This window comes from Coloeus monedula (assembly GCF_965178545.1).
Source record: "Coloeus monedula genome assembly, chromosome: 1".
In the NCBI taxonomy this organism is placed as follows: domain Eukaryota; kingdom Metazoa; phylum Chordata; class Aves; order Passeriformes; family Corvidae; genus Coloeus; species Coloeus monedula.
The window spans coordinates 127714862-127786950 of NC_138781.1; the positions used below are offsets into that span (position 1 = coordinate 127714862).

At 39.0% G+C, this 72089-nt stretch overlaps 1 protein-coding gene across 1 annotated transcript; it reads left to right on the plus strand.

The window, feature by feature from the left end:
• Positions 1-23757: 23757 nt before the first annotated feature.
• PI15 (peptidase inhibitor 15) lies at positions 23758-44032 on the plus strand (the record flags this gene model as incomplete). Its single annotated transcript, XM_082295017.1, has 5 exons — positions 23758-24030; positions 39378-39496; positions 39710-39842; positions 40012-40127; positions 43897-44032. 5 exons carry the CDS (start codon positions 23758-23760, stop codon positions 44030-44032), a joined length of 777 nt encoding a protein of 258 aa, XP_082151143.1.
• Positions 44033-72089: the final 28057 nt, after the last annotated feature.

A 72089-nucleotide genomic window follows, 5' to 3' on the forward strand; every position in this document is an offset into this window, starting at 1 on the left:
AATACTCCAGGTGGAGTCTCATGAGACATTTCTTCTGAGGCAGTCAAAATATTCAAACCTCTTGAGTAATCATGATCTACCAGAAGACATATGCTGACAGGTCAGAAAATACTGGGTCCCTGTGCTACCTCACTGCAATGTTTTACCAAAAGATAAAAGGAAAAGCAATGAGGTAGGTAAAGTGTGCATATATGGTATTTATAGACACTGTCCACCTTCAGCTAAACAATGACTAAAAGTTGCAGCACCTAGTAGCCTCACCAGCAGTCTGTGCAGTACCAGTAAAAACTCTCAAGTCACGTTTTGTGCCTTTGGCCTGACTTTGCAGGTGTTTTTCTAAAGAACCCATTTAACTCCCCATCACAAAAATTGGCATGTAGAATATACCCTGAGTTGGAGGAACTGTCTCAAATAACCCTTGTTTGTTTAGGGAGGATTCCTTCTCAAAAAACATTTCTTCCACAAAGGGGGGTGATGTGTATTTTTCTAAACTTTAACCAAAAGATATGTTCTGAAAATACATTTTCAATAAAAATAGTTTATTTTGGACTGATACGGCAGTCATGTTTTTTAGCACATTAACAAAATGATCTAGTATTTATGAGTCCTTGAGCATCCATCTGTTGTTATGTTTTTTCCATTGCAGAGAACATACTCAGTCAAGACCACTGAAAAAGCATCTAAGTGACCTGAATGTGAGAAGAATTCAGCTTTGTGCCCTTATTCTCACTCCCAACTCCTATTTCTTTCTCCTCTCCAAAGGAGACAGGACTCTGACTCCATGTGATGGCCAATCCACTGGGCATCTGCATCTTGTTCCCTTACTCACCCCCCGGTGGTCCTCTTCAGGTTCTCTTCGCTAGTCCTAAGCCAAAAGTCTAGGTCTGGCAATGGCCATCCTTCTTCAGGACCTGGAGAAAAGGAAGAGCTATTTCCACATACAGCACCAAATATAGAATCATAGAATGTTTTGGGTTGGCAAGGACCTTTAAAGATCATCTAGTGCAAACCCCCTGCAATGATCAGGGCCATCTTCAATTAGATCAAGTTGCTCAGAATCCCGTCCAACCTGGCCACAAAAGTTTCCAGGGACAGGGCATCTACCACCTCCTTGGGAAACCAGTTCCAGTGCTTTACCACCCTCACTTAACAAACATCTTTCTTACATCTAATCCATTTTAACCCTCCTTCAATTACCCCTAGTTCTGTTGGAAAAGGTTCTGCTAAAATGTTTGTCCCTATTTTTCTTATAGGCCCCTTCAAGTACCTGAAAGGCTGCTATAAAGTCCTTCCAGAGCCTCTTCTTCTCCAGACTGAATAACCTCAGCTCTCTGAGCTTTTCCTCATAGGAGAGGTGCTTCATCCCTCTAATAATCTCCATGGACCTCCTCCGGATGTGCTCTAACAGGTCAATGTCCTTCCTGTGCAGTATCAGCAATGTAGCACATTTGAGACCTTACCCAGCAATAAAGATGTTAGCAGCTGCTGCTCCAATGTACAGCCAGGGATTGTAAATGTGTGGTCCTCTTGAGGCAAGTGTACCATAGCTAGAGAACCTCTGGTCTGGAACCTCAGCTACACTAAATGCTCTGGACACAGGAATACCAATTGAACTGTAAGGAAGTAAGAATGTGATTGGAATAGCAAATAAATATATACAGTAACCATGATTATTTAATGTTATATTTGAATGGAATTTATTTTCTTCCAAAGCATTTCCTGAAAATAAAATTAAGCTCTGTTGCAACCAGCATATTTCTATAATCTATTTTTATCGCTGTAGACGCTGGGGAAACAGTAAGACTGTTTAACATTCCCTGCTCTATTGATTTAGCCTGAGCCTTTTGGAACCACTTTATAGACTCATGCAATGGGTGATACTTGTTGCTGAACAGCAGGCCAGGTTGTTTTTTGTGTAACTGAGACATGAACAATCTTTATGTAGAGGACATCACATATTTGGCATGTAGGTAGGAACTTACCTATAGTTTAGTCCCCCTTCCTGCAAGGTAAAAAGGGATTTGCTTGATTAATTCTTGGGACTGCTGTATGGCTTAATAAAAGCATTTCAAAATTGCCACATAAGAAGATTCATGCATATGCTATTTTTTTTTTTTAAAGAGCAGCAACAATTAGTTACAAAATGGTATGTGTAACATTTCAGCACTGATTACTCCTGCAACTTAGTAGTTTTTCAAGTGTGGATGTATCAGCAATAAACACTGAAGCCAATGTTTTTTAACATATATCCTATGTAGAATTTTGGCATACACAACCAGCCACCTTCATCATATAAAAGTAGTTGTAAAGTATAAAAGTAGCTCATTAGAGTGTTTATTTTGCGACACATTTTTCCTGGGCTTTTTAATTTTGAGAAATAGCATATTAGATTCATTTTTTTTGCTTTCAAAAAGCACATGAACAAAATGGCAGAGCTGATTCAGCCAGGCTTTGTTTCATCAAACTAAGTCATACATGTGAACTCAAAGAAAGAAGGTGGCTTCTCCCTTTCCCAGTATTGTTGTATGCTTTCACAAGCAAAACTTTGGGAGATGTAATAAAATAAACAGATTGTTTTTAAACAGATGTTCTTGTGCTGGTCTGCATGGGAACAGCTGATATATGAGGGAATAGTCTAAGACCCATTACAAAAATAATATTTAAATTGGAACAAGTGCTCTTGTGATTTACACCTAATGTTGTTCTCACTCTGAAGGACAGCCAAATGTTACAGACAAAACATCCAATGCCTGTTCTCATTTTGAAGCAGCATGGAAGATTTCTAGAGAGAAATGTATGAAGGGTGCATGAAACCTTCCAGAGCAAGTTTTAAGATGAAGTTCAGTGTTGCATTGTATGTAATGGACTTGATTACAGCTACTCTCAAACTTTTAAAAACCATATATATTTTTAGTAACTAGCTTGGCTTTAAGACTAAGTATTTCAGGGGTGTCTAGGAGAGCTAAATATTAAATTCCTTTTGAGTTTGACTCCTGAGCTACCATTCAAAAAACGTGATGCAACAGTGCCCCTGGGAGCTCAGAGCACAGAGCACATCACTGTATCAAATTCTATGTTGGCTTCAAAACGTCTCCCATACTATGCTAACTGCTAAAGCTGCACTCCAATGAGAGATCACCCATCTATTGAAAGCACTCTTTGAGTGCTCAAGGAGGAAAATAAGAATGTACCAGATGGAAAATCAATGTGGGGAATATCCCATACAGTGGTGAACCACTGATAGGGAACACCACAAGCATGAGAAAAGCTTGTCTCACAGAGGATAGAAGTGCAGGTGAGTGCAGGATGTGTATGGACTTTTAGAAGGAAATTAGGATAGCTGTTCCTGTGGATCTCCTGCTAAACTGGAGAAATAAAATGTGCCAGGGCTATGCTAAATGGAGGGACACACCAGTTCCCCACTGGCTCCAGTTCGTAGGGATGTGGGGCTGTCAGTCAGCATGCAGAAAACCTTATTCCTGGCAGAAAGTGTGACGCTCAGATTTAGGGTAGGCTATTTAGACTGGTCCACAGTACAGGGGAGTAGTAGAGAAGAACTAAATTCCCCCAAAGAGTGTTTCAGTAAGGGGCAATTTATAAATTCCCACCTCACAGTTCATCATTAGAGTACTAGTAAATAAAGGTGTAAGCATATAAGTATCTGTAACTTTTTATTACATTTCAAAAAACCCATGCCATGTGGTACACATGCTCTGCTCATATATGGGCTCATAGTTTGATGGGATGGGTGATAGTATAAGAGCCTAGAATAAAAAATCATGAATAAACTAGAAATGGCCTCCATTGAAAAAGCATTTCTCAGATATATTTTATGAACTCAGACATTTCTTAGAGCTCTGCAAGGTGCTTTTGTAGAGGTTGACTTAGAGATCAGGTCTGGTGGCAGGTCCTAGTTGCTGCCAAATACCTCAGTGGGTCATGTCATACAGTGATGGCTAACCTGGACTTTAATGAAGATTTTTGATAATGTGTCTGGGTGGCTAGGGCAGAGAATGAAGAAAATGCTTGTGCCTGTTCGAGTATGGAGCCAAACCAAACATACATAAGCCTGGGATAGCCTAGCGTTGATCTTATGAACAAATTTCTAAATAAAACTCAAAATATAACAACTTCCTTTTCACTTACTTTTTAAAAAAAACTCAACAGAACTTTTTAGAAAAGAGATAGGAAAATTGTTAAATGGAAAGAAAATGTTGCATGATCCCTTAGCTAGATGTCTGGAAATCAGTCAGCCCTTGAGACAGTCCTGGGCTAGAGATCTGATTCCTTTATCTTCTTTATCCACAAGCTATATCTAGTTCATATAAATACAAATCAAAACTCAAACGCTACATTTGAAGACACAGAAGTATATTCCAAATATTTTCAATTGCCTTTCTTGTTTGGCAAGAGACGACAACCTTGGAGGAAATTATCTTTCCAGTCTGGGCCAGTCTGAAGTTTGCAACAAAACTGGTTTTTTTCTGTTTCATTTTTATTTTTAAAGCAGGGATTTTTCAGGAACATAGGTGATTTAAATGGCAAAACACTTGGGCCCCTTTTGCTTCCTTCTTTTGCCTCCTAAACATATAATTCCGTAAGATTGCCACCAGATGGCTCATGCAGGTGCTCTCCAGACACAGTTCTCCAAAGCCCAAAGCCCAACGCCCCCTCAAGAAAACGAGAAGGTAGAATTTGCCATTTGATCTCTGTGTCATTGGCTTTCTCATAACCTAGGATATGATACAGGACGTTTTTCATACTTTTAGCACTCTGGATTTAAATAATTATTCTATCTATGAACAGTGAGGGCAAAAATATTAATAAAGAACTCTATGTCTTTCATGTGTACATAATTTTTCCACATTATCCAGAGGACAAAAAGGTGCTACCAAATTCTTATACTTGTTCACAATTCTTTCTCTGGCCGAACCCAAGTGTTGATTGTCATCTCATGTCAATTAATTTTATGTTATTTAACAAGCTAGGTGCCAAAGAGATATTAAATAACAGCAATATTTTAATGTGAAAATACTTTTGCCTACATTCTCTAAAAAAAATGCAAGGTCCTTTAGATGTTTTTGTACATGCAAATACCTCATCTTTTAGTGCTGGCTAAAATAGACCCTTCAGTGAGAATACAGTAAGAACCTTTATTTTAAAAGGCTCTTTTGGATTAACCTATAATAAAAAAAAGTAGAAGAAATGTGCCAACGAAAGAGGTCTTGGCAGAAATCAGCTCTGCTGATATTCTGATTGTCTTCATTTGGTGCTGTGACCAGACAGAGTGTGAGTACATGACACAACTCACCCTGGGGTCCAGCTCCTGAATCACCCCCACTGGGGACTTGGACCTCAAGTCACTTGCCTGGTGGTCTTGTGGAAACAGAAAAGCAAAGGATAGGGCTAGGGAGGGCTTCTGAGTGTCATCCTCCCCAGGGATCAGCAGAACAGAACAATATGACTGCTGGGTCACCTGTACTACCACTGGGAGAAAAGCCCATTACGTGAAGTTTGAAACATCTACGGTTCTCTATTGAATACCCTGGGAGACTCAGAACACTGAGAAGAAGGTGAATTTTACATAGGTTCCCTGTCATTTCTCATAGGTTCCCTTTCCCTTTCTGAAAGGCTACTGTCCCTTCATTGACTAGGAAGGGAAGACAAGGCAAAGACCCTCACCTTACGTGAATCCTCTTCTAAGCTCCTACATAAAATAAACACTGAAATTGGGTCATGTAACCAGTCCATGTGGACATACTGATACGTTGTTATATGATATCCTTTCCCATTCATCCCTCCCTCATGGTAAAATTATATCTAGACCTCTATGTTTTTAAGGTCAAAGAGATGTGTCTTGTTCTCCAGGCAGAATTTAGTGGGATGAGTAAAAGACAGTGATGATAAGGTTAGTTAGTTAGTTCTCAGGGGTTTTCACTCCCATGGTTTTTTATTCCCCACAGAAATGCTGCATCTGGTGCAGACGAAAATAGCAATGAAGTTTCAATTGTAATAATATCTTTCTTTGAATTTAAAAATGGTGCCTTAGTCATAGGTTTGATTCCTGTGTTTGCATCCTGAATCATTTCTACTTGGATTATTGACAACAATAACATTTTGTTACATTTTATTTTCTCAGAAAAATATGAAAGGTAGAACTGCATATTCAGTTCTATCTTTTCCTTTCCAAATTTGAGATTGTGAGGAATCTATCTTGTGTCATTACAGTAAGCAGCAGTAGTTTTGGCATTATTTAAAAAAATAGAAGATTTTCCCTTGCTTTCCTAAAACAGCTACTAAATTTACCTGAGATGCAGACTTTGACAGTAACAGTATTATCCAGTAGTTTCTTCTGTATGAAGCTAACATTACTTTATGTTAGGATGTGCAAATTTTGGGATGAACTCATGACAGTAAATGAAAAACCAAAAAAATGGACCAGTTAAATATACTCAGATATGGATAAGAGATGTTCTTCCACAATTCCCCAGGGTTCAGTAGCTAATTTTAAATAAAGAACTTCAGACTTCTTTAACCACTCAGTTTCTCAGTGGGCATGGAGTGTGAACAAATCAAATGTCCTTCTAGTTTTCACTTGGCAATGTTAGTATAGTACCATAATTTTCAAATGGTTTACTCTTCTTAATGCTGGTTTAGTTTACATCTGAATATGGCCCTTGGTATTAGTTTGGGATAATTGAGGTTTTTTTCATATTTTAACACATACATCTGCTAACTTCATTACAGAGTGTGTTTAAACTATCTTTTCAAGTAATTTTCAGCTTTTGAAGCAGTGAAGTTGCAATTAAGTACAAAAACAAGAGCAAAAAGACCTCTTTTTTACTAATGCTACCACAGGTGTGAGAGCAACAGCACTGTTCTTCAAAATGGTAAACTGATGAGTTTAGTGAAAGACTCAGGTTTCCTCCAGTTCAAAGAGAGATGAAAGCATGAAAGAACAGAAGAAATAATACTGAGTGCGAAACTTGATGTAACATAAATTACATTTTTTTTTTATCTTGCTTATATCCTTTTATTATTTTAAATTACCTATTTAGAAACATTTTAGAATGAAATGACAGGGGTATTTCCAGTTATCTTAGTAAGAGGGTGTTTGTCCTTAAGACAATTCATGCGTCACACTGTTTTCATTTGTCCAACTGCTAATATAAATGATGATCTGTTGAAGTGATCTCTCTTGGCAAGATATAAAACTGGCAAGGATTTCTGGAGAGTTGAGTACATTTACTTTATGAACAAGTACACTGTTCTGTGTACCAGCACTCACTGCATTGCATTAAATAGTCCTGTGAATATAATGTGACTTTCTGAGAGTTTTAACTAACAAAACTTTTGCTGAAAGAATATAAGATTTATAGTGATTGGGGCTTCTGTTTTGTAAAGGTTGATAAGTTTCTTTAAAAATTCTGAGAGAGAGAAATCAAGCTAATTTGATCATGAAGAAGGGAATGAATATCCTCCATCTTCTTTGCCCTGTACCATATCTAAACTTACCATAATCATCTGGAATGAAATTATGGTTGCATTTAAAGAACAGACATGTTTCAGCTTCAGTGTATCCCAGATGGCATCATTAACATATGGTCTCTGTTCTCAGGGAAAAATTCTGCTAGCTCTGGTTATGTTGAGTTCATAACTACTTTCGGTTTAATGTCTTGTAAATATGGGTGGGTGACAACAATAGTATATTTTTGTGGGAAATCTTTTGGCATTGCTAATTTACCCAGGCTGATAATTTGCCCCACAAGGTAGAGGGGGGTGCAAGATCAGATCCTGACTGACAAGGACTGAGGCCTATGTTAGGAAGAGACTATTTGTCTGTGGGTTGGTGTACCTTGTTTTAACACTGTCTTTTTAATCTTTGTGTTGATTGAAGACTATTCTGAGAAAATTGGACCTTTTTTATGTCTTGGAAAGTAAAACATTACAACATATAAGCAAGAAAATGCAAAAACTGACTATCTTTTTCTGCACCTGTATTGCAGCATTTTTATTTTTATAGCTCTAAAGAATCATACTGAAAATCTAGGAATGCTTTTCTGAATCTGTACATAATTTCAAATGATGTTTTGGAATGGAAAAGCTTGTAAGAAAAATACTCATAAAATCTCATTTTGTATGTCACTATATTTATGACACCACCATTCACTGATGGCAGAGTGCAGTGATTATAAACACAACAGTCAGAGTTTAATCATTCCCATCAGCAGTGATTTCACTCATCCTCAGATGTCCTTAAATGTACCATCTTTAAGCTGACACAGCACAATCTACCAGTATTGTGCCTATTTGAGAAATGAGGCCTTGGACTCTAAATTGGGCTCCTCAGCAACTTGCAACCCTAAATTAAAAATAACGAAAAGAACCTGCATGGTCGCCATATAACTTCCAGTATAATGCTTTTCACTGCTAGAGAAATGCAGAGGCATGAGAAAAGGTCCAAAGTAAGATTAAATGGAACATGAAACGGTGGTTTAATCAGTTGCATTTGCTCTTGCAAGTCATTAAGTATCACTGACCCAGCAGCATTTTGGAGGATCAGATTTTCCTATAGAATTTGTAACTGAGTACCTGACTAAGTATAGTCAGTAAAGATCACACTGGACTCTGCAGGGGAGTGGAGTTATTTTCTTGAATGTTTTAGCTGTATCCTAACTTGGATGGTTGTATTCAGCCTTCTTACATTTCCACTGATAATTGACAGGAAATGCTCTAGTTTTTAATCTATTGGTTTAGGATTTTTCTGTTTTGTTTTGGTTTTTTTTAGGGTTTTTTGTGGTGCTACTTTACTTTTTTTTCCTGCTGTGATCTGCTAGAAGTAGTTTGTACTGCTGGTACAGCTGGATTTGGCACATATTGATGAAAAATCAGTTCAAGATAATTGTGTTGGATTGTCAGATTTACATTTGAATTTAGTAGACCTGAAAACTAGATGCTCATCTTCCTATTTGTATCTGGAATTTGCACCTGCAAGTAACTGTTGGCCAGTAGTTGACTTTCTGGCAGATCTGGTTGCTGTCATTTACTCCTGGGATCTGACTTAGGAATTTTAGTTTCCCTAATTTTTAGTGTGACTCAGGTGATGCGGACATCTGTGGTGGTCAGTTAACTGAAACTGCAAACAAAATTGCTGGTGAAATAACTTGCCTGAAGAGTTAAAACCTTTGGAACACATCCTTTGAGATGACTCTTAAAGACTGAGCAAGATCTCAGTGCTGAGAGATACTATTTGTGTATAAGGCTCGTAAAACACTTGATAATCTTCCTAGTTTAGGGTCATTATACAGTATAAAATAGTTATTAGCAAATTAATAAAGAGAAAACACACAGCAACAATGCAAGCACAGAGTCCAAATGAAACCCCAGTGTAAACAGTGAACCTTAATTGATTTCATATGAGATGTTTCTACCTCCACTTAGTAATTTATGTGAGTGCTTAAAATAATTTCGTGAAATCACTCTGATTAGCACTATACCAAAATGTCTGATAAAACAATGACTTTGTTTTACTAAATTAAAAGGATTTTAACATCAGAATTGATTATATTTTATGAACTTGGACTTTGATGAAGAAAGGAATGTACTTTTCTTACCAAAAGATCAGAATTGTTGTATACAGCTGGAAAAAAAACATTCATAAGGGCATTAAAGAATAATATTGTGCTCTGTCTTTTGTTAATACAGAATGTGGAATTCCAATTTGCATTTGCATCACTTGGCAAACCTGCTGTAAAAACAAACTCAACACCACCATTCCTCTTTTTTAAAATATTTTGTCTAGTTGTATTACCAGAGATCTTTGTCAGAGATCTTTGCTTAAGGTCAAAGGGGCCATTGTATTGCCTGTATTCATAAAAGTGTAAATAATCTAACAGGACACAGAAGATTGACATGAGTTGAAGGTGTCTCCTTCAGTCTTTGCCAGTTCTTCCCAAATTGAACGCAGATGTATTTAGCGAAAAACTACTGATGACTCTCAAAATGAAGGAGTACAAGAGTAGCCCTTCCAGTGACAGTAACTTTAATTCAGGTGATATAAATAATTGAAATGCATCTCTCTTAAACTCTTTCAGCCCCAAGGAATAAGTGCCACAAAATGAGTTGAAACAAATTAACAATAAAACATTTTTGCCCAAGTCCAAGGTTTTAACTCAGCATCAAGATTGCTAAAACCATTGCCACCATTCTATTCAGCAGTAAGAAATGCCTTTTATCCATCCTGTTTGCCTTGTAAGATATGGTTTCCCCAGAATTCTTCCAGTCAGTGCTTCACTGAAAATAAAAAGTGCCATTTATCCTTCTTCCCTAATAAATGTTCACATTAAGATGTTACAAAGTTTTTAAAAGGCAGTGACTCTCACACACTTTGCCTAAAATGGAGGTAGCTCATTGGAGTTTTTAAAGTAGATCACAGGACTGAGCTACATTTCTTTTATCAATTTTAAAAAAGAAACATAGAAACAGATATGAAAGTTCTTTAATATGAAAGAACTCTTACTTCAAGTGCAGCACTATGTATTGTTTGATCTGGTCTATATTGTGTACTTTCCACCTCTGTGTTGAAAGTAAGGCTTTTCTATACTGTTTAAGAAACCATTTGTGAACCACATTTGGTCCAGGGGCTGCATATTTCAGTTTATATAGAAAATGCAAAACAAATGGAAAAAGTTGATCTACCCAAGATCCAATGTGATTGGGGGTATCTGCACCTAAACTGCCAACACTCAAGAACAAACTCATGTGAGGCAAAAATTCCAGAGGTAATCGATGTAAAATATTTGTCTGATGCTAGTGGCTGTCTCTTTGTCTCCATGTCATTAGGGTTAGGCTTGCTAGAAATTTTTATAACAGCACTTCCCAACAGAAGACAATATTTAACCATAACCAGCAAAAGGAAAACATGAATCTCATTTCTTCTGATGTAAATGTGACACCTTCATGAATACTGTTATATTTTCATGTCACAGTGGCTGTTGAACCATGTGAAGCAGATTAAATGAAGGGGGAAAAGTAAATGTAGCACAAGCTGCAGACAGGTATCCTTCACACGTCTACATTCCTCATCTGAAAGGCCTGTGATTGCTTATCCTATCTTTATGTGAGAATGACTAAAGCATGGACAATCCCACCTCAGAACTGGACAAAAAATCGAAAGCTTTTGGATTCCTAATCTCTCCTTTGAATGAGAGAGAGTGAAGAAAAAAAATAGACAATTTACATGAATCTGCTCTTTATCATGGGGCATAAAGTATTCTGCAAAAGGTAAGTGTTCACATTTCTTACCATCTTTAAGCACACCAGGCTAAGCCAGAATCACAGGAGTCAAAGAAACATGCAGAGTTGCTTTTTCCTCTATAAAAAAGTCCTTTAAATGGCAACTTCCCAGAATATAACTGTATCTGGATAAGTACTCTCTATTTTCTCACTGACAATGAGTAAATGGGAGTGGTGTTTTAAATTTAGAGTAGTTCAAATGAATGCTTTTTAATGACATTTGACTACTTTGCCTATGGACAAAACTAAACTATTGTGAGCAAATAATTTTACCATCTAAAGCATAGCCCTGAAAGCACAGCATAGCAGGCTCTTCAAAGGTTTTGCGAAACAAAACATGAAATCATGTCAGAAATCAGAGTAACTCGACCTAAGTACAAAGAGAGTTAACGAGTTCTTCCTAAAATGGGAAGAAGCCTTCTGTAGATAGAGGGTTCTTTCCCCCTCGTTCTAGTGTCATAGGGTTGAGATGAAGTTCAAAGTCAGACAAAGTCAATATCTTTGACCTTTTCTTAGCAAAACAAACACTAATATTCAGTAACAGTTCAATAGCAATGAATGTTTTTCTTAAAGGACAGGGCAGAGTCAGGGACTTTGCTCTCCCTTTCCAAGGGTAAACTTGTTCCACTGCTGGAACACTTTAAGTCAGCTCAGAAACTGAATGATGCCAATGTACTAGCGTGGCAAGAGTAGCTCCATGGACATGGAAAACAAAGAAGGAAGGATTTGGATCTTATCAGTCTTGTAGTTACTGAATACAAAAGCTAAGTTCTTGCCTTATGTCTGTACATCATGAAAGAACAAAAATCTTTTGAGAAGTTATCATCCCATACTAATTCCACATCTACCTTTTCTTTATCATGTGCTTAAACAAGTATTTCTTCATGGTGAGTTTTTCTGAGTTTGTACAAAGGCTTGACATTGACATTTTTGTAGAACTTCTATGCCATATGTCATTTTTGCTTTTCACTTTCTACCTTTGATTAGTTTTACTTGCCTTTAATCACATTTTTGTCCCTATCTCCTTGATTTTTTTATTAGAAACCTTTCATGTAGATATTCTGAAACAATTATAAGCCTTGCCTTTTTAAGATTTTGATTTACCTTTACATTCAGTAAGTAGGAATCATCTTTCTCACAAATGACTAAATTTAAAGTGTGTTCTGCGATTTTGGCATGTTTTTAAGCTTTTTTTCCTGTGGTTCATCTATAGTGATGATCTGTGCCTGTGCATCTCACTTATAATGTATAAAGGCTTCATCAAATGGTTTTTCCACTCTCAGGAGGCAACTCTTTCTGCAATAATTCTTGACAAATGCAGACCAAATGACATTGGTTGCTGCTGCATTCGGTTCTGTCTGGTAGAGCAAATGTTGTCTTCATGTTTAGAGTATTTCTAATCTTACTTCTTTACAGCTGCAGTCTAGACTTTTCTAAAATAAAATGTCTGTTCAACAGCAGGGCACAGTTTAGGGCTGTACTTGCTTTCATACTACATGGTGCCTTTGTAATTTCTGGAAAACAAGAGATGTTTCCTGCTTCACTTTTCTTTTGTCCGACAGTCTCTTTGAAGTGGTGACTTTTTTGACCTCCTGTTGGATATTCCGATGGGGTTATGCTTCACAAGTTCACTACTGTAGGGGTATTGTCTTGCTTTTCTTCCAAGAAATTGATCTGGCTTTGCTCTGCTATCATAGAATAACTCGGGCTGGAAGTCTCAAAGCAGGGTCAGCTCTAAGCTCAGATCACGCTGCTTGGGGATTTGGCCAGTTGGGTCTTATAAGCTTCCAAGAACACAGATTGTCCAAACTCCCTGGGCAACCTGTTTTGTTGCTGTTCTGTCCATGTGAAGTAAAGCTTCTTAATATATTATGGCTGAACTTCTTGTTTCAATTTATGTCCATTTTCTTTTGTTCTCTGTTGAGCACACTGAAGATACTGTCTCCATCTGCTCAGGTACCTCCAGATAGCTTCTTCTAGACTGGCCTCAGGTCTTCCTCAAGCCCATCTCTCTTCCAGGCTGAATAAGGCCTATTCTTAATCTCTTCTCAGGACAAATGCTCCAGCCCCTGATCATCTTGATGGCCCTCTGCTGAAGTCACTCCATCTTACTGGTGTCTTCTTTTATTGCATAGGGTGTGTTGGAGGAAACTGGATGCACTACAGTGTTCTAGATGTGGCCTAAAAACTGTCAAGTAAAAGTGAATAATTGCTTCTGCTAATACATTCCAGGAAGCTGTCAACCTTTGATGTGAGGACATGCTGCTAATTTATATTCATTTGGTCTACCAAGGCCTCAGGTCCTTTTCCACAGAGCTGCTCCCTGCTAATATCCTAGTAGGCCCAGCTTGTATCAAAGGTTTCTTCCCAGCTGAATGATTTGGCATCTGTCCTTGCTGAGATCCCATTGGCTCATTCCTCCACCTGTCTATAATTTTTTCCAACTTTTATCAGCTTCTTCACTTCCAATCAGTCAAACACCATAGAGCTTCTCCACCTTCTATGCAGTTGGGGTTCAGCCTCTGCTGAGTCTGTGTCACCTTCCCAGACACTACGTGTTCCTGATCTTTGTTCCGCATCTCCTTAATGCAGCAACCTGGTTCCTCAACAAACGCACAGCTGCTCCAAGTGAGGACGTGGTCTCCCACAATGTCAGCCTTTAGGCTCCCTCCAGAGCCCTGTTGGGAACAAGGCCTCCTCCTTCCCAGATGCAGCTGCTTGTCATTCCCAAATCAGAAGGCAGCCAAGATAAAAGATGTATGCACTTTTTAGCATAAACAGCTGAAAAAGTATTTAGCAGCTGATAGATTTGGTAGAAGAAAAATTGTGGAATAGCTACCCTTTCCCAGCAACAGTCACTCCAAAGTTTCTAGAATACCGTCTACAGGTCCCCAAAGATGTTAGAATAAGGTCTCAGAAGATACAGAAGAGCCTGGAAAGTACTCTACAAACTATTGTGTCCGTTAGTTCAGTTTTGCATATTTTAGCAGGTTTTGTTTATGTTAAAGTCACATTCTCCTACCAATCTCATTCTCCATTTTGGGTCTCCAATTCTTACTACAATTCAGTCTTGAATTAAGGATTCCATAAAACCTCGAAATTACATATTAAACTTGACAGTCTCAAATCTGTTGTAAATGCTTGAAAAGTTTCATCCTCTCATTTAAGTTTTCATAGGAAAGTGATATCTTTTAAAAGACTCTTTCTCTCTAGGAGTTCTGTTTTCTTAAAATACTGTAGTACAGGCTGATAACTGCTTTATGCCATTTCACTTTTCCAGAATAATAAATGCTTCTCATACCTCTGGCCCAAGAGTACATATATAAAAAAGAAAATACCTTCTGCTTATCTTTTCTTAAAATTATATTTATTCATCCTAATGAAGATATGAAATTCATGCTCAACTTTTCTGCTGTATTTCTGAGGAAATTTTACTGCATTTATTTATTTATCTTATTAGCTATTGGGCATTTAATAATTCACCACTTCAACTTTCATGTTTGAAGAAACTGTTCCTTCATTTCTTTAGACAGTGCTCTGTGGGAAACTTGTGTCAGGTTATATGACAACGTAATACTGTGCAAGTATGCAACATAAAAATAAAAATGTTGTGAAGATGAGAAACAGACATCCAAGCAGACATTGCACAACAAAAAATTTTTTAAAAGTTACAATACTCAGGTATTACTTTATTCTACCACAGATCTAAAAAGGTTACCTGTTTAGTGCCAATAGATGATAGAAAAAGAGACAGAAGGGCATTTAAGGACACAGATTTAGACTCTTGCCTGAAGTTGTAAGCAATAAACTACATAGCCCAGAGTCACAAAGAAGGTGAGCAACTGATCCAGAAACTGATGTGACATTTTCTGCTTTTAATACAGTGAACTGGTCACTAAACCCCATATTCTTTAAATATTTAGAAACTTTTCTCAGCTTTAAATTTAGTTTCCTTAAGCAAAGTTTATGTTCAAACATAATTTAGAAGGTTGTTCTGCTCACAGCATTTGCATATGAAGGAAGAAGGTGAACGGCTTTCCAGATTCCTGGATTGTGAGTACATATATGTTCCTGACACAGCTGGTGACGGAGTCAAGAAGGGAAGGTTCCCCAGTGGACCTGTTGTTTTTGAACAGAGAAGGACTGGTGGGTGATGTTGTGGTCAGAGGCCATCTTGGGCACAGCAATCATGAAATTAGAGTGTTCAGTTCTCAGAGGAATAAGGAGGGGGATCAGCAGCCCTTCCATGTAGGACTTCCACAGGGCAGACTTTGGCCTGTTTAGGAGATTTGTTGACAGACTCCCCTGGGAGGCAGTCCTGAAGGGCTAAGGAGTCCAGGAAAACTGGACATTCTTCAAGAAGGAAATATTAAAATACAGAAGCAGGCCATCCTCATGTACTGAGTGATGAGATAGCAGGGAAGACGACCGGCCTGACTGAACAGAGAGCTCTGGCTGGAACTCAGGAAAATAAGGAGAGTTTGTGACCTTTGAAGGAAGGGGCTGGCAACTCAGGAGGACTACAAGGACATTGTGAGGTTAAGCAAACAGAAAATTAGAAGGGCCAAAGCTCAGCTAGAACTTAATCTGACTAGTGTCATAAAAGACAATAAAAAATGTTTCTATAAATAAAAAGCAACAAAAGAAGGGCTAAGGCAAATCTCCTTGTAATACCTTCTTTGCCTTAGTCTTTAGTAGCAAGGCAGTTGTTTTCTGGGTACCCAGTCCCCTGAGCTGGAAGACAGAGATGAGGAGCAGAATGAAGCCCTCATAAACCAAGAGAAAATGGTCAGTGAACTGCCACAGCACCTTAGATACACACAGGTCTATGGGGCCAGATGGGATCCACCCAAAGATGCTGAGGGAGTTGGGGGAAGTGCTCTTTGAGCCACTTTCCATCATTTACCAGGAGTCCTGGCTAACTGGGAAGGTCCCAGCTAACTGGAATTTGGCAAATGGGACAGGATGCAGTTGTTGTCTATCTAGATATCAGTAAAGGTTTGGACGCCATTTCACACAGCATTCTCCTGAAAAATTGGTAGCTCATGGCTTGGATGCGTAAAAAAACTGGCTTGATGGCTGAGCCCAGAAAGTACTGGTGAATGAAGTTAATATCCAGCTGGTGTGTGGTCACTACTGGTGTTCCCATGGCTCAGTGCTGGGGCCAGTTCTGTCTAATATCTTTATTGATGGCTTGGATGAGGGAATCAAGAGCACCTTCCAACAGTTTGCAGATGACACTAGGCTGGGCAGGAGTGTTGATCTGCTGGAGGGCAAGAAGGCTCTGCAGAGGGATCTAGACAAGCTGAATAGTTGGGCTGAGGAAAATTATGAGGTTAAATATGCTAACAATAACCCCATGCAGTGCTGCAGGCTTGCAACAGAGAGGCCGGAAAGCTGCCCAGAGGAAAAGGACCTGGGGGTGTTGGTCAACATTGGCTGAACATGATCCAGCTATGCCCAGGTGGCCAAGAAGGCCAATGGCATCCTGGCCTGTATCAGCAATGCTGTGGCCTGCAGGACCAGGGCAGTGATCATACCCTGTACTCAGCACTGGTGAGGCTGCACCTCAAATCACGTGTTTAGTTATGGGGCCCTCACTGCACAAAGGATATCGAGGTGCTGGAGTGTGTCCAGAGAAGGGCAACAGAGCTGGGGAAGGGTTTGGAGCGCAAGTCTTATGAGGAGCAGCTGAAGGAGCTGGGGTTTTTTAGCCTGGAGAAAAGGAGACTCAGGGGGAACAGCTACCTGAAATGAGGTTGTAAGGTGGGGTTTGGTCTCCTCCTAAGTAATAAATGACAGGACAAAAGGAAATGGCCTCAAGTTGCACTGGAGGAGGTTTAGATATGATATTGCAAAAATTTTTTCACTGAACGGGCTATGAAGTTTTGGAACAGGCTGCTCAGGGAAGTGGTGGAGTTACCGTCCCTGGAGATATTTAAAGGATGTGTAGATGTGGCACTTACAGACCTGGTTTAGTGGTGGACTTGCCAGCGCTGGTTTAACAGTTGGATTTGATGATCTTAGAGGTTTCCAACCTAAATGATTCTATGATGCTATGTTCCTAGGATGAATACTCTAAAGGTCAGGAGAAATACTGAAGAATATACACACCCATTCTCCAAAATGAGTGCCAAGTTGCTACATATCTTTGCTTTATATAGAAAAAGAAACATTAGAAGTGTTTAAAGTGACATAATGCTAGAGTAAGAACCTGATTGACAGATGACAAATGTTGAACACCCATTAAAATATTATTCTTTTTCATTTCAGTACTCTTCAAAGTTCTAAAAAGGGTGCCTCAATCCAGCAGAAATGAAACATGAACTTCTGCACTTGGGAGTGAGAAATGTTGCTTTTTTTAGTATTGGAATAAACGGGATTTTTCAACTCCATTTTCAATTATAAAGATGCTTAAAACACCATATAAAGAAAGACACTATATCATCAAGGAGCTATGAGAGAACAAAAAAATGCTTATGTTTGGTTATGATGATCCCACAAGACAAGCACTGAAGACACTACTTAGATGCTTAGGGAGACTTTGTTTTATAATTTATCTATCCAAAGAAATTAAGTACTGATGCATTCATCTGTTTTCATTATACTGGTTATGATAAGATTCCTAAGCAATGCCCAGAGTAGTGAAATGTGACACAACAACCAAAGGAAAGTCTGGAAAATGTATGCTTAAAATGACAAGTACACTTAGCCTAGTAAATTCTTAACCCTTCTGTTTCCCTTCTCTGTGACCAGCAAGTTTCTGCTGATGTGTCAGTGAGAAGAATACTGATTTTATCAGTGCCTCAAAGTGTGTTAATTACCTCATTTCTAAGAAATGCTATATTATGACTGGCAGCAGCTCTTTAGCATCCACTCTACTCAGCAGGAACTCCTTGGCAGAGCAGAGTTCTTGATACATGTAATTAGCATTTCCTCTCATTATAAATAATTGTTCCTCATTTTCTACTAATTCTTTTCTAGGCTATTGATATACTTGCAGTAACAATAGACAAACCTGAGCAAACTGGGATTTGGAGCATCTTTCTTATGAGGAGAGACTGTGGGAGCTGGGCCTGTTTAGTCTAGAAGACTGGGAGGAGATCTCATCAATACATATAAATATCTCAAAGGTGGTTTTCAGGATGGTGCCAGACTCTTTTCAGAGGTGGCCAATGACAGGATGAGGAGTAATGGCCATAAACTAAAACACAAGAGTTCCACCTCAGCATGAGGAAGAACTTTGAGGGAGGCAGAGCACTGGAGCAGGCTCCCCAGGTAGGGTGTGGAGTCTCTCTCTCTGCAGACATTCAAAGCCCATGTGGACTGTTCCTGTGCTACCTGCTCCACGTGACCCTTCCTTGTCAGGGGAGTTGGATCAGATGATCTCTAGAGGTTCCTTCCAACCCCAACAATTCTGTGAAATTGTTTCATGAATCTTCCATATGCTGATTTTGTTACTGTGTAGCCAGCTACACAGTATATTAATGATATTAATGTTTGTGTTTGATGAAAGTTATATTTTAAACCTGTTTGGAAAAAATGTATAATGCTGAGAATATGATTGTCCACATAGTATGTGTTCTATCGTCTTTGTTTGAAGCTTTTATCTTTGGTACAATTTGATATACTAGGTAGGATTCAGTTCAAGATGAAGACACCAAAAGTACTGTCTATGTATAATCTGAGTGCTTAAACCTCCAGTGTAATTAACAGTCAGTGATGTGGAGAGTTATTCAAGCAACCTTCCAGGGTGTGTGTCTGATGTGATTTGAGATTTCATCATTTCATCATTTCACCTTCAAAAAGGCACAAATATTCTTAAGTTCCTTGGCTTCTTAAGCCCTTCATATCTGTGAAGCAGACATTTCAAGTGTCTGGGCATCTTAAATGAAGCTAGAAGTTGATGTTTAGGGAATGGAAAATCTGCCTCGGTAAGCTGAAAGGAGTAGGCTCCACTGCTCCTCAGCTGCCATTATTTTTTCAGGAGCTTGGATAGCTCTTTGGCAATTATAGTTAGTTGTTATAATATTAAACTTACAACTACCATTATAGGCCTGGGTGACTCGTGATTTCAAACTCCACCTACAACACTGCTGTAGTTGATGACATTTCTGTCACCATGCTGCCAGAAGGACGCAGATACTCCCAGCGCATTCTTGAATGAATAATTTGTTTCCTATTCTCACTTCATTCTGTGCTGAAAAGGCCTTTTTTGGTTCTTGAAATACAAAACACAGCAGAAAACTTGCATTCTTTCCCAGGAAGATCCAGAGGTAGGAGTAGATTTGTAGTCTGGGACCTGGCAGAGCTCAGGTTAAGGTACTGCTCTCCACATTATTCTTGTCTCTGTATGATGGCTATCAGTATGATGAAGTATCAAAAAAACAAGGGAGAAATATGGATGTGTCAGGTTTTTTTGAACTTTACTGTGCTTGGAGATACAGGACAGGAAAAAAATACGCATTTTAGACTTCAACTGTATGAATTATTGTCTGCCACTATAGATACAATATCAAAAGTATCTCAAATCCCAGGCAGGTATTTTCAAGTTAGTCAGAAGTAAAATAAATTGCAATAAATATTTCAAGCTTAATTGCCTAATATTAGGAATCAGCATAAAATTATTTTGCTGTAAATACACTACTCTTAAATTACAACAATTCAGCTTTTATACAGTCATAATTCATTTACTAAAATAAATGTCACTCAATATGATGAAGTTCATCCTACTTTGTTGAGCAATGGGTAATCACCCATTACTCAGAAGTTCAGAATTTATAGTCTTAATGAAAGGAATACACTGCACAAGAGCCATCCCTACTTTGAATTATCATTTTTATTGGGCAGTGAACATAAAGGTGCTGCATTTCATAAACTTATATCCTGTTCTTTTTGACCCATGCCTTCATACAGCCTATTGCCCAGACAAAATTTAGATCTTATGCTAATATGTTATATTGTCATTTCTCCTTTTTTTTTTCCCTATGCATGAACACTGGTTCTGTGGAAATGTAGATATTTTCTACTGAAACCTTGAAATCTACTCCATGTCCTAGAACTGAATCATTCAGAAGATAAACTGAGTTATTTTTCTTTCTTAGTTTCTTCTGCAATCCTTCTCATTCTTGATTATATAACTTTTCTCACTGGTAACATTTGCCGACATTAAGTACAAGAATTATTGCCCTTTATTTTTTTCCAGGCTGCTCAGTAACCATGTTGTGGCCGTCTCGGCTGGCTCATTCTGTCTTAATTAGGTTTACAGATATTTTGACTCATTCAAAGTCTCACTAATGCTTTGTCTCTGGCCCATAATGGTCTTTTATCACAGGTCTAATTGTTTTCTTTGTCTTTTCTGAGATGGCTGAAGAGTCAGGAAATAGTTCTTTTTGTGTATGTTGCAGATGGTTCCATCCACTTCTTATTTTTCTCCCTGCTGATGTCTTTGATGTGTTTTTTCTTCATTCTCTTCATTTTAGACATTCCTCTCCTTGGCACAGACCTTCATGAGAACTTTAGTGTGGCTTCACTGGTCTTGCTTGCTAAATTTCATTGCATTATCTGGTGATTGACTCTTTCAGAAGAAAACTGAATGCACACGCTCATGTGATTTTCTTTGTTAGCTTACGTGTCAAGCCTGAGAGTAACTATCACTCTTTCACTATTTGCAACTCCTTGACAACTGACCAGTACAACACACTTGGGTTGAGACACTCTCATGCTCTAAGGCCTTTCACATTCACAATATACTTTTTCCAATAATGCTTATTAGCATTGCTCATAACCTTTTTTTTTTACATTTAGGTGAGTAGTTGCACTGACTGCCTGTTGACATGGAATCAAATAATTATAGATGGTAAGGGAAATAAAAGAATTTTCTCATAACTGGTCTGTTTGTAGGAAAGTACAGCTCAGTTTTACAGATGTGAAAGCTATGACTATTTCACATTTGCTTGTATATCCTTGCTGTTCTGTATAGTGCCCTGTATCACAAGAGACTCCAAGTACTGTCGTGAGTATGAGGAAATAATTATAGCAATCGAAAATGTGACTAACTAGTAAAATCTGCCCTCTGAACTTCCTGACATGTTAAGTTGGTGTGTTCCCTTTGATGACTTATTGCAGCTTAGATGAAATCAAAGGACCTGCGGCAATTCAAAGGAGCTCAGAATTCTTATTGTATTCAAACAATGGGAAGACAGTTCCTGAAATTAACACGAACAAATAAGAACTTCATTTCAGAAGAAAGAAAATTGAATGAAACGAATCATCCAACATCTAGTCTTGCAAGGACAAATTATGTGTTCAACTTTCTTGTATAATCATGCAAAGGAATACCTGCAGCTTAAGTAGCAGTTTTGGACAGGCTGGGTATACATATAGTAATATAACTAATTACGACACCTTATACTTAACACCTTTCATCACAAAGTACACTATCAAGCACTAGTCATTTGATTCTTACGACATGTCTGTAGAAGACTATTATACTGTTGTAGAGATTGCACACAGAGATTAAATGGTTTGGGTTAGGCCACACAGCAAGTGAGTAGCAGAGCCAAAAGGAGAGCGTGAGTGTTGGCTTCCAGCCCTGTGCTCCAACTACTGGACTGCACCTCCTTAATACTTAAATCCCATATTGCTCCTCTAACAGAGCTACTGAAACTTTTGAGCACTCCTAAGTTTTGGTGTAATATTAAACCTGTTGTATTTCTCTCTCCTAGCTCCTTTAAGATGTTACAAAATACCGTAATTACACTTTTAAGGGTCTCATTTTACAGGCTGCCCCAGGTCGCCCAGCCCTGCTGGGGGTCAGCCTGACATTGTGTAGCTCCCATACGCTGTCCCCAGTATACAATTGCTGGCTGCTGCTGCTTCTCTGCTCGCTTTCGTCATGGCCTCAGTGTTATGCCCTTAGCACTGCTGTGTGAGTGGCTGGACCATTCTGTGCTTAAATAATTCCAGCTATAGGCTAGCTAATGGGAAGCAGATGTCTCCCTGGCACTGGCGGGAGCTTTCGGTCCTGCCGCTCCCGTACCACTGGCAGACGTTCAGGTAACTGCTCTGGGACAGCCACGACCGCCCGGAGCTCTGCCCGTGCCTCGGAGGGCAGAGGGCGAGGGAGGAGGAGAAGGGGGCGAGCGGAGGGCGGAGCAGCCCTCGGGCAGCTGCCGTGCCGGCGATGGATGGAGCGGGGCCGCTCGCCCGCCCGCTGCCCGGCGGGGCCCGGGGACACCGCGCTGCTGGGACGGGCCGGGGCGGCCCGGGCCGGGGGCACGGCAGTGCACGGGTTCCGTTTCCTGTGGCCGCCACAACAAACTCAGGTTTGCAAACTCTGCGCTTCACGCTGCGCCGTGGGGGCTCGTGGAGCTGCGTGAAACAGCGCTTCCCGGGCCAGCATGATGCTCGGGAAATAAGGAAAAAAATACCCAGCCACGGAGAGAAAAAAAAAAAAAAAAGGTAGGAAATGCCGAAGAGAGAGTCTTGCACGCTGCCTCTTTGTGCTGCAGCAGCCGGGGGTGTAACTGAGTCCCCAAAGCACCCACCCTCCAGGGTGCCACCCAATGGCTGCCGTGGGCTCGGCGCAGCCCCTCCCGCCCGCCTCGGCTGAGAGGGACCCGCCGGGACACTGCCCGGGCTGGCTCGCACAGGCTGTGACATATAAAGGCTGCGAGCAGCTCCTGCTGGCTTCACAACCAGCACAGTTTTGTTCTTTGGGGGGTTGTAATAAGAGACACTTCTTCACAAAGGTTCATATCATCACATAGGAGAGTGCTATATATACTGGGAGAACAATAGACTGTGTTCTTTTTTTCTTGGTATTATCCAGAGGTAAGCCATTCAGCTCCATAAGTTTGCTTTGCATGCAGTTTTATCAGTGCTCATCACATTTTGCTGACCTTAAGATTTGAATGCTATTTCTAAGATGTCCTGCTTTCATGCTGTATATGTTTTCTTTTGCCTACTAGTTTTATCTTTGCCACACTGTGTCAAAACAGTCCACGCCTATGGGATAGGCATAGCCTAGGATGTATTTTTAATTTTCAGTGGAAAACATGATTGAGGTTTCTTGCAGTCTCCCCATATAAGATTTATGGTGTGGTTTATGGACTGATCTGGTGTGATAGCACTGTCACTATTTGAGGAATACTACTAGCTCTGACCATGTAATTAGTGGTATAATGATACTTCATTTTGTGTGTTGTAGTAGTAGGACCATCATCACTTAATACAGTTACTGAAAATTGCTCAGCAACACATGTTCTGTGTGGATTGCTTTTATGATTGAGCTGACAGACAGAATGATTTTTCTGGTCACAGCCTGCCAGTTCACTTTGTCTTGCTGCCCAGATGTACATAATCACATCTTTGATATCTTCTCTTCTACAGATTTGCTTTCTGCTGCCCTGACTTAAAGCAGAGTACCTCTGTGGCCTATCTGTCTCCTTTGGCCCCAGAATGACAGTAATTGCTGCAATCAGTTGTACTCTCTTATTTTCCGTTCTCTGTGAAACAAGTGCATTAGTGTTACCCAACTCCACTGACCTATTCCTGTCAGACAATAATTTCACTGACATCGAGACAGCTCTGGCAGCTCATCTGGACTCTGCAAAAATTCCCAAAGCCAGGCGGAAGCGCTACATTTCGCAGAATGACATGATTGCCATTCTTGATTATCATAATCAAGTCAGAGGCAAAGTCTTCCCACCTGCTTCCAACATGGAATATATGGTAAGTGAACTGTGTTTATTTCAGTGCAAAACAAACTATAAATCAGTGATCTGATTTTCTTAAACAAATTGTCATGATTTAGTTAACTAAATAAATGTTTTTTATCTATTACTGCTCACTAGAATGTTCTGTCCTTACATTTTTCAAGCTGCATTAACTTCAGCAAGCAAAAGCTAAATACTGAACTCTGAACCTCTTACTTACCCTGTTCAATTTTCATTTCCATGTGTAGTCCAAATGAAGTAAATGAAGTGGTGAGTTAACTGCTTGTTGGCCTGAGGAATAGTATGTGATCACCTGTGAACCAAAGTGTTTGAAGTGCTAATCATTAGCCCCTTTGTTTTTGTGGAGTACACTGTAAGTCATTGCCCTGATGTGGGCAAAAAGGTACCCAATGACCATTTCTACTTTCTTTCACACATAATATCTATGGAAGCAATATGGTAAGACTGTGTTTGCAAAGTAATTAATCTGATGCACTGTTTGTGTCCTGTTCATGTGTTTTACTTACTGGATATTGTTTGTGTACATCTAATACCTTTGCCTTTCCATCAAATACAATGCTGCTTTTAAATGTTTCTTTAGTATGCAGGATTTCAGTGTGCTTAAAAAAAGTATGTGGCAGGCATGTTTTCTTCTTATTGGAAAATACTTATAGGAAATATCTGTTCCTGCAGGTATGATAGAAGTTACACATTCACTGTGATCTCATACTGAGCACTACTGGCTAAAGCAGTATTTGCTACTTTGTGTTCCAGCTTTGCATGCATGCATAATGTGGGCCTCTAATATTAAACATAGGTTGTCCAACAATTTTTTTTTATGTTGTAATTAATGTATTCACACTGTTTTGAAAGTACAGACAAGTTGTGTCAGCACCATAATAAATGCTTAAAATCAGAGAGTTTCTCATATGACAATGGATGGTTAATAGGTTTGAGAAACAGGACACCATCAGCTTGACAGAAAGGGGATATCAGTAATAACAGCTCCTTCTTTGTAGCAGCTAATGACTAAAAATTTGGACGTGTTTCTATCACAGATGATACCTAAATCTGGATTTGATCATACAATCTGTTCAACACATCCCGGCAGCACCTCAGAATGATGAGTGCACTCAAAATATTGCAGGATGAAGACCATAGGCTGAGTTTGAAGTCTGGTTGAGTGGAAAGGTCAGAGACAGAAAAACCAGAGAGGTCAGAAGTCAAGCTCAGTCATCATTTTCATTGCTGTGCTCTCCACTGATGTTTCCTTTGATTCTGCATAAATAAACTTTGTTGTAATGTCTGAGGGAATGGCAGCCTACCATGCCCTTCCTTGGCTTGCGTGTTTTAGAAATGTGCTCCTGCAGTTTGCTTAAGTGAAGCCAGCACCCTGTCATATTCCAAGGGTTTTGGAAGTGCAGTGTTCTTAGCCTGATCAGTAAAAAACCATTGAAAATAGAAAGCAAGCTTCCTGGATTAAATCTATTTTAATGAACTCACATACGTAAAGTGCCTAGATTTTATCTATATTGGTGGGTGTGCTGCTGCAGCTTTGCTGCAACATAGATACAAAATCAATATTGAAGTCAAGCTCTTTACAGCTGGCATGCTGTTCTTTTCCTTGCATTTCTCACTATTGCTTTTGCCAGTAACAACCAGCCATAGGATGTCCCTGTGTTCCTGGCAGCATCGGCCCCATCAGTAGTCTCAAGGGCAAGGACCAAAGGCTTTCTTTTACATTTGGTTTTCCAGTCTGAAAGTACTTTTTGACTTCATGCTGCAGAATTTGGATCAGCAACTCAAGCTATGTAGGTAATGATCCAAAATGCAACTTGAGCTTGAATCCCCAAGTAGCAGCCACTGCTCTGCCACCAATTCTCTTTCAAAATTGTGTAAGTCTGTGTGTATCCCATCTAACTACAGAACAAAAAATGTTCAGTGAGCAGCATCACAGATGGTGTGCTCTGCCATCTGCGCTGTGGTCATGGCACCATCTATTGAACTTCTTACCTCTGTGACTACAGAAGGGTTTTGGTAGGGAGGCCTTGAAGATGACCCGGTGCTGTAAGCCATACCAAGACTTGAAAAACCATTATCAGTAACTGAGTTTGCTTTGTCCATTCTTTGGTCTCTGAATAATTTCAGTGTGTGGCACAGATCTGTTGTATCTTACAGGGACATGAGGTTGCTGCTGCTATATAAAAAAGATGTTCTGTTTCTCAATACTTATTTTCATAAATAAGGCAACAAACACATTGTAATTACCAGCAGACAATGTGCATTTGTACTTGAAAGGACCTTACAGAGTGTGTGTTCCTTTCCTGACTGGAAAGTGCTGGGGTAGTGAAGAAAATGGCCTATCCCATTTTCCCTAACAACGACTAAAACGGATGTCACATGTTAGAGAGTTGGAGTTGCTTACAGATGCAGTGAATTGTGGAAATCTTTTGTAAGTGTGTTGAAGTAGAGAAAAAACTAAGCAGTTTTGAAGCACAAGAAAAAGATATTTTTTCTTCTTTTCTCTGTTCACAGTTATAGTAAATTGTGTTTTGTTGTTTTTTCCTAATTCTGTTAGGAGCCGTTCTTCTCATTAATTACTGTACCCCATTCTCACTTCTGTACAGTTCCATTTGCTTTTATTTCCACTTCCCCGGTAAGAACTCAGTGTTTGGCTGCATGGTTTGGTTCTTGTGATTCCAGTTCTCCACATCCAACTTTTTTTGGGGTTTTCTATTTGACACATTCTGTTCCTCTCCCTGATACAGTCTGCTTCTCACATGTTCAATGCTGTTATAGATACTTCACACTCCTTGGGCATTATTCTCTCTGACCTTACTGTGTGGAAGATTTATGTGCTGTGGGACTTCAGATGAGAGGTCTTGAAGAACAGCTTTGAATGCACATGGGTTAGGCAGGGGAAGTTTATATAAGCACAGCTGCGTAGTGTTTTAATTCCCTTTGGTACAGGTGGGTCTGGGTGCTGCTCCAGCCTGTTGTATGCAGCTCCCCATGAAAGCAGACAGCTGGGGAGTCAAACATGGTGGGAGGCATTGTATCAGTCCCCAGTGAAAGAAACTGGTGTGTCTTATGCCAGTTACACTTTAGTAAATCTTTCTGTTGGGACATTGGCACACCCAATGTGTTAGGCTTTAAAGTAGTTCTCCTTTTGGTTCTGGTTCTGGAGTTGCTGATGCCTTCAGTTGGAAGTTTTTCTGCAGGTACAAATCTAGTCAGTGTATATGTGAAGCAAAATGAAAGAGAAAGAAAACAAGAACTTCCACGCCTATAATGCAGAATTAATGAGTCCTTATTTTGATTTGGACCTTTTTTTTATCCTAAGACAATCTTTGCTTGCGCTCTAAAAGCTGAGGGCATACCTGCAGAAAGAAAGATGACACCATACTTTTCGCTTCACAAAAGGTGAAAATAATCTACTTGTCTTTGCATATTTTTTGTGGAGAAAGCAGAAAGATTCCATAAAATTCATGATTCAGAAAAAGTGAGACATAGAGTTGCCAGCAGCTCTCTAGTGTGAAAAGCATGTACATCTGTAGATCCAGTGGAAGCATGTGAACAAAGAAATCCCTTTTTCTGAATGCTAATTCTGTACTATAGAGACCTGTGTTGCCTTTCTGGAACATCTCAGCTACTTGGTAGGCCAATAAATATTTGCAGTATGTTGCCAGCTGAAATTTGAGTCTCATAAAACCTCTTTTAGTGTGCATTGGTACTATCCTTAGACTTCCAAAAGACTTCCAAAACATTCATTCATGAAATATCTGTTCCTATGAGAATCAGAAGCTATTTTTACCTTCCCTACAGTCATCCCCACTTGAGGCCAGTTTCTTCAAAGTCTGTATGGCCTTTTTTGTATCCCACATCACTGTGTTTTTGCAAAAGCTGGTAGAGCAGGTGCTTACATACAGACATGCCCTTTACAGCTTTGTATGCAGAAGCAGTAACTGATATAAGTGGGCCTTGATGAGCACTGAACACCATCCTCTGTGGCATTCCCATGCAAAATGGGAAAATCTGTTTTATTTAAGAGTACTCTGAGGTGATCTGAATAACTTGTTGAAGAGCCATAGCAAAAGACAAGCTGTAGTAGTTTCACTGCTGGCTCTGCAAGGATGAGTCCAGAGCCCAGAATGGATCAACATAGTTATTAGTGGACTGGCAGTAGCATGTCTGAAGTATAATAGTGGGGGCAGGATTGCACACTCAAAAACGCGTTTGTGGAATGCAGTCTGAAGATTTTAAGTGCAAAAAGTGCTCCAAATAAACTTGAGCCTGCTAATGTACCAAAGATGTTCAGACACAGTTTCAGTTCTTTTTTGTTCAGTGATATGTAACTGCACTTTTATATTTGGGAAAATCTGCCCCTTGTTGAACTTTGTCACTTTGAGTCTCTTTGTAGGACTCAAAGTAGTAAAAGATTTCCAGACTAGCCTGAAATGAGTTAGTTTAGCTACCTAGGAGTTATTTCATATTTCTCATGAGCTGATGGCACAGGAACTGGAAGAGAGTGGAGAATCTCCGCGTATTAATTTCTAGTAAATCCATATAAAAGACCATGATAGATTGAACAAAGGACCTACAACAACCTATTGTTGTAGAATAAAAGTAATTGTGTTCTAAAAGAAGCTGCTGTAGTCCTGTGAAGGAGTCCAAGTGTGTCATGCTGGAAATCTGTGCACTCTGTGTGGCCCAGGAATGACTCTCTTTGCTGAGGTGATGTATTTGGATACTTCCAGTCCCAGAAAATTTGCAGGTAACTTCCAAAGTCAGGTCAGAGAAGCAAGGTATAACCCAGTTAGTGGGTTATACCTTAATAACTGCCTTACTATTTCACTTCTAAATTTGAAAGTCTTGATAAAATTCTTTTGCTGTGAAGGTGGTCTTAAAAATGTTTTGTGAATATGCAGTAAGTGACAGGTAAGACAAAGTCCAAAAAACCCCAACAAACCTACTTCAAGTTTTCCAAAGTCTTGCTTAATACCTAAAGCCTTTTGTATGGACATGGAAAGAGTGAGTTAGGTTTTCTCTCCAATTCAATAGCATTTCTGATAAATAAACTTCTCAACCTGTTTACCTATTTTTTTTTTTCCTGTTTTCAGTGTGGTTTCTTACAGACCATTCTAAATCTTTAAGGACATTTTGTTCTTGAGTCATTTGCCCTGGCTTATTTACATGGTCCCACTGAACTCATACATGTCTGTGAGTAAGGATTGCAGGGCTAGTTCCTTCAAGATTTATGTCTAATGAGTTGGATAGAGTCTCTTAATTCATGTACTTTATCCCTGGCCTGTTGCAGGACTTCCTTCTGCATTACATACATATGGTTTTCATCTTGTCTGCTCCTGAACACATATAGTGATGCTGTCTCAGTCACATCTCTTGGCAAATATTTTACCTTAGGAATAGAAATTACTTCCAAATGTCTAACCTAAATATTTCCCACTAAACCTCAGATAATTAATCTTTATATGCATTTTTTAACTGCAAATAGAATTTCTATCCTTTTTCATTGTGAAAATTACCCTTGTCATATTTACTGACAATTTTCTTGGCATTAAAATGCATATTATCTTTCCTAAATTTGCATGTGCATATCATTACAATACTTCTGCATATTGGATCAAATTACAGTTGCACTCCGTTTACAGTTCCTTTGTTAAATTAGTGAGCAGGACCCTTAGATGTCAAAGAAGATTAGGCCCATCATTTTAACTATGGATGTCTAAAGACCCAACTGCCATAATGCAATGAAGAATTTACTGTAGAAGTTACTGGCAGCCTACTTTTTCCATTTAGCAGCCCTGTTCCCTTAAATCCTGTATACATGGTGAAGTTTGAAATAAAGTAATCAGATGACGGGTGAGGGTACAAAGTTCTTAATATGCTTTTCATCATGCCAGAGCACAAAATAAATGTAAGTATAGTCTTCTGGCAGATGAGAGCTCAAGGTGCTTGGAGGTTCCCCAGTGTGGGCCTCCTATCCTAGTCTGCCATAGCTTTTAGCTTGCTCTATGCTGGTAATTCACAAGTGAGGTAAGAACAAATGAGAAGGGTTATAATGGTGGAATGTGTTCACTGGTTCCAGTTTCTGCCTCCTACCACTTGTTTTTCTGTTTAGCCAGTTGAGTATGTCCCTTCTGCGTAGTACCATAACCCAGCACTAGGAATGTCTGAAGATCATGGGCAAATGAATTCTGGAATACTGATCCTCTCAGAAAATTGGAATAATATGGGAGGAACTGATGTGGTTCACATGGTTACAGTTAATTGTGTCAGTCTTCATCACAGTCTGGAAAGGAAGCAGTTGTTTCACAGCATACTCAACCTTTTTCTGCAGTGGAGGCACAACATGGCAACTGACAGTGAAGTGAGAGAGAAAGCAGGAGTAAATGTAGCTTACTTTCTGCTGATTTTGGCAAAATAGAGTTACCTAGCTCTCTTTTGCCTCACAGGTGAATTTAGCCACTTACATGTTTCCTAGTGCACCACTGTCAATAGTGCAGCACTGTACTCCTTGGCTATCATTGAGATCTCAGATGTTGCCCATTTTTCCAGCAGTTTCATTGATAGAATGCAAGGAGAGCCTGTTCAGTCTCAGTAAATGGTGTTCATTTAGGGTCAAATCCAGGTGGATGCTGCTGATAAGAAGTACAAAGGCCATCTGTTATGTGCAGAGTGAATGATAGATCTGTTCAAGAGTTGAACGTAAAAGACCCTTCCTGGAAAGCGCTCCTTGAAAAATCTGAAAAACTTCCCCAGAAATGCTGCAGTTGATAAATTTTGTGGAAGAGAATGACTGTGTTAAACTTGCTTTGGTACTAGAGCTCTGTTCCAATGTTTTATGCATAACAATTTTAAAACATCCATCTTGATGGTGTTTTAGAAAAGAATATTTACATTATTTAAATTTAGTATTAGCAGAAAGCCTTCTAGGAGTTTAAACAAACAAAAAACAACTTAGTAAAGTCTCAGATAGAAAAGCAGCCTGCCCAGAGCACTCAGAATTAGACATTCCTTTATTATTAAATGTAGCACCTCTTGAACTTCGTGGCTAAAAACACAGACAGGGCATTTTTCATGAGAATCTTGATCCAAAGTACACAGTACTTTGTTTCATACATGAATGGAGATGGTAGTAACCTTAAACCTCACAGCATTTTTATCCTCTTTCTATACCTGAAACAATAAATACTCTATCACAGGTCTGTTAAAATGTGTATCCTAAAGGCAGAAAAAGATGGAAGCCCCAGGATAGCCCCTTGCTTGCGTATTGTACACAGAATCCTGCCTTCAGCTCAGGCCCCTTCATGTATGAATGCATCTGAATGTGCCCTGGGATGGGGTTTGAGGTCTGTTTTATGAACTGGTTTTGCACATCTATCTATCTGTCAGTGGTATCTGTTAATCTGTATCAAGAGAAAGAATCTTAAATTGAGCTTTCTTCTTCTGAGAATAAAGAACTATTGTTCTTATTCTTTATTCTGTGGAAAGAAGAAGCTGCTATGTGTTTTCTTTTATGTCATGCTGCCATATCTTTCAGCTAGAGCTACTTAGAAAATAGTAAGTATTTTCTTTGAAAATTTCTAAAGAAATAAGAACATTTTTTTCTTTTAATGAAAAACTTCAGTGGTTAGTAACAAAGAAAAGTAAAAGGTAGATTTTTTTCTGTATATAAGAGAAATGAAACACCACAAAACAAATACATTTTCATTCACATTTTGTGTTTCTAAGAAAATACAATTTTTTCTGATCATATTTAAAATGAGGTCAGACATGCTCCTTTTCAGACTTCTGACCAATTGTCAGGGTGACATGGAGCTAGACAGAGTTTGGTCCTTTTTGTTACCACTTCTAAGATAAGCTCTTGCCAATTAAAATAAGTCTTGCAGTAGGTTAGAAAAGCACTGAATATTTTAAGATATATAGCTGTGATATTTAGCTTTTCCAAAAGCTAAACAAATAATAGCATGTCAGAGAAGCTTATTGTTATTAAATCTGACAGTGTACCAATTTTCTTTATTTCTTGTTGTTTAAAAGCCTGATGCCAAACATGAAAGGAAATGCAGACAACCTTTAGAAGAAAAAAATTGACTACTAACAGTGGTAAAGCTTCAAGTGATAGCACTTTGTGTTTGCACCACATAGACACCCAGGAATAGAAACTCCTATGTAAAACACAGACTTGAATTTTCATAAGAAAAGTATTTCTGGCAATGAGGTTTCTTTGGAATATGTCTGGTGATGCCCTGATTAAGCCAGACCTTCTATTACTGAGCTTTTCAGAAGTGTGACTCAGATGTTTGGAGGTTTGGATATATGAGAGTAAATTTACTATAAAACATTACACAGTTTTACTTTGAGTTGCAGTGGATTGTTGGACAAGCAGCTTGATGTATTAACCCTCTATTTATTTGCAAAAGAATGACATACAGAACTGCAATTCCTGTCAAGATGTTTTTCTCTAGAGGGTAGACTGGGAATTTTCTGTGTAAACTTTTTAATTATTACCTAATGGATGTGACAAAGTACCTGCATGCGTGGTAGGCACCAATTACAATATGCATAGAAAAATTTCTAAGAAGTGGCTGTTGCGATCAAAACAAAAAAATTCATATTCTTAGAGAGAGGGAGAGTGAGTCTAGAGTCCAAATGATCTCAGAGCCCAAGTAAATATATAAAGTTTGCCACATCTCTCTGTAAGTTCCAATGAGCTCATATGTTTTCATCACACAGTATGCATTGAAAGAAGTGAGGGCAAAAAGATGAGGCTCTTTGAGTCATTCTGCTGTAAAAGCATGCAGGCAGAAGGGCTGTTGGGTTGTTTTATTAAGCTTTCTGCCAGATTTGGGGTAGTGGACATGGTGGGGGGTCCTACAGAAAGTTTCTAAACCTGAAAATGCTACAGGTCTGACTATATGAAAGAGAAGGGGAGCAAAGGACTCCTGTGTGCCCTTGCACACTGCTGAGGGATTTGAGAGAGCCACCGCGCACGCAAGTGGTGTGAGCGGTGCAAGGGTGAGTGACCGGGAGGACAAGACCTGTGTGTTGGAGGGTAGCAGCCTCCATCTGCTAATCCGCTCTGGGACTTGCACGAGCAGCTGCGGAATGCAGCTGCACAGATGGACTGGACATGTTGGATTTCATCCCTTGGCTTCACAGTGTTTTTCTCAGAAGAAGAAATTGTTCAAGTCAAGGTTTTCTTCTTTCTCGCTTGCTGCTTGGAAGTAAGAGCTTTTGATCTTCAACTAAGCAAACAAGGAGAAACAGGGGGCTACTGGAGACAAAAATAATATGTTTGAAGTGGAAGGGCTAATTTTTTAACTAATCATTGCTAAAAGAAGGTTGTACAGGCCATCTTTTGAGATGCCTAAGAATCACTGTAGATTTTTTTGTGTGAAATAACAATCTGAATATCACTGAGTCCAGAGTAAACATATATAAATGACAAGATGCCAAGACTGGCAAACAAATTGCCACTTTTTCTTCAAAATGTAGCAGTGTTGCCATGCAGCTCTCCTCAAATTGCGTATCCCAGTGTTTCATTTGCCATCTCTTCATGTAACTGCACTTGTGTGAAGACGCTGTTTCAGAAGGGAGTGGTTAAAACAATGAACTTCACCTATTTGCTCTGGATTTGTGTTCACACCTCACCTCACCCGGTGTTTGTCAGCTGTACAGTTGGTGGCAGCCAGCTGAGGGTCTGGTCACACCACAGCTGTCCTGGCATGATGGGCAGCAGCCCTGACTCAGGGAATTCCTAGGAAGGTAGTGAGTGACCAGGGTGTGTATGCTTTGCTTAAAGTACTCGTTTTACCATTGAAAAATATGTAGAATATTATTTTAGCTGATATGTCACATCAAAAAAAACCACAACAAACAAACCAAATGCAAGCAGTGAGGTACTGAGGGCTGCTGCTGGTATTTAATGTCCAGAGCAATGCTCTGCTGAGGTTCTCTTGTGCTCTTTTGCAAGTGAGGACAGCTTCCCTATTACTGGCAATAAAAATGAGCTGGGAAAAATTAAAGATCATGATGGCAAAAGAAGAGTGAAAGCACAGATTTGGATTCCTTGAGTGTTTTACAATGATCATTAGCACAATCCTTAGGCTACCAGGTAAAAAACATATCTTTATGGACTCCACAATTAGCCCACATCTTCTGTCTCACAATCTCTCTGCTGGTGCTGTCATGGAAGGAGCACTCTTACTTACCACATTTCCTTCATATTTTCTTTTTGTCAATGAGGGCTATAAATTTAAGTGCTTCTAAAAACATCCAGTTTACACACAGATATCCACACAGAATGAGAAAATAATTAATACAGTGTATGACTGTGTATTCTGTTCCCTTTGTATTTAGATCACAAATTCTTGCTATCTGTTGCCATTAATAATAATTTCAGAGTACTTGCAGAGTAGAGGAGAGGTCATTTGAGTGATTAGGTTTGCCTCCTAAGACCTGTGTTGAGCAGAGTGTCAAGAAAAAGCTACTCCATTTAAATGATTTATATGATTTATATTTATACAGTTCTGTCTGCAATGAAAATGAGCAGAACCATGTTTCTAAATCCAAGTTATAGTTAAAAATTGTTATGTATGCAGTTCCTCAAATTAAAACATAGGTATCAAAATAGAAAGGGAACAGCCAATTATTTTTCAACAAATATCATGGACAGATCTTTGCAATATTGTAGTTGTTTCTTTTCTTTTTCATCATCAGAATGTTTATTTAGCTTCACCCTTGTTTTAATACCTGAGAGCATAGTTGTGACCAGGATCTTCTGTTCCTCACAAGCACAAAAGGACAACTTCATCCTTTCTACATGAAAATTATCTAAGACCAACTGAGAGACAGCTATAAAAAGGGAATGTATGAAAGAACTGTGTCCCACAACATTAAAAGGCTTTCCTTGGTGAAGGAAGCCCACTTTTTGGACTTCAAGAAATTTCATTGAACATGAAAGAGATTTTGTTTTACACTCTACTGCTTATTACACATTTTGGAGATTAAATATTTTGCTATTTGTTTACAGAGGGAAACAAACAAAATCTAGGATGAAATTCTCTCTCACTGGCAAAATTCCTGCTGACTTTATTAATGCTAAGATTTTACTCCTAACTCTCAATAAGCATGTGCTGTGTGAGTGCAGAGAACACCCCAGAGCTGCTTCATAAAGTGGTCTCTGGTGTTGAAACTCCCCATGTAGAAGCACTGTCCTGTTCCTTGTGTTCAGTCCTCTTGACAATTTTCAAGTGAGATGTAGTTTGGAAGTGTTGTTTTTCAGGGAGCAGTACAGAGAGCACAGTCAGACAGCTTTCTAGGAAAATAATGTTTGGCTCAAGAAAGAAAAATAAATTGGCCAAAGAATGTTCATTTCAGGTTGTCAGTGGAAGCATGGTGGCACGCTTTAACTCTGTTGTGGCTCAGTTAGACCCAGTTGAGAAGTAGGAAGGTTTCCATGCTGGACCAAACCAGTGATCTGGAGTTTGGGGGGGGATCTTTATACTGGATAGAAGGTGACTTCTTCCTCAACTACTTGCAACCTAGCAAATGAGGATTAGCTGTCCCCAGGGAGTGGATGATCATAGTTTGGCACTGGGAATTTGCACAATCAGCATTCAGGATGAGTCACCTTCTTAGATCTTAACCCACTGAGTATGGACATCTTTCTCCTTTTTTCCTTTTACAATTTTGCATTCATGTCAGGCAGCTTTCTCAGATGTTTAATAGGAGCACTGGATTGCCCATCATTTCAGAGTTTATCACTCTGTTTTTTTTCAATTCTTTGCTAATTAGCTTGAGCTTTTTCATTTCTCCTCATACAGAAACTGTCCCTTTTACTTTCAAGTTACTTCAGTTTCTCTTTTTAGGATATATTTGTATTTCTTGATATGGTGTTTGTCTATGTACAACAATGAATCCACATGGCTTCAAAAGTCAAAATGTCTTTGCTCTGTTCTCTTATAGGCCCAAAACAGGGGACTGAACTGAGATAAAAATTAGTACAAGTGTGGACTCAGGATGAGACTTTTTTGAAAGAGTGAACTAATGGCACAGTCTCTTACAATATTTTGGGTCATTATGAGATAATATTTTTCACCTTCAGCCTATATTAGTCATTTGCCTTTTTATAGAATCATAGAATGTTTTGTGTTGAAAGGTATCTTAAAGATCATCCAGTTCCAACCCTCCTGCCGTGGGCAGGGACATCTTCTGCTCATAGCTCATAGCTCCATCCAGCCTGGCCTTGAACACTTCCAGGGATGGGGCATCCACAACTTCTCTGGACAACCTATTCCAGTGCCTCCCCACTCTTCAAACTAAAGAATTTCTTCCTAATATCTAATCTAAACCTACCCTCCTTCAGCTTTGAGCCTTGTCCTATCACTTGATCCCAGTGCAAAAAGTCCCTTTCCATCTATCTTGTAGGCTCACTTCAGGTACTGAAAGACTCTGTAAGGTCTCTCTTATGCACTCTCTTCTTCTGGTGATCATCTGCTCATCCTATAAGGACTGAGACCACCTTTTCTTCTGAGAATATGAAGTAAATAAAATAAAGAAGGTGAGGCAATCAACTTCTCCCCTGAAATACAAATTATTTACAAAGCAGTAGGGGACTCTGTATAGAGGCTTTTCACCAGCCTGCTAATGGATGAAGGGAGGAAATTTAAAGATGCTGCATATGCTCCCCCCTCCCCCTTATTCATTAGTCAGTAGTTATTTTCCTTCTCTTTGTTGTTTTTTTTTTTTATGTTTGCCAAAAATTTAATCTGTCCAGAGAGGGATCAAGAGTGAATAGATAATGGAAAGCAGAGTGTACTATACATGACAAACTCACAACATTTTAACTGAGTTTGAAACAACTTGCCAAAACTTTACCAATCCAATGCTGCAGATGATTCCTGATAAGCAGAAATGGAGCTGGGAAGTGAAAGTGAACTAGAAATGCCCTCACTGTCGAAGGCAGGGGCTGTGCCTTGTTAGAGAGTGTTAACAGTGAAAACCTAATCCATTCTTCACATTTCTTTCAAACACCTAACATGCTGTTTTGTGAGGCAGTTTAGTACACAAAAATGTGCAGTGTGGAAATCAGGATCTCGGTGCTATTTGTGCGAATACAGTACACATTTAGATTACTGTGGGAGTGCAGCCAGGTCACTTGGGAGCAAGCACGCAAACCTCATGTTCAGCCTCCTGGCAGGAGCACTCGTGCCAGAAGCATGATTAATCCCAGCAAAGGAGGGTGTTTATGGGGTGTCACAGTCCTGGCAGAGCAGCCCCTTATGGATGCACACCAGGCAGCTGTGTTTGGACCCACATGCTGGATCCATGAGCTCCTCTGCTCCCCTGGGCCTGGGCAGGCTCCAAACACCGGCTGTGGCCCCAGCCTCTCAGGCACACTCCCCAGGCACACTTTTGTGTTTGTACCTACTCTTTAAGCCCTCTTTTTGGGACCACTTCAGCACCACAGGGATTATAAAGGGGTTTTTATACACAGGCCACATGCAGCTAGTAAACTTAATGGCAGAGATACAAAGCGGAAGAAATGTCTGTGCACAGTTTTCTTCGCCTTGGGCCCTAGAGCATATCCTGGATTTTGGATTTTTTATCTCTAACTCCTCCAAGAAACTCCCATGATTTTTCAGAGCTGAGGTCTAAGTGTTCCCTGGCTTGAAGACTATTCCTTTGTAGCATGCTTCTTTTTAAGACGTCTGTCTTTTGTCCTTGTACTAGCAATTTGCTTTGGCTTTGTTCTGGAAGATTTGCTGAACAGGCATAAAATAAATCTTCTCTGCTTTGAGCACCACCCATTTTACCATCCCTAAGGTGGTTCCTCTTGAATGGAAGATGATTTGTGTTAAGGAGTCTTACTGGTCTCTGTTGTGCTTCTTCACCTTTAATCTAGGGTGTACCTTACCCACTCCATATTCTCAAAAGCTTGGTTCAGTGGCTTAGCAACTTCATAAAATTTACTAAATTTTGTCCTTCTCACTAAGAGAAATTGCACAAAGTACTAGTCAGGGCATGAATTACCGTCCTAGTCAAAGATCAGTCTTTTGACTCTGCAGGGTTGTGAAATTAAAACTGAATTCTGAACTCATCATGCATATTTTCTGTACTATGAGCTACTAATAATTTCTGAACTAGAAATTATTAGTAGCTCATAGTACAGAAAATATGTGTGATGAGGGCCACTTCATTCTTTGATAAGTTAATTTCTGACTTTGCCTCTTATTTCATGCCTCAGAGAGCATATTCTTTATTTCGTAGCCACTCAAGATTTATGAGTTTGTGTTTGTGTTTAAAAAGCACTAATGGTCTGCATAGGCAATTTTACCACATTCTGTTCCTGCCTTTCTACTTGCAGTTCATTACAACTGTTCTGCACCTGAGCACTCCACTCAGGGAGTTCCAAATATACATGTAATTCCAGAATCTACAGCCTACTTGGGTATCCCTTAAACACTAAGATATACTAGGATTTGTGTGCACTTGTAATGTAACAGTGAGATATTCTTTATCAGGAGCTCCAGTGGTGCAGTAGGTTCTGTTGCCAATATCTCTGTTATTCATGAGACAAACCCGTTTCGCTGTGGAGGAAACAGTAGAGTTACAAATCAGGAATGTAATTGAGCAGGCAAAGCATATAAAGGAGACAGTGTTTAAGTTCACTTGTCATGTTCCAAACATTGGAGAACTTAAGAAGTCAAATTGTCTGTCCTTACAGAGCTGTTATCTTTTTATATCAGGCAGTGAGCAATGCCAGTTCCTGTGCAGAATAAAGTAGTGAAATCCATACTGCACCTGGAAACTATCCATAGTCTTTGCCTTTGTGGAATCCCTTTTCTTGACCTTGTGACCTCAAATATGAAGAGCTGCCACACACATTGTCTCTGGCTATAGATATTCCTGAGGTCCTATTTCAAATGTGTTGGGGTTTTGTGGGGTATGTAATACCTATGCTGAATTGTTCTTCCCTGTGTTCCTCTCCTTCAATTTCTGAGTCCCTGCCAAAATTTAACTCCTGTCCACACATGGATCTCATCAACACAGAAGGGAAAATGGTAGGAGAATGCCTGTTTGGTGAAGGGCTTTTCCAGAAAAAAGGGAGAGTTTGGAATACATGGCTTCCTCTAATGATGTGGACAGGAATTCTGTCCAGCAATAGGGCAAATCCCACTGGATTCTGTCCATGCTGCCCCACAGTTCTCTTCTTAGTTCCAGATCTGACATGTTACAATAGTATATTTGTGGGTTAAGATACTTCCTTCTTTTGTTCTAGCACTATGATCATTATCTGCTTTTTTCTGTTCTGCTGCTAAGCATACTTTATTTTGTCAGGTTTGGGATGAAACTCTTGCCAAATCTGCTGAAGCTTGGGCTGCTACATGCATTTGGGACCATGGACCTTCCTATCTTCTGAGATTTTTGGGCCAGAACTTGTCTGTAAGAACTGGAAGGTAAGAGGATACCCTACAAAACAATTATTTTGTCAGCCTTTGAACAACCTTTGAGATTCAGATCTTGGACTGATGCAAGTGTCATCCAGTAGTCTGTGTTCTATATCTGTCAGTGTTCATTTGGCTTAAGAATATTATAATACTGTGCCCCAGTGATGTGAGGAGAGATCTAAAATGACATATTTGTCTTACTGTATTTTTAAAAAAACCCAGGTATCGGTCTATTCTGCAGCTGGTAAAGCCATGGTATGATGAAGTGAAGGATTATGCTTTCCCTTATCCTCAAGACTGCAACCCAAGGTGCCCGATGCGATGTTATGGACCCATGTGCACCCATTACACACAGGTTATATAAATTACTTTCCTCTATTCGAAATCTCATGTCCAGAGCCGGACTTTCCTATGATGTATCTATACCCCTCTCTCTCAAATAAATGTATGTGTATATGTATAAATATATGTATATGTATATTCCTTTTCAATTTGGACTTCACCAATAATAAATATTTATGCAGATGGTTTGGGCCACTTCCAATCGCATTGGCTGTGCAATCCACACGTGCCACAATATGAACGTCTGGGGATCTGTTTGGCGGCGAGCTGTTTACTTGGTATGCAACTATGCCCCAAAGTGAGTTGCTCTCTTTTATTTTTGTTTATTTTTATACTTTGTGCATGTTTTGGTCCTCTCATAGGACTGCTTACTCCTTTTTCTGCAGCATGAGCTCTATTTGTGCTTTTTCTGTGGGCTGCTCCTTTGTTCAAGCTTTCCATCTGAACATGCAGAAATGTATGACTTCAGTACACAAGGAAGAAAAGGAATGAACTTGATGTGTGTGGAACAAAACAAAAAACTTGTTTTCTGTTATTGCTGTTATTATTAATTTTTTTCTTCCTTCTTTGTGCTTACTTCACTTTACTTGTAATTCCTTATTTCTTCACTCTTTTATACATAGGCATGGTGAACTAGACTTCCTCAGGTAAGCAATCCCACTGTAGATCAGGCTCTTGATTTACTGAGAGGTGGGCCTGTGCAAACCTTATAAAGTTCAGTAAGGCCAAACACACCTGGATTGGGTTAATCCAAGCACAGGTACTGGGTGGGTACAGAATGTATTGATAGCAGCCCTGAGGAGAAGGACTTGTGGGTGTTTGTAGATGAAAAGCTCAATATGACTTACCATGGCATGCTTGCAGCCCAGAAAGCTAACCCCATATCCTGGGCTGCATCAAAAGAAATGTGCCCAGCAGGTGATTTTCCTCCTCTACTTTGCTCTCCACCTGGAGAGCTGCATCCAGTTCTGGGGTCCTTAGCACAAGAAAGACATGGACCTGTTAGAGCGGGTCCAGAGGAGAGCCACTAAGCTGATCAGGGCTGGAATACCTCTCCTGGGAAGACAGGCTGAGACAGTTGGAGCTGTTTGGCTTGGAAAAGAGAAGGCGCCAGGGAGACCTTTTATCAACCTTCCAGTACCTAAAGGGGTCTTACAAAAAGCTGGAGAGGGACTTTTCACAAGGACATGTAGTGATAGGACAAGAGGGAATGGCCTTATCTTAAGGCAGGTAGGTTTAGATTAGACATTAGGAAGAAATTCTTTACTGTGAGGGTGGTGAGGCACTAGAACAATTTACCCAGAGAGGTTGTGGACTCCCCATCCCTGGGGGTATTTGAGACCAGACAGGAGGGGGTTCTGAGCATTGCCTGTGGCAAAGGGGTTGGAACTAGTTTATCTTTAAGGTTCCTTCCAACCCCAATCATTCTGTGATTCGTTCTATGATACATGTTGTTGCCCACAGGATACCTTTGCTTATGACCATGGTACATAAATTGCTTTCATATAAAGTCCATCAGCCTAAGCTCCGTGTCTGCAAATCTACCTCATCTTGCCTGCCATGTTAGGGTCTGTTAAAATACAGGTCATAGACACCCATAGGTGGCCCTATATCCCATAACTTGCAGAGGTCTGTGTTGGGTTGAAATGCAGAAACTAGTTTTCTGCCAGCATTTCCTAGACATCATCCCGAGCTCACATTTGGGTGCAGAATGAGTCAGTGAAGTGTGGCTCTGGGAGAGCTTCAGTTTGCGGTCTGGTTTGGACCATTGTTGCAAAAGCCCCAGGGACAGTGTGAGTGGCTGGTTTCTCTGACTGTACATTCAGCAAAGACGTAGCTCTGTATAGGAATCTAAGTGTAATCAATTGAGCATGTTTTCCATAAACTCTTGGTGGCACAGGTCCATTTGTGGTAAAGAATATGCAAGAATATGTCATTACTCTAGCTGTTACATGAGTAAAAGAATTTTTAAAGGTTTTGCAACTTAAAAAAAGATAGGATTTCTTAAGAAAATTTACTTGGGGGAAAAAAAACACCTTTGGAAATCAAGATTTCTCTGTCCTTTTGTCTTTAATATTTACTGGAAAAGGATGGTAAGAAATGAATGTGAGGGAACAAAGATAAGGCAGCAAAAACTGTATCTGACTTAAAGCTCAACAACATGGAGAAGATGAAATCAAAGTTTCTAAGAGAATGTTTTTATATATCTTCATTTGAAAACAAATATTAAAATTTACAAAATTTCCAGAATACTTCTCTCATTTTCATATGTAGGAAGAAAATAGATTTATAAATCAGGCATTTTTGGAAACTGACTTAGTGTTTGTGTATCAGTTACACAAACAATTGAAGTTACAATTGTATTATTGACATTTTATATTTTCTGAGCCTAAAAGTCCCACTGCTTCTCAAACAGCAAACTAAAGCCTGAAGTTACAAGCTCTTTCTCTGTGTGAGATTTTGTGTAGACCTTTCAGTCATAGGAAGTGGAATCATGATTTTTGCATTTACTTCTTGCAGGGTCACAAAAATTATATTGAGTGGTCTTCCCTGGATTAAGTTTGTATTTCTAAGATTTAATTGAGTTATGGACATTGGGCGTAGAGTCCTTGGGCACACACACAGAAATCTCTTTGCCACTCAGTAAAGTCTGTGCCTTTCTGAGTAACCAGCACATCAGAAACTCCTCTAAAGAGGAAGGGAGTTAAAAAAACCCCCAGTCTGAGTTATTAAGATTGGAACTTGGCAAAGATTTAGGATTTAGAACTCCAGTAATTTTCACTCATGCCATGCTGTAACACTGAAAAATATTTATGCTTCTGAACTGAGGGAAAAAACCCTGAAGTTAAGGAGGATAATTGCAAAGTTTAGAAAGGCCCCAGATTATCTAGCAGTCTTACACAAATCTGCCATGTGCTGCGTAGAAAATGAAGCAGAAATCAGTTTTCAGCAAACTCTGAATTTCCATATCAGTTATCAGACTAAATATGTTTCCTGAGCACTTAGTCTGCTGTACCCATTTGGAAGAGAAGTAGGAATGAGCAAATTATCTGAGATTTCTACTTTCTTCCAAGGCACAACTGAGACCAGGGCTTTTGATCCAGCGTTACTGGCTGGGAGGTGGGGGATGACAAAATGTTTCATAAATAATTGCATTACTCACTGCTATTCCACGTCACATGCAAACTAAAGGAAAGTTCTCTGCTCTGTGAGACATAACATTTAAATAAAAATCTAATTTTAACTTTCTGCCTACATCATGAGTGTTACATGATTCTCTAAAAGCCTGTGGTTTATATAAACTCCTAAAAGTCAGGATGCATTTTTCAGATGTTCCTAGATGTTTCGGAGTTACCTCTTTTCATATGATCACTCCCCAGACTTTGTACCCCTTTCCCCCTAGGGTCTATTGCACACCTCTATTCACCAGACAAGAGCCCATCTTCTCCTCTCATTCACATCTATGAGACCTCTGGAAATGCCCCAATCCAGTTCCATTTAATACATTACTGGTGGAAATAGTTTTTATCTTCCCTTTTCTCAAATAATGAATTCAGCCTCAGAGCTTCACAATGCGAACCTAGGGTAGTGCAACCTAAGAATAAGGTTTCACTCAGTTTGTTTTTCTGTCTTCCAAGTACAAGCTTTTAAGAAAACTGCCAGACAAAAGGGTGCTCAAGGAAAACCTTGCACCAATGCTTATTTTGCTATTTTTCATAAATATAGACCTCCAGTAAAAAATAGTCTGTCACAGGATCAGAGCATCAAAAATCACTTGGTTGTAGCAAAAGCAAGAAAGCTGGGACATCACCACTGAGACTAAAGGATATGGAATGGATATTACTGGCCTGGATTGATATAGTCATTCTCCTGCTCATTTTTGGGAATTGCTAGATCAGTGCTTATCAGTAAACTACAGAAATATACTAATGTCATGTTTTTAGTAACAGCATTTATGGGATATCAGTGGAGACGTTAACTTTAATCACTAAGAACAAGTATGGTTAATGATTTTTTTTCTTCCATTCTGAAATTATTAAGCATTCTTTTTAATTTTTTATTTTCAGGGGCAATTGGATTGGAGAAGCACCATATAAAGTAGGAGTCCCATGTTCAGCTTGTCCTCCAAGCTATGGAGGTTCTTGTACTGACAATCTTTGTTTCCCAGGAGTAACATCAAACTACTTATACTGGTTTAAATAAGTTAAGGTTTACATTATTTTGAAGAAAACCCACAGATGAGTAACAAGAAGCTTGTGTATTGAATTTTGCACATATTATATATAGAGAGATATTGTAATAATACTCTGATGTTTTCTTTTTGTATGCTTTTGTATAATTAGCTTTCAAAGTACAGTATAATTTTGTTTTAACACTTTGGGATTTAAGACTCACATTATCCCTTTTAGATTAACATTTTGTTAATGAGTTAAAACTCATTTTAATCTTATCAAGTGTAGCTTCCTGAAGATTAGATTATATTAAAAGCACATCAAAAGATAAAATATTTCTTCCTTTTAAAAATAATAGCTCCAGAAAGAGAAGGGTCATTGTTTAATACTGTGCTTTAAAAATGGAGTGTGACATGCAAAGCAACAAGTTGTCCTCACACTCCCAATGGTTCCTCCCGTTTACACCTGTGCTTTCACCTGCAATGTCAATGGGACACTGAGCAGAGGAAGACATATGTGCAAGAGAAACTGCAGGATATTACCTACCTCATGCGCAGCGTCAATTCATGTATGGTGTTCCAAGAGTTCAGCACACGGCTGCTGCTATCACATGTCTGTGTGCAGACAGGAATATTAGAGAGAATGAGGAACCACACTGGCCAAGCTGCAGTGGCTGTTAACTCACATGCCTAAAGTCTTGTCTAGATAGAAAGCTACACCACTTTAAAAATACTGGTAAAACAGCATAGCTTGACTGTACCTTCCTGTATTTCTGAACACAGTCATAGTTCTGTAATGGGGCTTTGCAGGAGTATATTTATTCTTTTTCAGGAAGAAATATATTGCTGCAAAGCAATATACATCAATACATTACATCCATAGTGTTTTTTACACTATAAGTTTACCAGTATATATGTTATCCCTCTGACTGAAACTCAGTTGAGGATCAGGAGAGGTCAGACCTAAAAGTAGGTAAGAATTCCAAATAAAAGACATTAGGAAGCTTTAAAAGTTCATATAGATTTGTTGCAAAAATTCCAAATTTCTAAAGCAATATATATCCTATAATATATATTGTGCTGTTTCCTGAAAATACCTGTCTGCATTATTAAAAACCAAATCTTCCAAAAACCTTCCTGCCAAAACCTGAATGCCTTATGGGTGCTTAATAGAGATACTAAAACTAAAATATTATACAGGTACTTTTCTTGAAAAACAGATTATGAAAAGGAAGAAATCAGCTGTCTGTCTCAACTACTAGGTCATTGAAAGAGCCTTGAGTTTTGGCTTTATCTTGCAGGGCAGAATGTAGTCCACTTTAAATATAAGTGTTTAGTCTGCTTGCATTGCTACATTTAGACCTCTGAAATTTATGAACTTTGAAAAGCAATACTGAGTAGAGCAAGTGGAACAACAGAGGATAATTTCACTAGAACTACATATGTAGAGCTGCATATGTATCTTTAAGTCACTAATTCAGTCTTTTGAGGGTATTTAAAACAGTCTGTCACCAGAATATGAAGTAACATATTGGTGATATAAAAAGAAAGATGAGAGTTTGAATTCTTCACATTAGTTACTCTTTTTCTCCAGCAAGATATCTGGAACAGGATCTATAATGTGTGAAATGTAGCAGCTCCTCTCTATCTACCCAAAACCTGATCCCTCAGAGAACATCAGCAGCTGATCTATGGCTCTTCAGATATTTTCTGGTTAGTGACACTTCTGTATCTGACAGGACAAGACCTAGACAGGCACATTACCTTTAGATGTGTCCATGTTGTAAAAGGATAATACTTTGCAGTATTCTACTAACTTTTATTTTAACAGGTACAATATAAACATTTTTCCTTTTGTTTTCAAAGGAGTTTGGACTTGAACAGTACTCAGTCAGTCAAATACTTTGGTGGAGTAAAATCCAGTCCTGTTTTGGGAGTGAAAGACAACCTCTTTGCATTATCTATGTACACACTGAAACAAATGAGTGAGACAATACTACTTGGTGGGTCACTAGCCCCTCAGCCAGCACAGTTTTTTGACAAAGATGCAGGTGAAAAATGCATTTTCGTTCTGCATAAGAAATCTTCTGTAGAGGTAAAGACAGCACAGTTATAGCAGTGCATCTAGCCATTTTGAGTATTTTTATTTTTAAAATATAAGATAGGAAGCAGAGCATAAGAAAAAATTCAGGTTAAGCCATGGAGCCTACAACAGTAGGTCTAACAATAAATGACTATGCACTTTGAAACTTGCAACTTGTATGTTGTATGGTACACTTTCCAAACAGGACTAGACATTGTAAATTAATTTATAATTCTGTCATTCAGCTGAAATTGTTATCACGGGTATATATGTTATCATATCTGTTACTTTTTAAGTTGCTACAAATACCTTGATTTTGTGGAATATTTTGTTTTCTGTGAATATAGAAAACTTTGCTTTGAACAAACAGGTATGCAGGTTTTTTCACAACATCCCATAATGGTGCTAGGTATTAACTATTGTAATCACACTGTAATTGACAGCAGCAAAAAATGATCTGGATATAAGCTACTTCATACAAGCAGCTCCTGATAAAAGCAGCCACAAGCACTCAAGCATTAGCTGAATATTTTTCGTTTAACAGAGAGGATTACAGATCATCTGATATGTGATTGCCACATGAAATTTCCCCTTCCACTTTAAAGTAGAAGGCCTTTCTGTATTGCCTATTTGAATTGCCCCCATTTCTATTATCATTTTTTCTCTTGGGCCAGGCAATAACAATGCCAGTAAAGCTCTACTTTGATTGCCAGTGCCAGTGCTTCCTGATTGACTACCTGACACCAAGTGCTGCTACAAAAAAAAGCACTGAAATGTGCAGAAGATTTCAGATGTCTTTGGCAGCTCTGATACATGCTGAGGAAAGTTCTTGATGAGTTCAAGGCCATGCTGAGGCAAACTACCTCCAGTTGCTATTCTGATGGCCTTGAAGTACTAATTTCTTCTCAGCAGAGAGGTGTGCCTTTAAAGACGGAGAAATTAGCTCAGACTTCTGCTCTAAATATAAAATTGTAAAAGTATGCACAAGCTAAATTAAGGCAAAAAATATTTTTGGTCAAAATACTGTGAGAGGCATAAAAGTAAAAAATATATATAACAAAATTGATATAATTAATTATTGAGTGCAGCTGTTTATAATATCTTCTTGTGACTTTTTGCCTCATTAAACATCTAACATGATAGGTAGCAATTGATACCTTTTGGTGCTAACCTCTATGTTCTGGTGCTGAAGTTACAGATGATTTTTTGTGGAAATATTACCATATACACTCCAGTGTTTGTGAGATCTTTTTCAGCTAAGCATATAACTTACCACTAGGTCAGATTTGCTTTCAAGGTTCCTTTTTATAGTTATTTCAGGCTCTAATAAGAGTTTTATGTGCATCAGAGAGGCAAATGTATTCCAAAACCAAAACAAACAGCACCCTCCCCTCATCACAGCAGGCAAGTGCCTGTGGAACAAGCTATGGGGGGAGTAAGACCTCTGAGATTCATGACTTCAGATTAATGCTGAGCAAGTTTTAGTGATTCCAGATCCTCTCTCTGAAAAATAAATGACTTCAGAAAATCTGGGCTTGACCTTGCAGACGTATCTTTGGGATCTACTCTTTGAGATCAGTTTGTTTCCCTCTGAATTTGAGGTGAGTTGGATCAGGTCTCAGTGAAAACCATAGGAGGTTTAATATAACTTCTGCAGGAATGAAAGAATTGGATTCCATGAGGGCTTTATGAACAGCAAAATTAGACTTCATGTGCCATCCCTTATCAGCACTGGGAAATACCATGGGGCTCTGAAAGAGGAAACCTCCCAGAGCAAAAGTACTGTGACTGCATGGAAAGAAATATATCTGTGTCTATATCCATATCTATATCTGTAGGTAGATGGATCGGTAGGTGGATATATGTGTTCAAGTATTCTCCCCGAGGATCAGGTTGCAAGCATGGATGCCCTCTCGTGGTTGAGAATGCTGCTACTCATTACATAGGAATCCAAGAGGTTTTAGGATTTTTTGAAAACAAATGCAAATCTGAAGTTTTCGGCCTTGATTTTAAAGACACATGACTTTGTTTCCTTTGAGAAAAGAGGTGCAGTGCACAACTCTTCCGTTTCTTAGTTTTACATGATTTGTAAGTACAGAACTCAATTGAAGTTTTATTAGCTGATGGCTACCTAACATACAAAGTTTTATGAGTATGCGGTAAAACAGAGTTATTCAGATGTCAGAAGAATTTTTAGAAGTGTTAAGACAAATATAGTTCTTAAAAACCAGGGTGTGGGAAGCCTCATTACTCAGATACTAAATTATGATGATTGCTAATAAAGTTTTAAAGGCCCAAATTACTGTTACAATCTGCCCATTATTGCTAAGTTTTCAAGACAAAACTCTTGCTTTCCTATTCTAGAATGAGACGGTCTTGGAATCCAAGCACACAAAATTTTTGTGGTGCTTTTTTAAACTGCAGAATTGAAAATTTGTGTACTCTAGTTCTCAGATCATACATAATTGGTCTGACTGTCTCAATGTGCACAAACCTTCTTGTTTAAATTTACAAGACGAATGTTGAAATTCTGTCAATAGAAGCCTGAAATAGCAATAACCTTCTCAAACTGCTTTCTTTCAATAGAAAATAATTTTAAAAATCAAGAAAAAATAGCAATTACCCATCTGATTGGTTGAACAGATAGGCAACAGCCTATCTGGTTAATTCAAGAAATGATAAATAAAATTTATTACTATTGGTAATTTCAATACTTTCTTTCTGCTTAACCTTCATTTACCAACTTGCCCTCAGGACAGAGTTATTTTATGTTAGAAAGTAATTAGAAGGTGATGCATTTTTAAATTCACACAATTCAGTGGAACACGTAGAAGGTTTTGATTGTTATCCACATTCTGCAGAGTTCCCCTGAATGTGATCTGTGAGAAATCCAGACTGAAATGGTTGCAATTCATTATCTCTTTGTCTTCTGCCAAAAGACAAAATTCAGAGTGGAAGAAGATTTTGGCACGTTATCTTTGGGTAATCAGGTTGTAAATTCTTTAAAATTCCTCATACTGAAAATGCATATGAATTATACTTAGGGTTATTTTGGCCAGCAGGAAAGAGGGGGAATATCTCTCAGGTTATATGTTTAGCTTACAACAGCAATTGTCATTCAAATTACTGGCTGTTCATCATGCTGCTAACTCACTACAGCTTCAATAGATCATCATAGGTCAGGAAGTATATTAGATGTGACGTTTAAAGTAACAAAATTCTTCCTTAAGAGTGAATGGTAATATTGGAATCAACAGCTCTTAGGAGTTAAACAGCTTTGTTTCATGTAGGGTGCTCTAATGTAATTGAAACGGTGCTTAAAGGCAGGGTTCATTTAAGAAGCAAGCCATCTACAGATGCTTTTTTCCATATGCAACAAGGAAAGATTTTTCTGAGGCTTAAAAATCCTGGGGGTTGGAAAATAAGTGTATTTCTGTGCTTTTTTATCTGAACCCATGTCAAAAAAAATGTTCAGTGTTTATAGAGTGAAATCCTCTTTCCCCCCCTCTCATTATATATTTTCATTTTTCTTGTTTAGATTTTTTGATAATTGTGTGGGTGGGGTTGTATCTGGTTTTTTGGAGAAGAAAGCTTGTTGTCTAACACGTGTTGCAGTGAACTTACCAATGTATCATTTCTTTCATGTTGTCATACGACGCTATATATATGTTATACCTGAGATATAAATTTGTATCCCTGTTTTAACTTCTAATGCTATGAAACTGTGCATCATTTTGATCTATTTTGCAACATCTATGCATTTAAATAAAAAAGTAAAATTATCAATATTTACAATTTATGTTCTTTTGAGAATTTTTTGTTGTTTCTTTTCTCTATTTGTACCCTGAAGAAGACAAGTTTTCAAGGAGATGGTAAAAAACAGATCTAAACTGAATTTTTGTTCAGTTTGAATATATTTGTATAAGTGCATATGCTTTACACCTGAGCTCCATTATGTACTTGAAATCTGTCTTCATGTATCCAGCTATGTGGATAGGAGCCTGTCTTTTGGTGTTGAGAGATGGAACTCTTCATCAGAATTAGTGTTCAGGGTATGTTTTCTTACTTGCATCTGGCCAAGAAGAAAAATCAGAATTGTGACCAAAGGAGATATCCACAGAAAATCACAGAGGAATGATGGTCAATTGGCCATGTATTTTCCACAGAAAGAATCATGCTACAGTCAGAAAAAGAGTAGGTCTTCGTTCCTGAATAATTATTCTTCCTCCCAAGGTGGTACCAAAGCTGTAAAAGCTGCATTTGAAAGCAAAAACCAGAAATTTGTAAAAGAAAAAGGAACCTATATTGTGAGGACAAGGGAGAACAGAGGAAGGAAGAAAAGGCATTTTTAAAATGTTAAGACTTAGCATCACAAAAGCTATTCAAAACTCATTGTGTAAATCCTTGGCTCTCTTTGATTCATCCATCACAAGCTGGACACAAAAGAACTACTTTTCTTAAAATTCACAGTGACACAGTTATTTTATATATCATTTAGGGTTTCAGCAAGGAGGACACACTCTTACAGAATATAGGAAAGAACAGAAGGAAGAGCAGATTCTTTCAGAATGCCTCCATGCATTTTCCCTAGTATATTATTTTTTTGTGTAATGACATTGTATGATTTTCATCACACCTGTTTCTGATGTAGAAGTTTAAGGAAATTTAGGATTAATATTATGAACAAATGAATAAACACAGCACAATCTGTTGGCAGTGTCTGGCAATTGTAATAGGATTATGTCAAATGTCAGTATCTGAACAACAATATTCAGCATTGTTGCTAGTCTCTTCCTGATCTGAGCCTAGTTTTGTTTGGACCATGACAAAAAGAATGTGATTTTGCCTAATTTCTTATTTCTTAATGGACTTGTTTCTTTTTCTCTCTATGTTGCTCCTCTTCCACTTTTCTCATGATCTATGAATTGGTCTGCAGTTTTTGGAAAGACACATCAATCCTCTATACTATTTTTCATTTTCTCTGTATTTTATCCTTTTATTTATTTATTCCTCTGTGTTTGTGTCCTTTTATCCGAATCTGAGAATGAAATAGAACTGATAACTGAAGATCTCCAGTTAGTGCCATGTCTGTCTTCCAGTTTCCTAATCATGCTTTCCATCAGGCCTTTGCACTTTGATTTTTCACCAACAGGAACTGGAACATGGAGAAGCTGATGTGTATGTAGCTTTCACACCGATATGGAGAGTAGATGTAGTTGGAATGTGGGAGCTTGAAAGCAGTTGTTGAATCCACAGTTCAGATGTAACATGAGCTGCTCTAAACTGTGATTACAGCAGGAGGAATGACATCATTCTTGTCAGGAGGCATCAAGTCCACATGTTATTGTGGTGCCATGGTTTGGTGTACCTTTATGTCATTGCACAATGATTATGGCCAGGCTGAGAACCTCTCATGTAAACTAGGAGATTGCGTTCTCTTTCAGTTTTTTGAGGAAGTGTCTACCATGCCAACAGGGTTTATGTCCACAGGGTAATAACCCCGTGTATCCACAGATAGTCACTGTGGCATCCTAGCCATTTACAGCCTAGGAGAGAGGCAGACAACTTCCTTCTTGTGCAATCACACAGTGCCTGAGAGCCCACTTAAAACAAGTTTTGCCTTAATCTCTAATTCCCAAAATCCCCAGTGACTTTGACAACAAAGATGTTAATATTATTATAATTTGGTGATTTTTTTTCCTGTTAGGTTGTTTTTTTTTCATATTAGTAACACAATAACCTGAACATTTTCTTCCTCCAGACGAATTTTTCTTATATCTTTGACATATTGCTTTGTGTTTCAGTGGGGGACCATTGTAGTAGTTGCATTCCTTACACATATGACAGGCCTTTACAGAAACATCATGAAAACATGCAATGAAAAACAACATAAAGAGCTCTTAACATATAATAGCAATTGAGAGTGTGTTTTCTGATCTTGGCAGTGCTTACAACTTTTATCATTTTCTGTGGGATTTCATCCTGAGCTCTAACTCCATCATTTTGAATCCTCTTTTCATTCGACGCAGGACAGGTTTATTTGATTTGGTCTGTGAAGTCTAGCACTGGACTTGCTCCACTGCATTTTTTTTGTCAAAAAAGTTTGAAAGTATGTCTGTAAGCCCAAAACTCTCTGAGGTTTTGGTCAATTTGCAGTCCATACATCTGCAGCTACAGCTTTGGAGTGCTGTTTTACAGTATTTTGTAGACATTGGCAACACTAAGGTGATGGTATTTTCAGCCAACAAGGACCCTGAATAATGACGGGAGATTTTTTTCACCCGGGTAACATCCAAAGCCTCCTCTTTAACTGAATGTATTTAAATTCACTTTCATTAGCAGCCATGGCAGCTGAGTCTGTACTTGATCATATGGCTGTATTAGAACGTAGAACAGAACACACAGAGGCATGTGCTAAAATATATGTAGAAGGCGACTAAATAATTTGCGTTATTTAAGTAACATTCTGTGTTCTGTAAACTTTTGACATCTCTGCGTCTGTTCAGGCACTGTAGGACCCTTGGCTGGCTGCTTTAAGTTGGATTTTATTTTGGCCCCATTTTTTCTGCACCATTCTTCAAAGAGTCTATGTATTTCCTCCTTGTTTGCACGATCAGATGTGCTGATAAATTCTTCATACTTAGTGTGATCTACCTGCAGATCTTGCCATGTAAACTTCTCCCCATGTTTGCTATTTTTATTACACAGAAGTGGTTTTTACTTTTTTAGCTTTACTCAAAAGCTCCAGCTTTTCCCACAGCTACATGATCTGGTTGTCATTCTCATCTCATTCTCCTCCCAGTAGAAATTGTACTGTTTAGTGTGTTGTATACCACCAACATTTTCTATATTTCAATGAAAAACATATGTGCCAAACATAACTGAGATTGCAGTCTGCAAAAAACCAGTGTCTTCCTATGGGTGTGTTGAATGTGCACAGACATGTGGGGTTTTTTCCTATGGGCAATGCCAGAATCCTGCTGATATATCAGACATGGAAAAATGTTTGTCATTAGCCATCTCCTGAAGGATTGTTCCCCTCACAGGTAGTGGAAAATATTCCTCTTCTACATATCTGTTTGATTATTTTGGGTATGTCCAAAAGCAAAAATAAACACACTGGTTTTAAGTGGGTGTATCTGTTTTATCCATTCTTCTAATCCCAGTGTAGTCACCTGGAGCTGTATACCAAAATCTAATGCCTGAGAACAGTACAGAGCAGTGAGCTGAGGGCAAGGAATACTCCAAGAGTGACGCAGGAACAGAAGATGTCTTTGGCAGTCATTGAATACTTTTATTTCCTTACTAAACAAGTCTACATGGGCCCCACAGCTGGATTTCATGATGACATTGTGACATTTCCATCTCCAGAGTCTGTTCACTGCCCTCCATAAGCCATATCATGAAACCATCGCACCAAAGTAGCCTTGTTTGTATGATAAAGCTCCAGCTAAAGGTCCCAATGTAATTCCTATGGCAACTCTGGAGTCATAGGTGGGAAGCATCTGTTATATTGCTGGGACAGCCTGATGGGAATGCACAGCAGTGAAAGATCCTCCCCTCTTTGAAAGTGTCAAATTCCTTACTTGCTTGGCTTCTTTTCTTTCTAAAGCATGAAGTTTCTTCATAAGACCAATGGGGTGACATACTTTTAATTTAAAAAAAGGACATGTTTTACTCAGTTTTTATTAAAGTTTCTGTAATTGCCATAATTTAGTCACCCAGGCATGTAATGCTTTTGTGGGAATAAACTCAGCCTGAATTGTGTCCACTCATCTTCTATTGCTTGAAGCTCCTCTGAGAAAAATGTGAGGAATGTTTGAGGAAAAATGGAAGCTAATTTTTAAAATTATCTTTCCTTCATTTTTATCCATTTATTATCTTTCTGTGACAGAAAAATGTTTTAACTATGGTCTGGAGTCACTGATATATGCATAGGTTTTCAACTTTGTTGGCTCTTTTCAGCTTTTTATTCCTCCATAAAAGGTATTTTAATACCTTGTCTTTATGCCACTCTCTTCTTCAGGTGTTTTCCAGAGGTTTATGGTGGCCAATACAGCTTTTGAGGCAGATAATTCCCCACTCTCACAACTGGCTTACCAATTTGCCCTCAAACATCCTCTCTTTTTTGAGTCATCTTTACAGCTTGTTGCTCATGCACTGTGGATGGTGATATTATTGAACCTTGCTGATATTATTGGATAACTTTCTCCCTGCTGCTTGAAAGAGATCATGTTATCTGATTTTTTTCTCTTTTTCTTCTTCTGAGCTAGTATGCTAGTATCTATGGATGCTAATAACTTTTTCACAGAGACCCATGTAGTGATACTTTCTAAGGAACTCTCCTCCAAGATAGTGCCATTTAGGTGCACATACTGCTATACAGATATAGAGCTATGGACTCTAACAGCAATCTTTTGAAGCCAAGAGCTACGGAATAGGCAAGGTTGGAAGAGACCACAGTAGGTCATCTGGTTTGACCTCTCTGCTCTAGCACAATCATCCTAGAGCACATCACACAGGATTGTATCCAGATGGTCCTAGAATATCTCCAGTGAGGGAGACTCCACAACCATCCCCAGGAAAGCAGGGCTCCATCGTACATAACAGGGATTTGGAAAGACAAACACCATCACTCCCAACATCTGCCCTTACTCCTTCCCCCAGCTATAAATGCTCATCATGACACCAAACAGTATAGAATATCCCTTTGGTGAGTTGTGGTCAGCTGTCCAAGCTGTGTTCCCATCCAACTCCTTGTACACACCCAACTGCTTGCTGGAGGGATGGGGTGAGAAGCAGAGAAGGCCTTGATGCTGTGTAATCACTGATTAACAATAATAAAAATGACCATATATTATCAACACCATTTCCTGCACAAATCCAAAACATAGCCCCATACCAGCTACTATGAAGGAATTATTCCAGCCAAAACCAGCACATAGACAATCCTAAGAAGTGTCACTTCCCCTCAGCAGTGAAGAAACTTTAAAAATACCTGCAAGCTTTAACCTCTTCTCCAAAAGGTGCATGAGCATATAACAGAGAGGTCAGGGTTAGAAAAAGGAGAAAATCCATCAGAAGGAGTAAAACCCCAGCTGAATGAAACAAGGTAAATGGAAAAGATAATTTAAACTCAGAGTGTTTGAAAATTTCTACTTTAGCACGTGCTGGTTTTGTGCATTGAAGATGTCATACTGTGGAACTCACTTTAAATGTAAATAGTTTTATTTCTGACAGCTGCATTTTCAGAAGAAACAGAACCAATAAAAGTCCTTAAACTAAAAAGGATGATGTAAATAAAATATCTGATTTGGGTAAAAAATTAACTTCTTCTTCAAGGGCCCTTATTTTCTAAAGATAAACAGTGCTGGTTATTTACTGTAAACCCAGTGATATCAGAAATTACTTTCTATTCTAAATTCTTACAATTGTGCTGTATTTATTCAACAAATTTTCCCAATTACATTTTAACTTTACTTTAAAATATTTTCTTCTACTTTAACTAGTGTTATGGTATGTCCTTTTCAATGTTAAAACAGTCTTTGGAGTCTGCCAATCAGAAAATACTGGTCCTTAAAACTGCAGTACATGTTTTGCTCTCTATTTTCATAGAAATTATGTGCTTTCAAAACAATGTATTAAATTAGTTTTAACCAGAAGTTCAGAATGCTGTTGATATGATATATATGTTCAAAATTTCTCACCATTATATTAAGAAAAATCTCATACTTCCTCACAAAGAGTGAGAGGTACTGAAACAATAGTCTATGCACCACATGGTACAACAGCTGGGTAAAAAAGGCAAAATTCCAGAAAGTCATGTGTTTATTTAAAGAGCTACTTAGACAGAATATAATCTCTACATCTAAGAAAGTGATTACTAATTCTTTCTTTCTACCAACAATGTCATAATATAGAGGACATTGCATAGAAGCAGAGCATGTTCACCTGTTTTCAGTGGTAAAAGGAAAACTGGATTTTGACATCCTAAGTATTGAAGGCTAGTGCCTTCTTCCTGGGAAGAAACAGAGGGCTGAGAAGAGATACAGAGCATGGAGTTTGTTCCTTTTGCTCTCTAGGAAGAAGAAAAGAGGATAAAATTTTGGAAGCAAGTGCTGCTTATATAAATGTTTAGGTTTTTTACATACTGTCTATTATTTTTTTAGATAACCCATACGAGAAGTAGGAGCCTCAGAGTTACTTTCATCCTTGACCAGAGGGGATTCAAGCCCTTTCTCACACTTCCAGTAGACTCCCAAATAAAACCTTGTTTAAGTGCAGAAGAGCATTGTCAAAAAGTAGGTAGGCAAGGATCTACTGCTGCACAGCCAGGTGTACAAGAGTCATGTAAGAGTCCCAAGGGAAAACAAAAGTGGTGGTTTGGACACCTAACTAGAGGAGTTACAAATCTCAGCCCCCGCTCACAGGACTGTGGCTGCTGAAGACAGTGATTTTGGCATGCAAAATGTCTAACACTATGCAATGCAAAAATGTCTAATATTATGCACTTATTTTCAAACACAGAATGTCAAATGCATCACTTCAAGGAACACAGACTAGAATCCACCACCTGCTATGGAATAGTATATGTCTTACCTGAGGATAGGGCTATCACTTTATCTCTAAGCCTTACATAGGCTGGGCAAGTCCCCAAAATCACTAGGTAGAAGCAAACTCTGAAGTGTGTGTTATTTCATGCAGAAAAAATTCAAAAAAGGAAGTAGACATAAATCCAAATGATTTTTAAACATATTGAGTGCACTCCCTTGGATGTTTTCTAAATTTAATGTGAAGGAAAGCCTCATCTGATAAGCGTGGATCTTACTCTACAGATAGGGTGGGGGAAGGAGGGATGTTAGCTAGGTAGTGCTAGGGTCCCAGAAGGTCAGATTTTGCTACTTTTAGTCCAGCTGTGTAGTTGAAAGGGTTACTGACTTTATGTAGTGGGATTAATGGCAAAGTAAGATAATACAATGGTAAAGTCATTGTACAAAAACAAAGACTATGCTATTTATCTGTGTGTGTAAAAGTATAGTCAGATCTGCATATATTCCTAAGCTTTCACATTCCTCATCCATGAAAAGTTTGGCAAACCTGACCATTACTACAAAGAGTATATATTAATCCATACAATTTACTTAATAACTTTTTTCCCCTGCACCTTAGCCAAGCTTCACCACGTGCGTGCATTAGAAATCCTTGACAAAAGCCAGCTAAGGGCTGAAATGTTGGGAATTTGCCCTCTTCACCCTTATGAATAAATCTTTCTTTAAAAGCAAGGAAAAAATCCTCTTGGCTTGGAATACCTCAGCATGCTGACTGTGCACAAACCAAGGCTGGAATAATTGTGCATTACTGTGATTTGTTTTTGTATTGCCTCCATGTCATGTTTTAAAAAAAGAACACAAGTATTATAATTTCTTATTGCTGTGAACCAGGTGATTGCCAGATAGCTAAGGAGGTCCAGCTGTTAGCTTTCAGGAGATGCCAGGAGAGGACTGATAAACTTTTTCAAACCAGCCATTCAGAAACCTGTAACATTCCAGCAAGTAGTACAGCATTTTCTTGCCCTGAGAAGGAGTGCTAGCAAAGCACCGAATCCAACTTTAGCTGCCTTTTTAGAAAGGAGAAGAAATGAAAAGAAAGGCAGCAAAATGTGCATTATGTGATGAGCTAATTCTTTGTGGACCACCAGTGAGTGTTCTGCATGCTACACTTTGAGAACCATTTCTGTAAATGACGGCAGATGAAAGCACGGTCTGATAAACCCGAAGAAAATAATTCTGTCTGTCTCTACCTACCCATAAGCTGTCCAATGAAAGCACTGAAGCTTGTTCCATTGTTACTCTTGACACCTAGGTTTATGAAAGCTGCAGACACATGACGAGGGTTTATGTTGAAGAGAACGTGCCGTCAGAAAATCTAAGTGCAAGTGCTATCAGCGTTGTTCTTAAAACAGCTATTGGGACAGGATGATTTTAGTTTTCCTGCAGTTAAAACACAAATTCTCATTATTTGCCATTTGATTTATAGCACCAGCTGAGTTTTCCTCTGTTTGTGCTTTAATAACCAGAGGTGTTCTTTCTTGTTCCATCCCATCCTTTAAATTAAATGGCTTTCAATTAAGCTCGGCTCCATAGATCTGATCTGGCACTTTCCCAGGCAGCAAAGTTTGCCAGTGATTCCAGTAGAAGTCAGTTCAGCTCTGCCCAACAGTTTGTGTGGTGGGAGCAGCACTGCAGACTTCTCCTTTTCCTGTCATGTCATGCCACCATGGCTGCGGCATGTGAAAGCTGATAAGAAGACAGAGCATAGTTGGAGAAGGCCAAAATTTCATTAATGAAACACTAACGATATCTGAGGAGGTCCAGAGCAAGGCCACCATCTTGCTACTGTGTAGTCACAAAGTACCTTTTTCAGTCTCTAACACTTCTTTCCTGCCCATATTCCATTGCTTTTTGCTTATAGTAAGTAAACTGTTGTCTCAACCCATAATCACTCCTTTTTGTCCCTCCATTATCGCAAGGGGTGGGGGTATGGGAGTGGCTGATTTGGTGTTTCATTTCCTGCTGGTAATAAAACCAGCACATCTGACATTGTGAAGAAGATGAAAAATTTGCCAGTTTATCTCTGACAGCAAAAATAACTGCTGGCCACCAGAATTAATCATTAGGCAGAATCAAAATTTTTGAAAACTATTTTGTACAAAAAGCCAGGGGGTCTATATCCTGAGGAAACAATTATATTCAGGGGTAATGAAGAAAGAAAGTTACCCTCTACTAAACTGTGTGAGACAGAGAGAAAGGCAGGCTAGAAGAGACAGGATCCAAACCCAATTCTCTGTCTTGTGCTCTTACTCTTCCTTCTAGTCATAACCATGGGACGGTATATTTGCTCGACTTAAAAAATCAATTTTGTATCAGTCATTTCCCTTTGAATTAGGGTAGAAGCTGACTGTAGCTACAGTTAATGACATAATGGCAGTATTAGCAGCTGAAATAGTTTGCAAAGAAGAACATTCATTAAGAAAGCATTAAAAAAACCAACCTTGGTGAAATACTGTTGGATAAATAACTTACATAGATAAAGAGGTAATAGATGACAGGTCCTAGCATCTGGCTGGACTCATTCTTGACATGGTCCGCTGAAAATTAAACAGACAAAGCTCTACCAAAAAATCTTCAGGTCAGATTTTTTCATAACTGGTTTCCTGCTCCTTCACCAAGATAGAAATATCTTTTTGAGTTGTGCATCATTTGGGAAGAGAAACTAGCTCACTTAGTAGAAGGAATCTTATTGTTCATATTTTTGTATCAGTTCTGAGACTTTACATGTGCATGCTCAGATATGTATCAAAAACTCACCTGCCGCTTCCTTCAGCAAGTAGCTTCCCTTTATATTTCAGAAGCTTAAGATCTGCATATGTCATCATATATCATACATATTCTGAAAAAGGGAAAGCAAGATTCTACTGATTTTTTTCTGTGATTTCTCTTACTTGGTCCCTGAGCCAGAAGGTGTTTTTAAAGGCAAAATAAAAGGTATAAACCTGACTGGATATAGGGATTAGAATCCGAGGAAGAAATAAAAAAAATATGGTTTGGGAATTGTTTGTACATAGATGAAATTGCTGATAGATTCTGCATAAAAAATGAATCTGGTAGGTCAATATGAGTAAGGAGAAGTAAGAAGTAAAGATTTGCAGGAATTGATCAACAAAGAAGGATGAGAATGAAGAAGATATATAGCCAGAAAGTCAAGAGAAGGCAGAAATCAGAGAAAGTGAGAGAAGGAGGAATGTCAGAAAAAGTAAGAGGCAGAATAAACACAAAGATGATAGAAACATGCACATTAGATTTAACTGGAGTGACAGTTAAAAGAAACCTCTAGCTTATATTATCTTCTGGCAAAGATAAACCATTTTTGGTAAAATCATTTTTAATCCCTGTAACTTGTAATTCTATGGCCCACTTTTGCATACCAAAATAAACTTTCTCCCACATTCTATATCACTCTGTCATTACAACTGTTATTTCAACTTTTCCTTTCGAAAAACATTCAGCCCTCTAATAGCCAGTCAGGGAAAGGAGATTTATTTCATCCTTTTTTAAAAAAAAAAGTGATCATAGAAGCCAAACTGCACTGAAGAAAAGTGCAGCAGAGTAGTTCCAACACACAAGACTTTTTCCAAATGTAGTGAAGGTACAAGACAAGTTGGTCACATGAAGCACATGACAGTACTGAACAAAAGAAAAAAAGTTATATAGTGTTTAGACTGGTCCTGCCTGGGCTGGGAGAGATTTCTAACTTCTACTCTACATACCTCTTCTAGGAGTGAGAAAAAAAATCTAAGGGTGAAAATGAAGACAAAGTAGGACTGCAATGTATACCCACTCCCCCTAGGGAAAAGGACAAGGCATTGCTTCTGCTTCCCTCAACATGCATGTTGGACAACAGGTATTGCTGCTTAATTTTATCTTTAAGACATCTCACCTTTTTCCCAGGCAGTTGGCATGCGTCCTTCCCCTAAAACCAGCTCCTCTTAAAGGGAATGTGGGGGAACTTTGGCATTCTCATTTCACATTTTTCTCATCTTACACTACTTTTATACCACTAATTGCTCCTCTCCTCCTTTCAGCACAAAGGTCCCTGGTTTCCATACCTGTAGGAGAAGAAAATGAGAAGATCTAGATAGTTTGTCTGCATCTCTGCTTACTGATCTTCTTGCTGCAGAATTCAATGTCAGCACATATTTCTGGGGCCTGAGGATATTCAGCATCTTGGTCAAGCCTCATACACCCATTTTTCCTGCTGCAGGAAGTAGTTGCCACTCATTCCCACAGCTGGAACATTGCCTCAAGTATACATGTATCCTGCCCCTGGTCCTGACTGATTCTCTCCTGCCTCATGGGCATGGAGAATGCCACTCTGTCCTTACTCATTATTGAAAAATTAATACCTTAAAATAACAAAAGCACTATGTTTTTTATAGTCTGGGATATCTTGCTCATCCCAGTACTTCTCATTATTATCCTCCTACATTTTTTATTTCTCACCTCTTTATCAGTACTGGAGTGGGCTTTGTCAATGTCCTTGGTAGGACAAAGAAACTCCTTATGGCCAACCTTCAGAAATTGACAGTGGTAAATAGAAACAATTTCCAGCTTTTGTTCAACATCTTATGTGAGTTACAGCAATTAGCAGTCAAAGGAGTTTTATTGAGGAGATGATTGATTCATTCTCTCAAGCACTATTTCAGTGAATCAATGGATCCTTATTTTAGAAAACAAAAGATAGGTCAAACTTGAACTTTCAGATGTTTAGGCTACCAAAGAAGATTTTCAGGGAAGAAGGAAAATTCATAATCCTACAGTTTCACCATGTGATGTTCCTGTGCTTTGTTTGAAGCAGAGGGCAGAAGCTGACAGCTTTGTCATCAATATTACAGTGACATCCAGACATGGTCTGCTACATATAACCTTCCCTCCACTGTCTGCATTCATGTAGAGAAAAGCGAAAGCAAAAAGATCCATTTTGTATAGACAGAAGGAGCTATATCTGAAGCACGGAGAGTTAGTCCCTGTAAACCACTGCAATCTGAATTCAGTCAATCGACTTAAAAAGCCAGATTCAAGTTTTTGGGGGAACTATAGGAATGGGAAGAAGAGAGCCATAATGTTGGAGAAGTGGACATGGACACGTTTGAAACAAGTGTCACTAAAATCTGTGTGGCATACATTGATATCTTATTTTATATACATGTGCTGCTTTTAAACAAAAGAGCTATTTATTGAAAGGTTTTAAAGTCCATTTTTGTGCATTCTGGCCACTATTCTCGTGCTGTATCTCTAGTGAACAGTGTTTATCACATGAGTTGAAAATGTGAAGACAATAATCCCAAAGTATCTAAACTAAGGTTTCACCACATAATGAGCCTTCTTGTTCTCAACTTAATGAGAGGTGAGTATCTTGAAGATCATGTGGAAATCAGTATGACTAAACAAAGGTAATTTCACCACCCACTCTTCTTCCTTAAAACAAGGTGTTCTAGACAACTATGTGTAAATAGAGTACTACAGCTGTCATCACATCAAGTCAGACAATATATGAATTATCTTTTCAGAAGCTGTATTAGCCAAGATATATATTATTTATTTTTTATTGCTGTGTAATTGTGCGATATTTGTTTTGGACTAACAAAAGGTTGAGATTATGCAATGTATTTTACTTTGTGCTACTCCTGCAGTGTTAATGATTGAGTATCTTCTGACTATGTCACTGTAGTTTTGCAATTTTCAAATTTCACTAGTTTAAATTTCCTCTCATTATTTATTAACATATCTTATAATCAAGTATTGCAAAATCCTATAAAACAGCAGACTGTAAAACTCCTAAGACTTATTCTGTAAGAACAATATCATTCTTCATGAAATAAATCCAGAATTTCTGTTAACAGGGAGGAAGAGTAAAGAGATATGAGAGTAGCTTTAGCAGTCTGGTTTGAAATTCCCTGCCAACACCTTACAGGAACAATTTATCTGCCAGCCCTTTGTGAAAGTCCAGGTGATCCTTCTGACAGAAGCAGTCAAACAGAAGTCAAGAATCACAGAATGAATAAGTTTGAAAGGGACCACAGTGGGTCGTCTGGTCCAACCTCCCTGCTCAAGCAGGATCATCCTAGAGCATGCAGCACAGGACTGGTATCCAGATGCTTCTTGAATATCTTCACTGAGGGACCCTCTACAACCTCTCTGGGCAGCCTGTTCCAGTGCTCAGTCACCCATACAGTAAAGAAGTTCTTCCTCACATTCAGGGGGAACTTCCTGTGCATCAGTCTGCCCACTGCCTCTTGTCCTGTTGCCTGGAACCACTGAGCAGAGTCTGGTTCCATCCTCTTGACACCTTCCCTTCAGATACTCACAGACGTTGATGGAGTCCTCTCTCAGTCAATCCTTCTCAAGACTGAACAGGCCCAACTCTCTCAGCCTTTCATTATAACAGTCCCTTGGTCATATTTGTTGCTCTTTGCTGAACCCACTCCAGAAGCTCCATGTCTCTCTTGTCCTGAGGAGCCAGAACTAGACACAGCACTCCAGATGTGGCCTCACTAGGGCTAAGTAGAGGGCAGGATCACCTGCCTTGAGCACTAGGGAGTGCTCTTCCTAATGTACCCCAGGATATCATTGTCCTTCTTGGCCACAAGGACACACTGCTGGCTCATGGAGAGGTTATGGTCCACCAGGACCCCCAGGTCCCTCCTGGCAGAGCTGGTTTTCAGCAGATCAGCCCCCAGCCTGTGCTGGTGCCTGGGGTTATTCCTCCCCAGGGGCAGGACCCTACATTTGGCTTTGTTGAATTTGTGACAGTATTTCTCTGCCCATCTCTCCAATCTGTCAAAGTCCTTCTACTCTGCAGCAGAGAAGACAGCCACAGTCTGTTAGCATGTGGGAACTCTTGCTTCCCCTGTCTACCCTGCAGCTGTAACACTGTTAGCTGTCAGGCTTTCACCTGCCAAGGGCCATATGTGAGTGAAAATACAAAGCTGTGCTATTCTCAAAGAGGGCAGTGTGGCCTCCTTGAAGCAGCAGGACCTTGGCTCCAACTCCCTTCTGCAGTGTAGAAGCACGTTGAGGTTGGCAGTGAGGAAGTAGGAGAAGTGCAACAGTGTAATGATTGCTGCTGCCCACTACTAGACCTATCTGTGTGCCACCAGAGATGGGTAGAGGGATGGAGTTTTCTGGTTGTTTCTCTACTCTCTTCCCACATAATATGGGAATTACTGCTGGAATATTTCACATCCTTGGACTCTTGACCCTGTGCTCCCATTTACTGAGAACCCACTAGAACAGTTGAGTTGTATTGATTATGGGCACTGCAGCGTTTTTAACGTCCTGCCTGAAAAATTTTTGGCCTTGGTTTCAGTCAGTTGAGGAGCTGCATGGAGAGTGTGAAACGGCTTGTACTGGGTGAGGAACCAAAATATTCATTGAGAAGAGAATCACAGAATCTCTAAGGTTGGAAAAGACCTCTAAGATCATCAAATCTAACTATTGTTCCAAAACTACCATGTTACTGCTACACCATGTCCTCCAGAAATGTTAACATAAGAGGCAAAAAACCCATCCTAGAACATTAAGGAACAGAAGAGCTTAGTCAGGGTTGAAATTCCTTAAGCAGGCAGTGTAAATGAAATTCTCACCCATCACATTCCATCCGACTAATTATAGGACCTTTGAGAAAAAATGAGCAAGGATAATTCCTTCTTTGACACCAGTGTTCTACACTAAACTTTATCCTGAAAGTTTGCTCTCATGGTTGCTTGTTACATGAGTGGCTTGTTGAAGTCACAAGGGACAGAATTAGGAAATCACTATAAAAGCATCATAAGGACATTTTAGCATCAGCTCAGCTCTGTCAAGAAGTCATTGCATCTGAGCACACGTGGATTTGTAGGGAAAATTTGTCGTACCATAGCAGTTGCAGTAGGAATCCGAAACCGCATGTTTTTGGTGTAGCTCGTAAAGTGCTCCATTTTTTGAGGATCAAGCTGCAGGCAGAGAAAGCTTGGACCTGAGGCACTCTGAAGGAATAGTTTGAAAACCATGAGTAAGTTCAAAGCAAGACTCCTACTGAGAAATGCAAAGAGATGTTTATTTTCAACAGAAAATAGCAGTTGGTTTCAAAACAGTCTTGTATTTCCAACCGAGTTATTTGTAGGAAAAAAAGTATGAAAATATTGGAATGAAGTGCCATCACAAGAATGTAGGGTGAAGTTAACAACAGCAAGGTTGTCATTATGAAAAATTCTAGGATTCAGTCTCTCTTGCCAAAACATACATAAATATATATAATGCTGTTAATGAGACACGTATGTCTATCACCAGGCAGTATAATTATGTCTGAGAATTATTATAAAAGCTAAATAGGTGTTAATTCAACACTTCCTTTTATTTTTTTTTTTATTTTTTTTTTTTTTTACTGGCCCTTCCCCTTGTATTCGAGATCATTAGCTCCTTGGCAATTGCCTTATACCCTCACCACAAGACTGAAGAGAACTCCAGGAAGTCAAGATATGGAAAAGTCCCAGCAGTTCTACCATGTAACTTCATTTATAGTGGTGAATAGGAGACAGCTTCTTTTAATATTACTCCAGCACCTCTCTTGGAGAACATGATATTAATTTGTAGCTGTTTCATTCCCTGGAGCTAGCAGAAGGACATCATAAACATGATGTTCATTAAAGGGGAAAAAACTTCCATCAACTGAAAAAACTCTAAACCTTTTTGTAGGGGCAGGAAACCATCAGTGGTATCAAACCTTCCATGGCATTGAACTACTGTGTCTCATTACAGCGGCATTAGTGAAGAGTTTTATGGTCATGTTTTTGTGGCTTAACAGGTGGAAAAGCAGAATTTAGCACAATTATTAGCCTTTTAAGACTAGGCAGTGACCATTCCTGAGGGAGAAAGACTTTTGATCTCGGAGTTATGTTACTAATTTCTTTCAGAAGATACTGAATGTATTTGATAGCAAATTCCTGGAACTTCTCAGGTATCATTCAAAACTTCCAAAGGAATGTTTTTGTTGTTATTTCCTCTGCTAACCCAGAAGCAAAGTATGGCCCAAACTATTTCAGTAGGAAAACTTATGTTTCTATGTAAAAATAATTCTGCCTTTGCTCCTCCTGTGTCTAATGTTTAGAGAACTATTTTGTTACAATATACACACATTAAGTATATTACTCTATGTATATAAAATATTAGTGCATATTTTTCAGTGATTGATTTAGAAGCTTTTATTCAAAAACAAAATCCAAAATAAATTAATAAGTTGACTATTTTTATAAAGGTTCAAATCAGTAAAAAATAGCCTTTTTTAACTCCATAAGCCAGAAAAAAAATTATTATTACTGGAATAAATTACTTGACTCTAAATATAAACTGGAGGCAAAGTTATAAATTCTCAAGACTTTTCTGGTTGATATTTAATCCATGTGGATAATGTGAACAGATCAGTCCTTTCCAAAACACCAGATCAGGATATGGTTTTAGTAATAGATATCTATGTCACTTCTCAGTATCCTTGTTTTGTGACTGGCTTCAAAGTCTAGTCCCTGCCCCTGCCTGAATGGCAATTAAAACCTCAGCTCCAGGATGCTGTGGTAATGCAAGAATTTCATGCAAGGCTCTGCCATAGTGACACACAGATAACCCTAGAATATACCACAGCCTGGCTGTTTATAGACTGGGAAGAAACTTCTGGTGAAGGAGGGATGAAAAATGTTAAAATCACTCCGAACCTTTATGACTGGCCTCTTGAGTAAAACAGGAATTACTCTTTCAGCTAGCTTGGGAATGTGTGGGAAGGGGGGACATGGGCAAGTGTTGATAAGTATGATCATCTACCAAATCAAATGGTATTTTGGGAGAAGTGGAGGAATGTGCATTTTATGAGCCCTGAAGGAGTTGAGCTATGAGAGAAGAACTCAAGTTTACTGCTGTCAGATTGCAGGCAGATATGTACATACCAAGTAGAAAGGGGTTTGGTACCATAGCAACATTAGCAATGGAAATACAGGCTCCAAATAAGAAAGTTTTGGTAGTCCTAGGTTTGTGATTGCCAGAATTGACTTGAAATAAAGTTTTTCTAGAACTTAGATGCTTAAGTAGCCATTGAATGTCTAATGGTCAGATAACAATTTAACAGGCAGTCAAAAGACTGGGATGAGTGGAGAAAAAACAACTAGAGTTGTTTATATTTTTTTAATAGTAGTTCTGCCTGATCCAGAATGACAAGATCAATGGAGTTCTGATCTTATACCATTGAAGATCTGGCTATTACTTGTTGATTTTATATGTTTTTCACTGAAATTACTTGAAAGCTTTCTGAAATAATGTGTCTAAGGAACACAGATGTCTCAATAAAACTAAGCACAGAGCTAATTGAACAAGATGAACAGACTCATTGCAAATCCTTTGGGATTAGAGCTTTTAATGTAAATATCAAGGGAGAATGTGAGTACATTTTTCATATTTTTAAATTTCCAGCCAGTCACATTTCTGCAATATCATGGCATAATTTACTTTTAGTCTTTCAAAGTTTCCAAAAAAGAGGATTTGTTTCTCACCTTCGTTCTCACTTCATATTTAAGGTTGATGTTGAATATTTGTAAATATTGTCTTTGGGTAACTTGATTATAATAGTTCCAGAAGTGAGTTAAGTCTGACAAAGGCTCTTGATGAAGGCTGCCCAGATGAAGCATTTTGCTTTCTCCAGTTTTAATATGCTCTTATGGAAACCTGTCAGGGGAGGAGTTCTTTGTTGGAGCTGATAATGTTGTACAACATACTGAAAATTATAACCTTTGTCCCTCTTTAGTTTTTTTTCTTTCCTTCTTCCCTCAGATAAGAGTCATGGGTTTAGCAGCATTGCTGCTTTGCCTTTTGAATCTTCAGTTTTCTACAGTACACCCATTGCTTTCCTGTTTATTTGGCTCTCACTGTACTCCACCTCTAGTTACAGAGACAGAAAACACTGAACCATTATGAATTAGGCAGGGCTGAGAAAAGACTCCAAAGGAGCCATTAGCCAGGAAGAATGCTCATCTATTTCAAAAGGGACCAAGCATATCCCAAGGCTGCTGTCAAATATAGATCTTCCTCTGTACAGCCTCTGTCTCTGTGTGAGAAGCTTTTATTTTCCTTAACCTTCTGGTACCTGTTAATGATGTGATCACTGAAGTACACATGTGCTGCAGTGAAAACATGATGCATCTCCTCGTGTGTTTGCTCATCAGTCCTCTATTAGCTGATCTAGTAGAGTTGCTGTTTTGGCCCACTGGGTGGAGGTCTGTGGTTTTGGAAGCCACATTTAAGTCCCAGTGTTGTGTTTGTGGCTGGCTGATGATCCTGGGGTCAGTTTGTCTATGGTCACAGATCATTACACCCCGTAGACAGCAACTCTCATACCACATCACCAAAAATTATACCCTGTGAACACAGTCATGTCTTCTGAACCATCTGAGTATTTTAAATGACTAATTTTTTGAAGATTGTGTAGACAAATTGCCTTGGAAAAGATGGGGTTTATGAATTTTAGATTTTGTCACATTTTAAGAATTTTGTTTCCATGTATAGTAATTTTCTTGTTTGTTGATGAACACAAGAAAAAATATTTTACATTAGCACATCATAAATAAAGTAATTTGAGAGCATCTATTATGGAAAAAGAACACAATCCTTCCACTACCTTCAGTAGGTATTGGATAAGTCCCTGAAAGAATATGTCAAATTCAGATCAGGCACAAAAATAACAACCAGGCCAAATCTTTCTTTTTTTCCTCATATGGTATATTGGAAAAACTAACTACATTCTTAAATGATCATCAAATTCTCTACAAAAGTGATTTATATATCTTTACATAAAAGAGACATGGAATCAGGTCATAGAGCTTCTGCTTTTGGAGTAAAGCAAAAGAGCACACACAGCAGAGTGCTGCAGTTGGCAAATATGAACTGGATGAACTTTGCAGGCTTGAAGACGAAGCTGTAACCTGAAGTTAAAGCATCTGTGACTCACAGATCTGAATAAATATTTGTTTGTTGGAGTCCATTTCTGCTTTACCAGAAGAGGCAGAGGCTTTCTTATGTGTCTCTGGATGTCCTGCAACTTTCTGTAATTGCTGGCTGCATATGTACAAATGTTGGTTAAAAATGGCCTGGCATATGTGAGAACACTAACCAGCTTCTTTTATAGATGAGGAAATAAGACAGAATATGAAGACCTTCTTTCCTTAGAGAGTCTTCTAAAAATACTTTTCAATATGCAATTTTAACCACTGGATGCAAATATATGTGTTGGAGCTCAAAGCACTTTAACAGAGTTTGATTTTGCAAATCTGTTGGCTATCTGAACTCCTGAAAAAGTAGAAAAAATGTGATGCACACCTGTAAACTAGTTGATTTATTTCCCAATCTACCAGTATTCTCAGGAGCACCTTCCTTTAAACATATGTTCTGGAAGAGATATCAAAAACAGCACTCAAAACTAATTTTATAATTCAGTGTCACTCCCTCCAGCTATGATCTTTCAAGGTGCATACATTACACATGGTATGGATCTACTAATAAAGTAACCACAGTAAAACAACCAAGCAGCAACACAAAAAACCTGGGTACTTCAGTGCCAACATATTTTGGACTGTGTGCTTGCAGACTATTATACACAATAAGAACATGTCTCAACTCCAAAAAGACAAATCTGAACAGTTTTAATGAGTTCACTACTAAGTGACTTCCACACATAAGATTTTTTCCAAACTTAACTGCTTTCTAGCAAACAACACAAACAGGCCTCTAACATTGTCTTAGATAGAAGAAACTCCATTTTTTAGAAATTTTGTTCATTTTAAGGTTAAGAAGTTTTGTTAGGGAGTTGTGTTTGTAGCTCTTCTGTTTACAAGCTGGGCTTTTTGGCAGGAGCCATTATTTTAGCAGCACTGTCTCCCGTATGGAAAAGAACCTTACTAGAATTTGCATATTTTAATATTCAAATGCAGGTAATTATCCCGGTTGTTTTGCTGCTGCTTATTGTGCTGATCATTTCCGATATGACCCAATGTACACAATTCCCTGGCCAGGGAGTAAGGAAGGAAGTAAATCTCTCTTCAGTATTAGGAAGCCCTGTGTCTCTCCATCTGGATGTGTCTAAATCCACTCTTACTTCTGAATGTTCTTAACTGTTATCCCCCATTTCTTAGTGTTTAGTTTGGTATTGTTCAGGCACCTGCCTATCCTGAGCTCTTCCAGATGCTCCACTTCATCATGCAGCCTGGAGCAGCTCAGGAAGCTGTAGTTTCAAAACGGAGGCAAATAATTATACCATCACTCACAGAGTGTCCCCACATCTGGGTATGTCAGCTCTGAGTTGCTGGACTCAATTGCCCTGCTTGGAGCATGTTCAGTGTTGGAGCATGTTCAATGCCTTCTGGAGAACTGACAGAACACAAGCATCCTTATACAGATGTTACAGAGTGAGGCAGAAAAGGGAGGATTTATGGATCTTATGCTATCTAAAAGATAGGAAGTGGACTGCAAGTTTATTTTAACATCAAATCATGAAAAAAATTAACGACTGTAAATATGATTTAAAACCTCCATGAAATACTGGGCACCCTGTTCGGTAAGACATGGGCCCCAACCACAAAGCTCTTGATCAGAGCAGCCAAACTGATTTTGCAGATACAGGCATTGCTTTGCTTAATTTGGAGACAGGCAAACTATTACTGTGGTCGTCAGGAGTTTTTTTCCAAACAAATCTGAAAATGCTTCACTATGCTTGCAGGTATTTTGTGTGACATTACACCACACACAGTTTCCACCGATTTCTATAGGTGGGCTAAATAAGGCAGAATTAAATAAGGCTTCTCTTGTGGTGCTCTGCAAGTAGGTTTCCTCTTTCCCTGTCTTCTTCCTCGCTCTTTCTCAGTATGTTAAAAAATGCTGCACTTGTCAAACTTCGATCTTTATTTCCTAGCATTCAGTCCCACCAGCCTCTTCTCCAACTCATTTTCTTTTTTTATCCATCCATTCAAGCATCTTAATCCATTGCAACCTCCCACCCCTTTGTTCTCTCTAGCCATCTCTGACTGACAGGATTTTGAAGATCACAGAACCAATTAGGTTGGAGAGGACCCTTAAGATCATCAGGTGCAACGGTCAACCCTGCCCTGCCAATATGTACTTTCTAAAAATAATAATGACTGCATTGTCAGGTGTTGTGTGTTGACACTGGCCTGATGCCAGGCACCCGCCCAAGCTGCTCACTCACCCCCCTCGGCAATGGGAAAGAGGAGAGACAATATAACAAAGGGTTCGTGGGTTGAGATAAGGACTGGGAGAGATTGCTCATCAAATACCATCATGGGCAAAACTAGTTCAACTTAGAGATATGAAATGAATTTATTACTAATAAAATCGGAGCAGAATGATGAGAATTAAATTAAGCCCTTAAAAAGCACCTTTCTGCCACCCCTCCCTCCTTTCAGCTCTACTTCCTACCCTAGCAGAACAAGGACACAGGGAATGTGGGTTATGGTCAGTTCATCACTCCTGACTTCTCCTGCTGCTCAGGAAGAGGAGTTGTTCCCCTGCTGCACCATGGGGTCCCTCCCACAGGAGACAGTTCTCCATGAGCTTCTTCAACGTGAGTCCATCTCATGAGCAACAGCTCCCTGTGACCTGCTGCAGTGTGAATCCATCCCATGGGCAAGAGTCCTCCTCAGACTCCTGCAGCATGGGTCACTCTTCCATGGGGTGCAGTCCTTCAAGGACAGGCTGCTCTTGCATGGGAACAGGGCCCCTCTCTCTACAGGTCTCCTGTGGAGTCACAGCCTCCTCTCAGGCACCCACCCACCTGCTCTGGTGTGGGGCTCCTCCACAGGCTGCAGGTGGATCTCTGTATCCCCATGGCCCTGCATGGGCTGCAGGGACACAGCTGCCTCACCATGGTCTGCAGCTGCACCACAGGCTGCAGAGGAATGTCAGCTCTGGTGCCTGGAGCACCTCCTCCCCCTCCTTCTGCACTGACCTTGGTGTCTGCAGAGTTGTTCGTCTCACATATTCCCACCCCACTCTTCTCTGGCCACAATTAAAACTGCAAACCAACTTTTTGATTTGATTTCATTGCCTTGGCCAGTGGCATGTCTGTCTTTGGAGTCACCAGGGATTGGCTCTGCTGGACATGGAAGAAGCTTCTAGCAGCTTCTCAGAGAAGCTATCCCTCCAGCCTCCCCACTACAAAAAACCAGGCCATGCAAAACCCATTCATCAGGCAATGCAGAGATAAACAGAAAAGACAAAATAGCAATCAAAAACATACAGAGACTCCATTTTGGGCTATAGTATATTGGGTAAGCAGACTGAAAGCAAATACCCCTTACAGATTGAATTTCTCTTTTATTTCTATGCAATCTCAGTGCAAATTTTTATGGAAAACAGAAGCAT